Source organism: Triticum aestivum, chromosome 1D (assembly GCF_018294505.1).
Source record: "Triticum aestivum cultivar Chinese Spring chromosome 1D, IWGSC CS RefSeq v2.1, whole genome shotgun sequence".
Taxonomy (NCBI): Eukaryota; Viridiplantae; Streptophyta; class Magnoliopsida; order Poales; family Poaceae; genus Triticum; species Triticum aestivum.
The window spans coordinates 242703684-242775772 of record NC_057796.1 but is presented as its reverse complement, the minus strand read 5'-3'; the positions used below and the strand labels follow the sequence as shown (position 1 = coordinate 242775772).

General features: G+C 48.1%; 2 protein-coding genes across 3 annotated transcripts; both read left to right on the top strand.

Moving 5' to 3' along the window:
* The first annotated feature begins 33806 nt into the window (after positions 1-33806).
* On the top strand, positions 33807-46363 carry LOC123181237 (mediator of RNA polymerase II transcription subunit 16). Of its 2 annotated transcripts, none has more exons than XM_044593497.1 (16): positions 33807-34433; positions 35220-35288; positions 35517-35605; positions 35760-35872; positions 36045-36146; positions 36598-36682; positions 36787-37377; positions 37622-38240; positions 38311-38390; positions 38872-38954; positions 42352-42588; positions 42911-43088; positions 43272-43798; positions 44570-44746; positions 45301-45684; positions 45792-46363. In XM_044593497.1, the coding sequence occupies exons 1-16, from the start codon at positions 34009-34011 to the stop codon at positions 45930-45932; spliced, it is 3900 nt and encodes a 1299-aa protein (XP_044449432.1). In that variant the 5' UTR covers positions 33807-34008; the 3' UTR covers positions 45933-46363. The 2 variants fall into 2 exon arrangements, with proteins under 2 accessions (XP_044449432.1, XP_044449431.1); XM_044593496.1 differs by having other exon boundaries at positions 36784-37377.
* Positions 46364-46800: 437 nt separating this feature from the next.
* LOC123181238 (trafficking protein particle complex subunit 13) lies at positions 46801-53935 on the top strand. Its single transcript, XM_044593498.1, has 12 exons — positions 46801-47286; positions 47360-47444; positions 49032-49162; positions 49255-49357; positions 49443-49457; positions 50069-50214; positions 50308-50503; positions 50662-50736; positions 51655-51771; positions 52376-52420; positions 53500-53598; positions 53692-53935. The coding sequence occupies exons 1-12, from the start codon at positions 46928-46930 to the stop codon at positions 53710-53712; spliced, it is 1392 nt and encodes a 463-aa protein (XP_044449433.1). The 5' UTR covers positions 46801-46927; the 3' UTR covers positions 53713-53935.
* The last annotated feature ends 18154 nt before the right edge of the window (positions 53936-72089 follow it).

Sequence of the window (72089 nt, the reverse complement as noted above, 5' to 3'; positions counted from 1 at the left end):
GATCCCACCGGTCGGAATGCGAGGAGAGTGGCCGGAGATGGAGATCGGGCGAGGTCCTCCGGCGCTGTTCTTAGGCAGGAGAGAGAGAGACGGAGTGGGGAAAAGAGATGAATGGGTATGGGGGAGTTGGAACTCCCCTGCCCCGCTCTTAACCCCCACCCGCTCGCGACGGCGCGGTAGTACCGCGGGTCCTCGCGGTAGTACCGCCCGGGCGGTAGTACCACTCTTCCAGCGGCAGTAAAAAATTACTGTCGCAATGGAAGCGGTAGTACCATGCCTGGGATGCAGCTGTGCACGCACAGGGCAACCCATCTTCTGCCGTAGTACCGTGGCTTGCCACGGTAGTACCTTAACCCCAAGAAAGTGCATGTTTCGACAAGAAAAGAAGAACACAGCCTTTGCAATGCAACCTTCAAGCAACCGGACACGCAAAAGAGCACACACACATGAGGCAACTCAAACACAAACATGGCTCAAAGGAAGGCAAAATACAACAAGGACCAAACATGAAACACAACCTCTCCAAAGAGAGGTCGGTGGCCGGAGCCACCTATGTTTGAGTCAATTGGTATGGCACCGCAAAGAATTATCCTTGGGCCCATGACCAAAACTCATCTTTGAGGCACAAGTACCATAAAAATGGCTAATGTGAAAGAGTTGATCAATTTATGCATAATGGGGGAGGGAGAGTTCATTGAGAGAACAACACTCCCCCTATGTCCATGCCTACACCTAAACAAGACATCGAGATGAGTATGGTGGGATGTGCAAGGGTTCAAGCCACATTGGTCGAATCAATGATATTTAGCTCATGCCTTAACTCGCGAAATCTTGCCTCATCCAAGGGCTTCGTGAAGATATCTGCAAGGTTATCATGAGTGTTGACATAGTTGAGCTCGATCTCCCCTCGCCTAATGTGATCCCGGATGAAGTGATACCGAATCTCAATAGGCTTTGTCTTGAAGTGTTGCACCGGGTTGAGAGAGATCTTGATGGCACTCTCATTGTCACACCAAAGAGGCACTTTGTCACAAATGACACCATAATCCTTTAAAGTTTGCCTCATCCAAAGAAGTTGAGCACAACAACTACCGGCGACCACATACTCTGGTTCGGTGGACGAGAGAGACACACAACTTTGCTTCTTAGAAGACCAACTCACCAAAGAACAACCAAGAAATTGGCATCCTCCAGAAGTTGACTTCCTATCCACTTTGTCTCCCGCCCAATCCGAGTCCAAAAAGCACACAATGTTGAGTTAGCTCCTCTTGGGTACCATAAGCCAAAGTTTGGGGTATGAGCCAAATATCGAAAGATTCGCTTGACCGCCACATAGTGGCTTTCCTTAGGTGCGGCTTGAAACCGTGCACAAATTCCCACACTCAACATGATATCCGGTCTAGATGCACAAAGGTAAATCAAGGAGCCAATCATGGAGCAATATACCTTTTGATCCACCGCTTTACCATTGGGATCTATGTCAAGTTGGCATTTGACGACATTGGAGTGGAAGCCGGCTTGACATCACTTAGCTTGAACCTCTTAAGCATGTCTTGAGTGTATTTGGCTTGGTTGATGAAGGTTCCTTCTCTTCTTTGCTTGATTTCTAACCCGATAAAGAACTTCAACTCTCCCATCATGGACATCTTGAACTTCGAGGTCATGAGAGCGGCAAATTCCTCATTGAAAGCTTTGTTAGGGGAACCAAAGATAATATCATCAACATATAGTTGGCATACAAACAACTCCCCTTTGACCTTCTTAGTAAAAATTGTGGGGTTGATTTTCCCAATTTCAAACCCACGATCTTGCAACAACTCGGTAAGGTGCTCATACCATGCACGTGGGGCTTGTTTAAGGCCATAGAGTGCCTTATCGAGTTGGTACACATGATTGGGGAACTCGGGATCCTCAAACCCCGGGGGTTGTTTGACATATACCAACTCACTAATAGGACCATTAAGAAAAGCACTCTTCACATCCATTTGTTGCAACTTGAAGTTATGATGAGAAGCATAAGCAATCAACAAAAGAATAGATTCAAGGCGAGCAACGAGAGCAAAGGTTTCACCTTAGTCGATACCCTCGACTTGGGAGTACCCTTGTGCTACCAAACGAGCCTTGTTGCGGACGATAATTCCATGAGCATCTTGCTTGTTCTTGAATATCCACTTGGTTCCAATGACATTATGGTTCCCTGTTGGCCTTGGCACCAATCTCTACACCTTGTTGTTCTCGAAGTTGTTGAGTTCTTCATGAATGGCATTGAGCCAATCCGGATCCTCGAGCGCCTCATAGACCTTTTGGGGTTCAACACAAGAGACAAACGTGTGATGTTCACAATAGTTTGCTAATTGTCTACGAGTGCTTACCCCCTTTCTTAAGCTTCCAAGCACATTCGTCATGAGATGATCTTTGGTAGTGAGCTTGGATGCAATCTTGGTGGCACGATGCTCCAATTCCTCCTTAGGAGAGAGTTGAGGAGCGGTAACTTGATCATCTTGAGCGTCGTCTTGAGCTTGTTCTTGATTTTGAGCTTGCTCCTGATCTTGAACTTGCTCGGTGGTGAGAACTTGACCTTGGGCATCACTTGGTGGTTCATCACCATCTTGAGGTTGATCTTGCCCTTGATCTTGTTCATTTGGTTGAGGGCCTTCATTTTGTTCTTCGGAAGCGTGTGGGTCTTGGGTTGGTGATGGTTCCACTTGATTGGAACATTGTCCTTCTCCTTCGGTCACAAGGGGTTCCTCAATGGGTAGGATATGACCAACTCCCATTCTTCTTATGGCTTGGGTAGGAATTTCATCACCTACATCACAAGTACCACTTTGCTCCACTTGGGAGCCGTTATTCTCATCAAACTCCATGTTACACGTCTCCTCAATAAGTCCCGTGGACTTATTGAGGACACGGTAAGCATGAGAGTTTGTTGCATAACCAACAAATATGCCCTCATGAGCTCTAGCATCAAATTTAGACAAATGAACACCTTTCTTCAGAATGAAACACTTACACCTGAACACCCGAAAGTACTTGAGGTTGGGCTTGTTACCGGTGAGTATCTCATATGGAGTCTTGTTCAAGCCTTTGCGGAGGTAGAGCCGATTGGATGCATGACAAGCAGTGTTGATGGCTTCGGCCCAAAAGTTGTATGGAGACTTGAACTCCGCCATCATGGTCCTTGCCACATCCATCAACGTCCGGTTCTTCCTCTCTGCTACACCATTTTGTTGAGGGGTGTAAGGTGCGAAATATTGATGCTTGATCCCCTCATCACTAAGAAACTCATCCAAGGTGTAGTTCTTGAACTCGGTGCCATTGCCACTTCTTATCGTCAAGATCTTTGCATTGTGTTGACATTGAGCTTCATTTGCAAAGTCGATGACGGTTTGTTGGGTCTCACTCTTCCTCTTGAAGAAATATACCCAAGTGTATCTTGAATAATCATCAATAATCACCAAGTAATACTTCTACTCCCAAGACTGTCAAAGGATGGAGGTCCAAAGAGATCCAAGTGAAGGATCTACAAGGGCCTCTTCGAGTAGATGATAGTCGTGGGAGGGTGAGCCTTCTCATGTAGCTTTCCTTCGATACAAGCACTGCAAGCACGATCTTTGGCAAAACTAACATTTGTTAGTCCATGGAAATGGTCCCCCTTGAGAAGACTTTGCAAAGATCTCATATTGACATGGGCTAAACGGCGATGCCAAAGCCATCCCACGTCAACTTTAGCCATTAGGCATGTCGCGGTCTTAGTGGGTCGCTCCGAAAAGTTAATCACATAGAGACCATTCTCGACATGCCCAACAAAGGCTACCTTAAGAGTCTTGCTCCACAAGAGGGCCACAGTATCAATATTGAAAGTGCTAGTTATCGACTAGAGGGGGGTGAATAGGCGATTTTTATGAAAGACTTGAAAACATGGGAGTTTCGAAGACAAACGATAGAAACGAACCTATTCACATGCAGCGGAAGGTAGACTACACTAGACAAGCCATAGTCAAACAAGTAATGAAGCTAAAGCACGAAGACTATTAGCAGCTAGGTAGTATGGATCAAGATGGAAGAAGTATGAAGCCAAACACAATAGTCGTCACACAGTGAAGTCAAACAGATCAGGCAAGCATGCAAATGACTTCACGAAGACAAACAGTAAATGAGCGAGGGAAGAGATAGAACGAGTTGCTTGGTGAGGACAAGGATTTGTTGGACCAGTACCAGTTGTTGTGACAACTGTACGTCTGGTTAGGGAGGCTGAGATTCAACTCAGAAGACCGTGTCTTCACCTTATTCCCCTTGAGCTAAGGACACCTAGTCCTCGCCCAATCACTCTGGTAAGTCTTCAAGGTAGACTTCCAAACCTTCACAGACTTTGTTCACCAGCAATACACAATGACTCTTGGATGCTCAGAACGCGACGCCTAACCGGCTGGAGGATTCACAGTCCTCAAGTGTAACAAGTCTTCAGGTCACGCGGACAGAAAGACTTTAGTGATGCCTAACACTCTTTGGCTCTGGGTGTTTCGGGCTTTGCCCTCGCAAGGATTTCTCTCTCTCAAAGGCTTCGAGGTGGGTTGCTCTCAAACGACAAAAGCCGTGCACTAACTCTGAGCAGCCACCAATTTATGGTGTAGGGGGTGGGCTATTTATAGCCACTAGGCAACCCGACCTGATTTGTCCGAAATGGCCCTGGGTCACTAAGGAACTGACACGTGTTCCAACGGTCAGATTTCAAACACACGCGACAGCTTAACTTGGGCTACAAGTAAAGCTGACTCATCCAGCTCTGGATAAGGTTTGCTCTCATTGTCTTCGCTCGAAGACATAGGATTTGGTTGAGCATCACTTCAGTCACTCTGACTTTGTTCACTTGGACCCCACTTAACAGTATGATGGTTCCTATGACTCAACAAAGAAGAAAAGGAAACTACAAAACAACTATTTCTTCGTACTCCATAGTCTTCACATGGATGTCTTCTAGAGTCATAGTCTTCATTGTGAATGACTTCACATACCACCATTGTCTTCAATGTCTTCACACATTTTTAGGGGTCATCTCCGGTAGGTAAACCGAATCAATGAGGGACTACTACCTGTGTTATCCTGCAATTCTCACAAACACATTAGTCCCTCAACCAGGTTTGTCATCAATACTCCAAAACCAACTAGGGGTGGCACTAGATGCACTTACAAATATCAAAGAAAGTGACAAAGCCCATGAGTGCAAGTTGACGAACCGACAGTAAATTGTATCCAAGGGACTCAACAAGAATGACCTTCTCGACCGTGAGATCATAAGAAATGACAATCTTGCCAAGACCCAATACCTTAGAAGACGAGGCATCACCCCACTCAACATTGGTGGGCATAGATGAAATCTTGTGCACGTCCACCACCAAGTCCTTGCTTCCAGTCATATGATTTGTGGCTCCACTATCGAGCAACCATGATCCTCCCCCGGAAGCAAACACCTACAAGAGATCAATGTTTGGTTTTAGGTACCCATTTTGTAATGGGTCCTTTGATGTTAGTAACAAGGGTCTTAGGAACTCAAATAGACCATTCAATGTACTCATAAGGAGAACCAAAAAAATTAGCATAAACATGCCCATCACTAGCACGGCATAACACATAAGAAGGGTTAAAATCGCCGGCTTTGTTGGAAGGGGTGGCATTGCTCTTCTTGACACCACCACCCTTCTCATTGTTCTTCTTCTCCTTAGAAGTACCCTCTCCCTCCTTCACAAAAGTTTGCTTGAGAGGAGGAGGTCGTTTGGCCTTGTCATTCTTCTTCTTGTTCTTGGACTTGGGTGCAAACCCAATTCCCTCCTTGGCCACAACTTCCTTTTGATTGCTCAAAAGGTCGTTGAGGTTCTTCTCACCTTGTATGCAAGACACAAGGCCTTTCTCAAGTTGCTACTTCAACTTTGCATTCTCCTCCACAAGATGCACATGCTCACAACACGGGTTAGTAGCATTTGCATTATCAATTAAAACCATATGAGGAAAAGTGGCTTTTTCCTTGGTTAGCCTCACTTGGAGTTGATCATGAGACTCTTTGAGGCTAGCATGAGCACCCTTCAAGGACTTGTGAGCCTTGTTAAATATATCAAACTCCTACTTGAGTCTAGCAAGATCAACCCCAAGTTTGGCCTTCTCAGAATTGAGCACGCGAGATACAACAAGAACATGATCAAGATCTTTCTTTAATTTAGCATAATATCATTGTGTGACTCCTCAAGAGCCAAACGATGACCACGCTCTTCCTCAAGCGCATTACAGAGATCCGATATCTCATCGGCATAGTCACGACTATGCCCCTCCATCTTCATTGGCTTCACCAAGTTGTTCCAAGAGAGCAACAAAGTGTTTCTTGGATTTACCCTTGAGCTTACTCATAAAAGACTCAAATTCATTTTCTTCCTCATTAGACCCCTCACTTTCATCAATGCAATCCGTCAAAGAGGGATTAGTAGTGATGGTGGTTTTGATGTTTGGGGTTACCTTGTTGGTGGCTTTGGCCATGAGGCTGTAACATCCCAATTTTCAATTTGGATGTTATACATAGGTCATCATATGCATATCATATTTTATTTGCATTTTGTTTGTGATCCTAGAAATCTTAAGCAACTCAAGGACCCACGGAGAGAGTTGGGGATTTCATTTATTTTCATATTTGAATTTTCTCAAATTTGAAAAGAGGATCATTTTGATTTAAATAATTTTTCTCTCCGAATTATTTCCAATATTAAAATAAATGAGTGGAGATAAAATGACTTCTCCAAAATAAGAGGGGAATATTGGAGGAAAAACATTAAAATCAAATAAATATTTTATTTGGTATTTTATTGCTATTTTATTTGAATTAGAAAATATGCATTTTTCAAAATTGCATTTTTAGGCCAGAAAAATGTTCACTTTGTTCTAAATATTTTATTTAGATGGTGAAAATTGTTTTTGGCATTTTTAGAATTTTTTTATATTTTTTATTAGGATTTTTATTCGGCGGAATTTATTTATTAAAAAAATCTCTTCAGGCCGACCGAACTGGGTCGCGCCCAGCCCAGCAGGCCGCCGCCGCCTTCCCCCGTGCGGGAACCGACCCGCCGCCGCCAGCCGTGTCCGGCTCGGGCACGCCTCCCGAGGCCGGTGCCGCCTCGCCCAAGCCACCCCGCCGCCGCCTCGCCCTCCCTCTTTATAAGGCCCCGCCCCGGCCCCCTCTCCTCCCCAAGCCGCCAGTCGCCGCCGCCGCCCAAGCAACAGCAGCAGCAGCACCCCGTCGCCTGCCGCGTCGCCCACCGCCGCCGCGTCGCCCCCCCGTCGTTGCCCCGCCGGATCTTGCCGCCGCCGGTCTTTTTCGACGAACCGGTAAAAACCGCCGCCGTCGCCCTTTTTTTTGGTTTTCGTTTGGATCGGTTAGATCGTTTTTTTCGGTTTCGCTATTTAGCGGGCGTTCACTCGAACGCCTCTATTCGCGAACGCGTTCGTTCGTTTATCTCTGATAACGAACGTTCGTTCTTTAGTCTTTTTCTTTTTATTTTATCTTCTTCCAGGGACCTATCCACGATTAATTTTATCGCAAATTAGTCCCTGATCTTCAAGCGCTCGCAACTTTTTGCTCGTTTATCCAAATCCAGTGAAACCAACACCAAAATCTTCGCCTCGAACCCCTCTTTCCAGTTAACGAACTTGAACATGGTTTTGACAAATTAAAATTTGGTGGCAAGCAGATTTGAATTCAAACTTATTTTGATCGTAGTTTGAGTTTCGTAGCTCCGATTTGATTGATTCTTTTTGCAAATCGAAGCACTTCAGTTGAACCTTCAGTTTGGATCTTTTTATCTGAGTTTTACCCTTGCATCTTTGTTTGATTTCTTATGTATTCTATTGTTTGTTTGCGATAGAATTTCCAGAGTGCGAAGCGTGCTACTACGAGTCTCTAGGGTTTTCAGATTGTCAGCAAGGCAAGTAACACTTTGATCATATCCATTTATTTCCCAGTTTTTATGCATTAGTTTCAACCCTCAAACATTGCATGAGTAGGTTTGATAACATGTGGGTATTGGGAAGTAGATGATGAGGTAGTACCTAGTGCCCTTTATTTCAAACCCTGGGAGTTACTTCTACGTTATGCTTACACTGCTATGCTATGCTCGTAGACGTGGTTTGGTTGAGTGATTCATGACCGATGTGAGAAATTATTATGAACTAAGGGTTTATTTAAGGTGGCTACTTTAATACACATCTGGGTGGATTGTTTGTGGGCACCTGGGGAATCCAGTGTTGTCGAAGGAGATCCCGGGGTACCCGTGTGATCATCCTATGGTTCGTGATACATCTCCAACGTATCTACAATTCTTGATTGTTACATGCTATTATATTATCCATCTTGGATGTTTTATGGGCTTTACTATGCACTTTTATATTATTTTCAGGACTAACCTATTGACCCAGAGCCCAGTGCCAGTTTCTGTTTTTTCCCTTGTTTCAGTGTTTCGAAGAAAAGGAATATCAAACAGAGTCAAAACGGAATGAAACCTTCTGGGGAAGTTATTTTTGGAAGGAAAGCAACCCGGGAGACTTGGAGTCCACGTCAAGGAAGTAACGAGGAAGGCACGAGGCAAGGGGGCGCCCACCCCCCTAGGCGCGCCCTCCACCCTCGTGGGCCCTTCGTGGCTCCCCTGACGTATTTCTTCCGCCTATATATATATCCATATACCCTAAAACGATCAGGGAACAGAATAGATCGGGAGTTCCGCCGCCGCAAGCCTCTATAGCCACCAAAAATCAATCGAGACCCTGTTCCGGCACCCTGCCGGAGGGGGGAACCCTCACCGGTGGCCATCTTCATCATCCCGGCGCTCTCCATGACGAGGAGGGAGTAGTTCACCCTCGGGGCTGAGGGTATGTACCAGTAGCTATGTGTTTGATCTCTCTCTCTCTCGTGTTCTTGATTTGGCACGATCTTGATGTATCGCGAGCTTTGCTATTATAGTTGGATCTTATGTTGCTTCTCCCCCTCTACTCTCTTGTAATGGATTGAGTTTCCCCTTTGAAGTAATCTTATTGGATTTAGTCTTTAATGATTTGAGAACACTTGATGTATGTCTTGCCGTGCGTATCTGTGGTGACAATGGGATATCACGTGATTCACTTGATGTATGTTTTGGTGATCAACTTGCGGGTTCCGCCCATGAACCTATGCATAGGGGTTGGCACACGTTTTCGTCTTGATTCTCCGGTAGAAACTTTGGGGCACTCTTTGAGGTTCTATGTGTTGGTTGAATAGATGAATTTGAGATTGTGTGATGCATATCGTATAATCATACCCACGGATAATTGAGGTGACATTGGAGTATCTAGGTGACATTAGGGTTTTGGTTGATTTGTGTCTTAAGGTGTTATTCTAGTACGAACTCTAGGGCTGTTTGTGACACTTATAGGAATAGCCCAATGGATTGATTGGAAAGAATAACTTTGAGGTGGTTTCGTACCCTACCATAATCTCTTCGTTTGTTCTCCACTATTAGTGACTTTGGAGTGACTCTTTGTTGCATGTTGAGGGATAGTTATATGATCCAATTATGTTATTATTGTTGAGAGAACTTGCACTAGTGAAAGTATGAACCCTAGGCCTTGTTTCCTAGCATTGCAATACCGTTTACGCTCACTTTTATCATTAGTTACCTTGCTGTTTTTATATTTTTCAGATTACGAAAACCTATATCTACCATCCATATTGCACTTGTATCACCATCTCTTCGCCGAACTAGTGCACCTATACAATTTACCATTGTATTGGGTGTGTTGGGGACACAAGAGACACTTTGTTATTTGGTTGCAGGGTTGCTTGAGAGAGACCATCTTCATCCTACGCCTCCCACGGATTGATAAACCTTAGGTCATCCACTTGAGGGAAATTTTCTACTGTCCTACAAACCTCTGCACTTGGAGGCCCAACAACGTCTACAAGAAGAAGGTTGCGTAGTAGACATCAGTTTGCCACCCAGGCTCAAAGGGATCATAAGATTATTCATGCTAGAAACTTCCGTGTGCAGCCACAAGCCATTATGGGCTCTAGCATAGTTGAGTATGTTGTGTGACCTCTTTCAGTGGTAAACTAGCAGATGTAGGGGATGTAGGTGGTACGGTTTACCCGTCGAAAGAGTTAATGCTTCTGAAAGACTGTGCCTCGGTCATCCGTTTCTCAAACATCATGTAGTGCGAGAAATTCAACGGAGGAGATAGAGTCTTGTGGGGAAAAGTGCGCAAACCTCTGCAGAGTGTACAAACAAATCATGGTTAGCCGTGTCCCCAGTTATGGACATCTTGAGTATCTGGTTCTTGAATTATTATGATGATCTCATCACTCTTAATTAACTTGATGGGTTATTGATTATTAATTTTGGGATTGAGATGGGGTTTCCATTCTCAATGTTTTCAACCAACTTTGTAGTTAAATAAAATATATTCCTTTGCAGTAGGGAAAAACTGGCTTTTCGCCAAAACAGGATAACCATACAGCTTCCACCAGCCATATATACATATAGTTATAGCATTTACTTTGTTCATTGCTCTACAGTGTTATTTTGCCAGCATATTCCATGTGCTGTCCCGTTTCGGGCTGCAACGTATTATGTTGCAGACTTTTCAGACGAGGAGTAAGGTGCGCTAGGTCGTTGTAGTGCACTCAGCTATGCCGTTGGAGTTGATGGACTCATTTGCCTTCGATGCTTCCGCAGTTATCTTATTTAGATGGCCTTAAGCCATATTATTGTAATAAGTTCTCTTTTGAGACATTCGATGTAATAAGTGTGTGATTGCACTCTGTTATAAATCCTTCGAGTACTGTGTGTGTCAGCATTACCGATCCAGGGATGACACTGTTGGAAATATGCCCTAGAGGCAATAATAAATGGTTATTATTATATTTCTTTGTTCATGATAATTGTCTATTGTTCATGCTATAATTGTGTTATCCGGAAATCATAATACATGTGTGAATATATAGACTACAACGTGTCCCTAGTAAGCCTCTAGTTGACTAGCTCGTTGATCAACAGATAGTCATGGTTTCCTGACTATGGACATTGGATGTCATTGATAACGGGGTCACATCATTAGAGAATGATGTGATGGACAAGACCCAATCCTAAGCATAGCATAAAAGATCGTGTAGTTCGTTTGCTAGAGCTTTTCCAATGCCAAGTATCTTTTCCTTAGACCATGAGATCGTGTAACTCCCGGATACCGTAGGAGTGCTTTGGGTGTACCAAACGTCACAACGTAACTGGGTGACTATAAAGGTACACTACAGGTATCTCTGAAAGTGTCTGTTGAGTTGGCACGGATCGAGACTGGGATTTGTCACTCCGTATGACGGAGAGGTATCTCTGGGCCCACTCGGTAATGCATCATCATAATGAGCTCAATGTGACTAAGGAGTTAGCCACGGGATCATGCATTATGGTACGAGTAAAGTGACTTGCCGGTAACGAGATTGAACAAGGTATTGGGATACCGACGATCGAATCTCGGGCAAGTAACGTACCGATTGACAAAGGGAATTGTATACGGGATTGATTGAATCCTCGACATCGTGGTTCATCCGATGAGATCATTGTGGAACATGTGGGAGCCAACATGGGTATCCAGATCCCGCTGTTGGTTATTGACCGGAGAGGCGTCTCGGTCATGTCTGCATGTCTCCCGAACCCGTAGGGTCTACACACTGAAGGTTCGGTGACGCTAGGATTGTAGAGATATTAGTATGCAGAAACCCGAAAGTTGTTCGGAGTCCCGGATGAGATCCCGAACATCACGAGGAGTTTCGGAATGGTCCGGAGGTGAAGAATTATATATAGGAAGTCCAGTTTCGGCCACCGGGAAAGTTTCGGGGGTTATCGGTACTGTACCGGGACCACCGGAAGGGTCCCGGGGGTCCACCGGGTGGGGCCACCTATCCCGGAGGGCCCCATGGGCTGAAGTGGGAAGGGAACCAGCCCTTAGTGGGCTGGGGCGCGCCCCTTGGGCCTCCCCCTGCGCCTAGGGTTGGAAACCCTAGGGGTGGGGGGCGCCCCACTTGGCTTGGGGGGGAAGCCACCCCCCTTCCCCCTTGGCCGCCGCCCCCCCTTGGAGATCTGATCTCCCAGGGCCGGCGCCCCCCCAGGGTCCTATATATAGTGGGGGGAGGGAGGGTAGCAGCACCACAGCCCCTGGCGCCTCCCTCTTCCCCTGCAACACCTCTCCCTCTCGCAGAAGCTTGGCGAAGCCCTACCGAGATCCCCGCTACTTCCACCACCACGCCGTCGTGCTGCTGGATCTCCATCAACCTCTCCTTTCCCCTTGCTGGATCAAGAAGGAGGAGACGTCGCTGCTCCGTACGTGTGTTGAACGCGGAGGTGCCGTCCGTTCGGCACTCGGTCATCGGTGATTTGGATCACGGCGAGTACGACTCCATCAACCCGTTCATTGGAACGCTTCCGCTCGCGATCTACAAGAGTATGTAGATGCACTCCTTTCCCCTCGTTGCTAGTATACTCCATAAATGGATCTTGGTGATGCGTAGGAAATTTTAAAATTCTGCTACGATCCCCAACAGTGGTATCAGAGCCAGGTTTATGCGTAGTTACTATGCACGAGTAGAACACAAAGCAGTTGTGGGCGTAGATGTTGCCAATTCTTCTTGCCGCTACTAGTCTTATCTTGTTTCGGCGGTATTGTGGGATGAAGCGGCCCGGACCGACCTTACACGTACGCTTACGTGAGACAAGTTCCACCGACTGACATGCACTAGTTGCATAAGGTGGCTAGCGGGTGTCTGTCTCTCCCACTTTAGTCGGAACGGATTCAATGAAAAGGGTCCTTATGAAGGGTAAATAGAAATTGGCATATCACGTTGTGGTTTTACGTAGGTAAGAAACGTTCTTGCTAGAAACCTATACAAGCCACGTAAAAACTTGCAACAACAATTAGAGGACGTCTAACTTGTTTTTGCAGCATGTGCTATGTGATGTGATATGGCCAGAAGATGTGATGAATGATATATGTGATGTATGAGATTGATCATATTCTTGTAATAGGAATCACGACTTGCATGTCGATGAGTATGACAACCGGCAGGAGCCATAGGAGTTGTCTTTATTTTTTGTATGACCTGCGTGTCATTGAATAACGCCATTTAAATTACTTTACTTTGTTGCTAAACGCGTTAGCCATAGAAGTAGAAGTAATCGTTGGCGTGACAACTTCATGAAGACACGATGATGGAGGATCATGGTGTCATGCCGGTGACGAAGATGATCATGGCGCCCCGAAGATGGAGATCAAAGGAGCAAAATGATATTGGCCATATCATGTCACTATTTGATTGCATGTGATGTTTATCATGTTTTGCATCTTATTTGCTTAGAACGACGGTAGTAAGTAAGATGATCCCTTATAATAATTTCAAGAAAGTGTTCCCCCTAACTGTGCACCGTTGCGAAGGTTCGTTGTTTCGAAGCACCACGTGATGATCGGGTGTGATAGATTCTAACGTTCGCATACAACGGGTGTTGACGAGCCTAGCATGTACAGACATGGCCTCGGAACACACGCAATACACTTAGGTTGACTTGACGAGCCTAGCATGTACAGACATGGCCTCGGAACACGGAGGACCGAAAGGTCGAGCATGAGTCGTATAGAAGATACGATCAACATGGAGATGTTCACCGATCTTGACTAGTCCGTCTCACGTGATGATCGGACACGGCCTAGTTAACTCGGATCATGTTTCACTTAGATGACTAGAGGGATGTCTATCTGAGTGGGAGTTCATTGAATAATTTGATTATATGAACTTAATTATCATGAACTTAGTCTAAAATCTTTACAATATGTCTTGTAGATCAAATGGCCCACGTTGTCCTCAACTTCAACGCGTTCCTAGAGAAAACCAAGCTGAAAGATGATGGCAGCAACTATACGGACTGGGTCCGGAACCTGAGGATCATCCTCATAGCTGCCAAGAAAGATTATGTCCTAGAAGCACCGCTAGGTGAAGCACCAATCCCAGAGAACCAAGACGTTATGAACGCTTGGCAATCACGTGCTGATGATTACTCCCTCGTTCAGTGCGGCATGCTTTACAGCTTAGAACCGGGGCTCCAAAAGCGTTTTGAGAAACATGGAGCATATGAGATGTTCGAAGAGCTGAAAATGGTTTTCCAAGCTCATGCCCGGGTCGAGAGATATGAAGTCTCCGACAAGTTCTTCAGCTGTAAAATGGAGGAAAATAGTTCTGTTAGTGAGCACATACTCAGAATGTCTGGGTTACACAACCGCTTGTCTCAGCTGGGAGTTAATCTCCCGGATGACGCGGTCATTGACAGAATCCTTCAGTCGCTTCCACCGAGCTACAAGAGCTTTGTGATGAACTTCAATATGCAGGGGATGGAAAAGACCATTCCTGAGGTATATTCAATGCTGAAATCAGCGGAGGTGGAGATCAAAAAGGAACATCAAGTGTTGATGGTGAATAAAACCACTAAGTTCAAGAAAGGCAAGGGTAAGAAGAACTTCAAGAAGGACGGCAAGGGAGTTGCCGCGCCCGGTAAGCCAGTTGCCGGGAAGAAGTCAAAGAATGGACCCAAGCCTGAGACTGAGTGCTTTTATTGCAAGGGAAGTGGTCACTGGAAGCGGAACTGCCCCAAATACTTAGCGGACAAGAAGGCCGGCAACACCAAAGGTATATGTGATATACATGTAATTGATGTGTACCTTACCAGTACTCGTAGTAGCTCCTGGGTATTTGATACCGGTGCGGTTGCTCATATTTGTAACTCAAAACAGGAACTGCGGAATAAGCGGAGACTGGCAAAGGACGAGGTGACGATGCGCGTCGGGAATGGTTCCAAGGTCGATGTGATCGCCGTCGGCACGCTGCCTCTGCATTTACCTACGGGATTAGTTTTAAACCTCAATAATTGTTATTTAGTGCCAGCTTTGAGCATGAACATTGTATCTGGATCTCGTTTAATTCGAGATGGCTACTCATTTAAATCCGAGAATAATGGTTGTTCTATTTATATGAGAGATATGTTTTATGGTCATGCCCCGCTGGTCAATGGTTTATTCTTGATGAATCTCGAACGTGATGTTACACATATTCATAGTGTGAATACCAAAAGATGTAAAGTTGATAACGATAGTCCCACATACTTGTGGCACTGCCGCCTTGGTCACATTGGTGTCAAGCGCATGAAGAAGCTCCATGCAGATGGACTTTTGGAGTCTCTTGATTACGAATCATTTGACACGTGCGAACCATGCCTCATGGGTAAGATGACCAAGACTCCGTTCTCCGGAACAATGGAGCGAGCAACCAACTTATTGGAAATCATACATACCGATGTGTGCGGTCCAATGAGTGTTGAGGCTCGCGGAGGATATCGTTATGTTCTCACTCTCACTGATGACTTAAGTAGATATGGGTATGTCTACCTAATGAAACACAAGTCTGAAACCTTTGAAAAGTTCAAGGAATTTCAGAGTGAGGTTGAGAATCAACGTGACAGGAAAATAAAGTTCTTACGATCAGATCGTGGTGGAGAATATTTAAGTCACGAATTTGGTACACACTTAAGGAAATGTGGAATCGTTTCACAACTCACGCCGCCTGGAACACCTCAGCGAAACGGTGTGTCCGAACGTCGTAATCGCACTCTATTGGATATGGTGCGATCTATGATGTCTCTTACCGATCTACCGCTCTCATTTTGGGGCTATGCTTTAGAGACTGCCGCATTCACTTTAAATAGGGCTCCGTCGAAATCCGTTGAGACGACACCGTATGAATTATGGTTTGGGAAGAAACCTAAGCTGTCGTTTCTAAAAGTTTGGGGATGCGATGCTTATGTCAAGAAACTTCAACCTGAAAAGCTCGAACCCAAGTCGGAAAAATGCGTCTTCATAGGATACCCTAAGGAAACCATTGGGTATACCTTCTACCTCAGATCCGAAGGCAAGATCTTTGTTGCCAAGAACGGGTCCTTTCTGGAGAAAGAGTTTCTCTCGAAAGAATTGAGTGGGAGGAAAGTGGAACTTGATGAGGTGATAGTCACCCCTTCCGAACCGGAAAGTAGCGCAGCGCGGGAAGATGTTCCTGTGGTGCCTACACCGACTGGGGAGGAAGTTAATGATGATGATCATGAAGCTTCGGATCAAGTTACTGCTGAACTTCGTAGGTCCACAAGGACACGTTCCGCACCAGAGTGGTACGGCAACCCTGTCCTGGAAATCATGTTGTTAGACAACGGTGAACCTTCGAACTATGAAGAAGCGATGGCGGGCCCGGATTCCGACAAATGGCTAGAAGCCATGAAATCCGAGATAGGATCCATGTATGAAAACGAAGTATGGACTTTGACTGACTTGCCCGATGATCGGCGAGCCATAGAAAATAAATGGATCTTTAAGAAGAAGACAGACGCGGATGGTAATGTGACCATCTATAAGGCTCGACTTGTCGCTAAGGGTTATCGACAAGTTCAAGGGGTTGACTACGATGAGACTTTCTCACCCGTAGCGAAGCTGAAGTCCGTCCGAATCATGTTAGCAATTGCCGCATTCTATGATTATGAGATATGGCAAATGGACGTCAAAACGGCATTCCTTAACGGCTTTCTTAAGGAAGAATTGTATATGATGCAGCCGGAAGGTTTTGTCGATCCTAAGAATGCTAACAAGGTATGCAAGCTCCAGCGCTCCATCTATGGACTGGTGCAAGCATCTCGGAGTTGGAACATTCGTTTTGATGAGATGATCAAAGCGTTTGGGTTTACACAGACTTATGGAGAAGCCTGTGTTTACAAGAAAGTGAGTGGGAGCTCTGTAGCATTTCTCTTATTATATGTGGATGACATACTATTGATGGGAAATGATATAGAATTCTTGGAAAGTATAAAGGCCTATTTGAATAAGTGTTTTTCAATGAAGGACCTTGGAGAAGCTGCTTATATATTAGGCATCAAGATCTATAGAGATAGATCAAGACGCCTCATTGGTCTTTCACAGAGTACGTACCTTGACAAGATATTGAAGAAGTTCAATATGGATCAGTCCAAGAAGGGGTTCTTGCCTGTATTGCAAGGTGTGCAATTGAGCACGGCTCAATGCCCGACCACGGCAGAAGATAGAGAAAAGATGAGTGTCATCCCCTATGCCTCGGCCATAGGGTCTATTATGTATGCCATGCTGTGTACCAGACCTGATGTAAACCTTGCCGTAAGTTTGGTAGGAAGGTACCAAAGTAATCCCGGCATGGAACACTGGACAGCGGTCAAGAATATCCTGAAGTACCTGAAGAGGACTAAGGATATGTTTCTCGTTTATGGAGGTGACGAAGAGCTCGTCGTAAAGGGTTACGTCGACGCTAGCTTCGACACAGATCTGGATGACTCGAAGTCACAAACCGGATACGTGTATATTTTGAATGGAGGAGCAGTAAGCTGGTGCAGTTGCAAGCAAAGCGTCGTGGCGGGATCTACATGTGAAGCGGAGTACATGGCAGCCTCAGAGGCAGCACAAGAAGCAATCTGGATGAAGGAGTTCATTACCGACCTAGGGGTGATTCCCAATGCGTCGGGCCCGATGACTCTCTTCTGTGACAACACTGGAGCTATTGCCCTTGCCAAGGAGCCCAGGTTTCACAGGAAGACCAGGCATATCAAGCGTCGCTTCAACTCCATTCGTGAAAGTGTTCAAAATGGAGACATAGATATTTGTAAAGTACATACGGACCTGAATGTAGCAGATCCGTTGACTAAACCTCTCCCTAGAGCAAAACATGATCAACACCAGAACGCTATGGGTGTTCGATTCATCACAATGTAACTAGATTATTGACTCTAGTGCAAGTGGGAGACTGTTGGAAATATGCCCTAGAGGCAATAATAAATGGTTATTATTATATTTCTTTGTTCATGATAATTGTCTATTGTTCATGCTATAATTGTGTTATCCGGAAATCGTAATACATGTGTGAATATATAGACCACAACGTGTCCCTAGTAAGCCTCTAGTTGACTAGCTCGTTGATCAACAGATAGTCATGGTTTCCTGACTATGGACATTGGATGTCATTGATAACGGGATCACATCATTAGGAGAATGATGTGATGGACAAGACCCAATCCTAAGCATAGCATAAAAGATCGTGTAGTTCGTTTGCTAGAGCTTTTCCAATGTCAAGTATCTTTTCCTTAGACCATGAGATCGTGTAACTCCCGGATACCGTAGGAGTGCTTTGGGTGTACCAAACGTCACAACGTAACTGGGTGACTATAAAGGTACACTACGGGTATCTCTGAAAGTGTCTGTTGGGTTGGCACGGATCGAGACTGGGATTTGTCACTCCGTATGACGGAGAGGTATCTCTGGGCCCACTCGGTAATGCATCATCATAATGAGCTCAATGTGACTAAGGAGTTAGCCACGGGATCATGCATTACGGTACGAGTAAAGTGACTTGCCGGTAACGAGATTGAACAAGGTATTGGGATACCGACGATCGAATCTCGGGCAAGTAACGTACCGATTGACAAAGGGAATTGTATACGGGATTGATTGAATCCTCGACATCGTGGTTCATCCGATGAGATCATCGTGGAACATGTGGGAGCCAACATGGGTATCCAGATCCCGCTGTTGGTTATTGACCGGAGAGGCGTCTCGGTCATGTCTGCATGTCTCCCGAACCCGTAGGGTCTACACACTTAAGGTTCGGTGACGCTAGGGTTGTAGAGATATTAGTATGCGGAAACCCGAAAGTTGTTCGGAGTCCCGGATGAGATCCCGGACGTCACGAGGAGTTCCGGAATGGTCCGGAGGTGAAGAATTATATATAGGAAGTCCAGTTTCGGCCACCGGGAAAGTTTCGGGGGTTATCGGTATTGTACCGGGACCACCGGAAGGGTCCCGGGGGTCCACCGGGTGGGGCCACCTATCCCGGAGGGCCCCATGGGCTGAAGTGGGAAGGGAACCAGCCCTTAGTGGGCTGGGGCGCCCCCCCTTGGGCCTCCCCCTGTGCCTAGGGTTGGAAACCCTAGGGGTGGGGGCGCCCCACTTGGCTTGGGGGGGAAGCCACCCCCCTTCCCCCTTGGCCGCCGCCCCCCCTTGGAGATCTGATCTCCCAGGGACAGCGCCCCCCAGGGGTCCTATATATAGTGGGGGGAGGGAGGGCAGCAGCACCACAGCCCCTGGCGCCTCCCTCTTCCCCTGCAACACCTCTCCCTCTCGCAGAAGCTTGGCGAAGCCCTGCCGAGATCCCCGCTACTGCCACCACCACGCCGTCGTGCTGCTGGATCTCCATCAACCTCTCCTTCCCCCTTGCTGGATCAAGAATGAGGAGACGTTGCTGCTCCGTACATGTGTTGAACACGGAGGTGCCGTCCGTTCGGCACTCGGTCATCGGTGATTTGGATCACGGCGAGTACGACTCCATCAACCCGTTCATTGGAACGCTTCCGCTCACGATCTACAAGGGTATGTAGATGCACTCCTTTCCCCTCGTTGCTAGTATACTCCATAGATGGATCTTGGTGATGCGTAGGAAATTTTAAAATTCTGCTACGATCCCCAACAGACACTTATGCACAGATGTTTGACCGTTTGAGGTCGGATCGCTACAGAGGCACTTGGCGGTGATGTTCTCGTTAGGTGAGTCGAAGAGGGACACACGTGGAGTTGTTGCAACGTAAACGGAGGCCATGGCAACTGTCTCACTGTCTTCATCATCGTCATCATCCTCATTGTACTCTTCTTGTGCCACCAAACCCTTGGGATGAGTCTTCTTGGTGAAGTTGTTCTTGTTGGGGAAGGACTTGGCCTTGTCTTTTCGGATGAGCTCGCCACCATTGTCTTCCCTCTTCTCATAAGGGCACTCCGCAACAAAGTGGCTCACATTTCCACAATTATAGCATGTCCTCATACATTGCTTGCCCTTGGCGCCACTTGAGTTGTTCTTGTTGAAGTTGGGCCTTGAGTTCTTCTTGCTCCAAAATTGCCTTGAAGCAAGACCCATGTGCTCATGATAAGCATATTTTGTATCTTCGGGATTACTCTCCTCTTCTTCCTCTTCATCCTCTTTTTCCACACTAGCCTTGGCCTTCAAAGCAAGGTTGGGTTTCTTTACCCATTGAGAGCGCAACACCGCATTGTCGGCGGTCTTGTCCAAGATTCTCATAGCAACAAACTCATCCAACACTTCACTTGAGGACAAGGTATGGAAGTCCTACCTTTGACGGATGGCGGATGACATGGCCTTATGGTAGGGCATCATGGCCTTGAGAAACTTGCGCTGGATCCAATTGTCATCCGTATCCTTGCTCCCATGATCTCGGAGTGAGACCGCGAGAGTGGTTAATCTCCGGTAGAGCTCACGAGGTTCTTCATCTCCATTCATCGCAAAATCATCGGCTTCATCTTGCACCACTTCATAGTTGGAGCGTTGAATGCTTGCGCTTCCCTTGTAAGTGGAGACAACATGTTGCCATGCTTCCTTGGCCACAGTGAAAGGTTGGAGATGCGCAATATCTTCGAGTGGAATTGCATCTTGGATGATGAAGAGAGCAGACTCGTTGAATTGATTATCCGCGGCTTCTCTAGGAGTGAAGTTGCTTGGGTCGTGCGGGTAGAAGCCTTGCTCAATAATTCTCCAAAGGTTAGTATTACTATGATTTAAATGGTGTTTAAAGCGATAGACCCAAGAGGCAAAATCCTCATTTTTCACCAAGTTAGGAGGAGGACCAACATGATTCAAATGAGTGGAGGGAACCGGTCCTCCATAAGTAATTGGAGGTTCGACATGGGCAAAGATGCCATTTCCACTTCTACCACTAGATAAAGGAACTTTATCACTAGTAGCTTCCCCCTTGTCGGAGTTAGCATCCGTCACCTTGTTAGCGGGATCACCCACTTTCATTGGTGCGGTGGATAATTTAAGACCTTCTAAGAACTTGTTGAACATGCCTTCAACCTCGGTCGTCATGGAGGTTTTCAATGTGTCCAAAGCCGCATTGAACTCCTCACGAGAGACCGAGGATCCCCCATCGGCCGTAGACGAGAAAGGAATCACACCGGGGTGCTCCTCCTCACCGTCTACGGTGTCAACCATACTCTTCGGACGGTAAAGTCCTTAATAAAGAGACGAGGCTCTAATACCAATTGAAAGGATCGATATAGTTGACTAGAGAGGGGTGAATAGGCAACTAACAATTTTTAGCTTTTGTTTACCAATTTAAACTTTGCATCAAAGTAGGTTGTCTAGATATACAACTAGGTGAGCAACCTATATGATGCAACAATAACAAGCACACAAGCAAGCAAGGGATACAACACAAAATAAGCTTGCACAAGTAAAGGTAAGAGATAACAGAGAGTGGAGCCGGTGGAGACGAGGATGTGTTACCGAAGTTCCTTCCTTTTGAGAGGAAGTACGTCTCTGTTGGAGTGGTGTGGAGGCACAATGCTCCCCAAGAAGCCACTAGGGCCACTGTATTCTCCTCACGCCCTCACACAATGCGAGATGTCGTGATTCCACTATTGGTGCCCTTGGAGGCGGCGACCGAATCTTTACAAACAAGGTTGGGGCAATCTCCACAACTTAATTGGAGGCTCCCAACGACACCACGAAGCTTCACCACAATGGAATATGGCTCCGCGGTGACCTCAACCGTCTAGGGTGCTCAAACACCCAAGAGTAACAAGATCCGCAAGGGATTAGTGGGGGAATCAAATTTCTCTTGGTGGAAGTGTAGATCGGGGCCTTCTCAACCAATCCCTAGAAAATCAACAAGTTTGATTGGCTAGGGAGAGAGATCGGGTGAAAATGGAGCTTTGAGCAACAATGGAGCTTGGGAGGGAAGCGATAGTCAACTTGGGGAAGAAGACCCCCCTTTATATAGTGAGAGGAAAGATCCAACCGTTACCCACTTAACCAGCCCGCGACATGTGGTACTACCGCACACACTCACGGTACTACCGCATAGGCATGCGATACTACCGCTTGGAAGTGCGGTACTACCGCTCGCGCGACAGTGTCCAGATGAGGCCCTGTTGCACATGGCAACGGGCGGTACTACCGCGCGCCCTTGCGGTACTACCGCAAGGCAGGGCTCATTCTGGGTTGGTAAGGCACGGACTAATAAAATTACATCCGTGGCTACTTCCGCTGAGTTTCGGTCTGTGCAAAAATCCGGCATGGTACTACAACTCACAGGGAGCGGTACTACCGCGTAGGGTGTGGAAGTAAAAAATTACTTCCGCCCCTACTTCCGCGCACGCCACCGTCCTGGGCCAGAGGCCACGGTACTACCGCATGCTAGGAGTGGTACTATTGCACTCACGATACTACCGCTGCCATGGGTGGTACTACCGTGGGCAGCTGCGGTACTACTGCTGCCTTGAGCAGTACTACCGCACGCCATAGAACAGTAGAACTAGGAAGCCTTCATCTTCGCAATGACAAGGGAAACAACCGGTGCTCCAATGAAGTGAAGGAAATGTGGTGCAAAGGAACACATGTGTACGTGTTGATTCCACCCTAACCTTTCCGAAGCGGACCCCCTCTTAATAGTACGGCTTTCCTACGACTCAATTTCACCGAAAAGAAATATAGAGAAACGCCGTCTTCGATAGGCTCCGAGGGGCACCGAATCGTCTTGTGCCTAGACATGAGATATCTGAAATGCTCAATGCACACGATTAGTCCGCAAATGTATTGTCATCAATCACCAAAACCACTTAGGAAGAAAAATGCCCTTACAGATACTTCAAGAGAAGAAAATATCATCTATTAATTCATGGAAGTACCTCAACAGAATCTCTACTGATGAGCCACTTCCAATTTTGCAAATGGTTATAACCAAAGTCCTTGAATCTACTAGTTCTCATTGTACTACATGATCATTCATGTAATGTCAGTCCAGGGCATTGAGGGAGTCCTGGATTAAGGGGTCCTCGGGCGTCCGGACTATGGTACGTAGGCCGGACTGATGGGCTGTGAAGATACAAGACCGAAGACTCTCTCCCGTGTCCGGATGGGACTCTCCTTGGTGTGGAAGGCAAGCTTGGCGTCCAAATATGAAGACTCCTTTCTCTGTAACCGACTTTGTACAACCCTAGTCCCCTCCGGTGTCTATATAAACCGGAGGGCTTAGCCCATAGAAGGAGGAACCATAATCATAGTCATACAGGCTATACTTCTAGGGTTTTAGCCATTACGATCTCGAGGTAGATCAACTCTTGTAATACTCATATTCATCAAGATCAATCAAGCAGGAAGTAGGGTATTACCTCCATAGAGAGGGCCCGAACCTGGGTAAACATCGTGTCCCCCGTCTCCTGTTACCATCGACCTTAGACGCACAGTTGGGGACCCCCTACCCGAGATCTGCCGGTTTTGACACCGACATTGGTGCTTTCATTGAGAGTTCCGCTGTGTCGTCGTCAAGAGGTTCGATGGCCCCGTCAATCATCTACAATGATGTTGTCCAGGGAGAAGTCTTCCTTCCCGGACAGATCTTCGTATTCGGCGGCTTCGCACTACGGGCCAACTCCCTTGGCCATCTAGAGTAGATCCACGGCTACGCCCCTGGCCATCAGGTTAGATTTGGAAGCTTGAACTACGTCGCAGATATCCGTGGAGACTTGATCTTCGAAGGATTCGAGACCACGGCAGCCGCTCCCTGCCACCACGATGAACATGACTTAAATCTGTCATCGGACCATACCCAGGAGATAGCGCCTGTAACAGCTCTGACCCTAGATCCGGAGCAAATCGCGCCATCCGAGGTCGGGAGGCTCAACCCCACCATGGAAGCCGCAGACTCAGCAGCGTCGGAGCCGCACATAGACCCAACCTTGAGTGGGATCTGTATCATCGGAACCTCGGACTCGTTTTCGGCTACAGGTTCCGAACCATGTGCGTCCGCGCACGTCGAGCTTGATCAGGCATCGATCATTGAATTCAGCTCCGCGGACATCTTCCGGCACTCGCCTTTAGGCGACGTGCTAAACTCATTAAAAACACTCTCCTTAGCGGGGGACTCACAGCCGAATGATATCTGGTTCGAACTGGAGGCTGGCGACAGAGAATATTGCTTCCCACCCACCGCCCACTCTATAGCCACCGTCGAGGACCTAACTGACATGCTCGATTACGGCTCCGAAGACATCGACGGTGTGGACGACGATGCCGGAGAAGAGGAGGCCCAAAACCCGCCGTTTACCGGACGTTGGACGACCACTTCCTCATATGACATATACATGGTGGACACACCTAAAGAGAACAATGGCGACAACGAGAAGGATCCACTCGAGGACAAACCTCCTGAGATACAACCAAAGTGCCGACGTCAGCGGTGCCGCTCCAAGTCACGCCGTGGAAAAGACAACAATACCGGCACAGGAGAAAACAATACTCCGGACGATGCCGAAGACAATTAAGACCCCGTTGAGGCAACTTCCGAACAGGACGAACGGGAAGACAAGCAAGTTAGCCCTGATGAACAAGCCATACATGAAGACTCGGAGGACAGTAATTATCTTCCGCTCTCCGAGGATGAGGTGAGCCTTGGCAACGAGGATTTTATCGTGCCTGAGGAACCTCTCGAGTAGGAGCGCTTTAAGCGCCGGCTAATAGCCACTGCAAGGAGCCTAAAAAAGAAGCAACATTAGCTCAAGCTGATCAAGATCTGCTCAATGATAGATGAACTGATGTCCTGGCGGCCGAGGAATACGGCCTTAAGCGCCCAACCATAAGTTACCCGAAGCGCAAATTGCTACCTCAGTTCGATGACGAGGTGCTGGAGCCCGTACCATCATCGCGCAATGCGGCTGACCGACCACGTGCAAAGCGGCAACTCAATCCGAACACCAACCCGCCCCACCTCACCATAAAGGCAGAGATAAAACAGCTCGGGGACATACATATGACCTGCGGTAGGACTTAGACAGTAGAGCAGGCCAGAACAGATCTATCTATGGATCACGGGGACGTGCCCCGACACGCGACAACGGCTACCTAGCCGGACGCAACGATCATACTCACGCCCGGCCCGAGAACCGCAGACGGACTCCATCCGAGCTACGTCATGACGTGGCCCGATATAGAGGCGCCGCACACTCCCTTTGCTTCACTGACGAGGTAATGGAGCACGAATTCCCCGAAGGGTTTAAACCCGTAAACATCGAATCATATGACGGGACAACAGACCCCGCGGTATGGATCAAGGATTTTCTTCTTCACATTCATATGGCCCGCGGCGATGATCTCCATGCCATCAAATACCTCCCACTAAAACTCAAAGGACAAGCCCGGCACTGGTTGAACAGCCTGCCCGAAAACTCCATCGGCAGCTGGGAGGACTTGGAAGAGGCCTTCCTTGACAACTTCCAAGATACATATGTTCGACCTCCGGATGCCGATGACTTAAGTCACATAATTCAACAGCCCGGAGAGTCAGCCAGGAAACTCTGGACTAGGTTCTTAACTAAAAAGAACCAGATCGTCGACTGCCCAGATGCCGAAGCCCTGGCGGCCTTTAAACACAGCATCTGGGATGAATGGCTCGCCCGACACCTCGGCCAAGAAAAGCCGAAGTCCATGGCAGCCCTTACGACACTTATGACCCGCTTTTGCGCGGGCGAAGATAGCTGGCTAGCCTGTAGCAATAACAATGCAAGCAAACCTGGCACTGCGGAAGCCAGAAATAGCAACGGCAAGCCCCGATGCAACAGACACAAGCGTCGGAACAACGGTGACCGATGACACGACAGTGAACGCCGGATTCAGTGGCTCCAAGTCCGGTCAGCGGAAGAAGCCATATAAAAGAAACAATTCGGGGCCATCCAGCCTGGACCGAATACTCGACCGTCCATGCCAGATTCATGGCACCCCAGACAAACTAGCCAATCATACCAACAGAGACTGTTGGGTTTTTAAACAGGCCGGCAAGTTAAATGCCAAGAACAAGGAGAAGGGGTCGCAAAGCGAGGACGATGACGAGGAGCCCCGGCCACCAAACACAGGGGGACAGAAGAAGTCCCCCCAAGTTAAAATGGTGAACATGATATATGCTACCCATATCCCCAAGAGGGAGCGCAAACGCGCGCTCAGGGACGTCTACGCGATGGAGCCAGTTGCCCCAAAGTTCAACCCATGGTCTTCCCGTCCGACCACTTTCAATCGCATGGGACCATCCGACCAGTATCCGTCATGGCGGTTCAGCCGCACTGGTCCTTGACCCAATCATTGATGGATTCCACCTCACGCAAGTCCTCATGGACGGTGGTAGCAGCCTGAACCCGCTCTATCAGGATACATCGCGCAAAATGGGCATTAATCCCTCAAGGATTAAGCCCACAAAGACTACCTTTAAAGGAGTCATACCAGGTGTAGAGGCCCGCTATACGGGCTCAATCACACTAGAGGTCGTCTTCGGATCCCCGGACAACTTCCGAAGCGAAGAATTGATCTTCGATATAGTCCCCTTTCGCAGTGGCTATCACACACTACTTGGACGAACCGCATTTGCTCGATTCAACGCAGTACCACATTATGCTTATCTCAAGCTCAAGATGCCCAGACCACGCGGCGTCATAACAGTCAATGGAAACACGGAACGCTCCCTCCGTACCGAGGAGCACACCGCTGCTTTAGTAGCAGAAGTACAGAGTGGCCTTCTCAAGCAGAACCTTAATTCGGCGGCCGAGCTCTCGGACGCTTTCAAACAAGTCCGGACTACTCTACAGCAGGGCAGCCCAGCTTGTCAAGAGCTCGACTAGCAATTTGGCCTCCGTCCCAATCCCGACCAAGTGGCGGCGTTCGTACCGCGCGTACATAACTACGCACTCAAAATACCATGGACATAGACGGAGGCTTAACCAGATTGTGATCCATAATATGGCTCGACCCTTCCCTGGACACACATACTTTCACTTTTTCTTTTTATCCTTTTCAGGTTTCTTTTCCACAAGCTTTTTCTGACAACCTGATCATCGGTCCTCTCGATAGGATAGACATGCCAAGATGGCAAGAAGCACTAACGCATAAGGGTATTTCTAGGTGGTCTCTTTAACGATCACTCTACCTGTTTTCAGGACCCGCACGCAGCTCTCCCTTGGTTGTGGCATGCTAAATAGCCCTGTTGCTTATTGCACTACTTGTACAAATACGCTTTGACGTATTAATCAAACTATAATGGAAACAATTTGTGGCCCAACATCTGCGGCACTAGCTTACTACCCCTTTTCTTTTTCCTTCTTTTGATAATCTTATCAAACTGCACCCGTACATTTTGGTACGCTTTAATCTGCCAGGGGCTTCATTGCAACCCATAATACGACAACAAAGTCCGAACACTTTTTACAGTATAGTTCGGCGCCCCGAATTTAGCATCATATGCATTGGCTCCGAATCATGTCTTTGGTCAATAGTTGGGTTGCCCGGCTCCTGTGCTTACTACCTTACGTTCTGCTATATCGGCTAGGGTAGTAAAGGGAGAACTACTGCGATTGTGTCCTGGTTTATCCGGATGAGCACCTCAGTAGAGAAAGCCGAAAACTGACTGTCATGATGCGGCGTGGCCGGTCAGCTCTTCGGAGGTCTCAAATCGTTAGCGATTTTTTCCGCATTACGAGATGAATCGACTCTTACCCGATCAGGTGTTTACAGCACCCTAGTTCGGATACTAGGGGCTACGCCTAAATTTTTATTGTCAAACTCCTATGGCTAAGTGAGGGTGATAAAGCCACATAGTCCGATTGCCTGGTTCGTTGCGCTAAACAACTCCTTCAAGGACCAAAAAATTAGATCAAGAGTGTTTAGATTCCATCCCGAACACCCCCGTACTACCTACGTGGGGGCTGAAGCCGACGACTGGCCAACTCTCAAAATTTCATACACACGGCCGCACAGGAGGTAAAATATTAACAAGCATTATATTACATAGCCGAACTTGTTTCATAATACAGGGCGAGATAACATAAATGTATTCATTCAAAGATTACATCTTTCACACATTTCTCCGCTACAAGGCGGGATCCCTCCAGGACATCACTAAAATATCATTCAGGCGTGCGGTGCTCCTTGCCCTCGGGCGGTCCCTCGGTCGCAAGCTTGACGTCATTCATCTTCGCCCACTGCACTTTGACATGAGCGAAGGTCATCCGCGCACCTTCGATACAGACCGACCGCTTGATGGTATCAAGCCGGGGGCAGGTACTGACCAGCCGCTTCACGAGCCCGAAGTAGCTGATGGGTATGGCTTCGGCAGGCCACAACCGATTATCAAGTCCTTCATGGCTAGTTCGGCCACCCTATGCAGTTCGACCAACTGTTTTAGCTGATCGCTAAAGGGCACCGGATGTTCTGGCGCAAGGTATTGCGACCAGAACAACTTCTCTGTTGAGCTCCCTTCTTCGGCTCAGAAGTATTCTGCAGCGTCAGAAACACTGCGCGGCAGATCCACAAACGCCCATGGAGAACTCCAAATCCGGGTTAGTAAGAGATACCTCTTCTTCACATACTTGCTTTGCATACTAAAAGCCTTACCCGCTGCGATTTTCTTGGCCTCCTGGATTTCCTGGAGGGCGCCCTGGGCTTCAACCCGGGCCTCTTCCGCGCTTTGGCAAGCCTTGGCGAGTTCGGTCTCTTGAGCCGAGACACCGTGCTCCAAGGACTCGCATTTGTTCACGGCATCCTGGAGCTCTTGCTGGACCTCATCGAGCCTGGCCTCGTGCTTCTCACGGGCGGCTTGTTCCTTGGCAGCTTTCTCCTCGACCTCGGCCAACGCCTTTTTAAGGACCTCGACCTCGGTCGCCGCTCCTACAAATATCATGGCACTATGGTCAATACACATCATTCATTCTTTCCGAATATACAGTAGGTCACCACATACCTTGCTTGTCCTCCAGCTGCCTTTTTACAAGGCCGAGTTCTTCTTCGGCCTGCTCCAGACTCTGCTTTAGTCCGGAGACCTCAGCAACATGAGAGGTTGCGGCCAGCAACGACGCCTGCTTATTCACATAAGACATATTTAGTTAGTTTCCTGTGAAATTTACTTGATCCTCTGTCCAGCTTTTCTTTCCGAACACCGGACAGTGTCTCAGGGGCTACTGTCTATACTATGACTTTCTCTTTTGCGTCGCTTACCTCAAAGCCTGTCAGTAGGCTGGTGCAGGCTTCGGTCAGTCCGCTCTTGACGGACTGAACCCTCTCAACCACCATAACCATAAGGATACGGTGTTCCTCCATAATGGAAGCGCCTCGTAGCGCTTCCAGCAGATTATCCGGTGCCTCCGGATGGACAGAGGTCACCGGCGGAGTAGGCGCACCTCCTCCCTTCGAAGGAGGCTGCTTGTTTGATTCAGGAGCCGTGTAGGTCTCCGGAATGGTATCCGGCTGGGGGCCGAATTGGATATGGTCCCCATCGCCAGTCTCCATGGGGGTTTTCTCCCCCAGGTGTCTGGCGGCCGAGGGGACACCCTCTGGCGCCATCCTAACAGCCTCCTGAACCTCTCCCTGGCCTGGGAAGGTCCTTCGGGACAGCACCTCGGCGTCGCCCTTGGCCTTGGGAGAGTAAGCCGTCGGCGGTGACTCGCTGGCCATCGCCTTTGAATACAGCGAACCCCCTGATGAGGATCGCTGGGAGCTGTCGTGGGCCGGACTGCAATTGCATAATTCAACATGTTAAAACTATGAAGTAGAGAGGCCGGATATATGGACGCATCAGTTTTTTTAGTACTTACGATGCGACCAGGGGCTTGTTTTGGGGGCGCGGCTCTGGGCTGCTGTCAACGTCCCACGCGGAGTTATCCGCGAGGGAGCCCTTCCCCCTCTTGGATGCCTCTGCCTCCAGATTTGTGGAGGCCGCCCTCTTCTTCCTTCCCCCCTCAGGGGGAGAGCTGCTTTCTTCCTCCTCCTCGTCATCGTCTTCGGCGGCGAAGGAGTGAGTCTCGTTGTCTTCGAACGTCATGTCTGAAGCTCCTTTGCGGCGGGGGCCACTCTGGACCCCCTTGGCCTTCTTCTCCGGCGCCTGGTAGGGCGCCGGAACCAGCATCTTCGTTAGAAGTGAAATTGCTGGTTCCTCGGGCAGCAGAGCCGGACACCGAATCCGCTCCGCCTTCTTTGTCCAGCCCTGGAAAAATAAATAGTGAGGTTTAGATATCTTCCATGACTAAGCAAGTAAAGTATGCACCTTGAAATGCGAAAGACTTACCGCACTGGCAGGATGGGCCAAGGCGTGCCCACGGTCCTCGGTTGTCTTCGGCGGCGTCTCGTTGCCCTTGAAGAGCACCTTCCAGATATCTTCGTGCGTAGTTCCGAAGAACTGTTGCAAGGTCTGGTGCTTGGCCGGATTGAACTCCCATAAATGGCAAGTCCGGCTCTGGCATGGAAGGATCCGGCGAACTAGCATCACCTGGATCACATTGACGAGCTTGATGTTCTTGTCCACCATGCTCTGGATGCGCGTCTGCAGCGCTATCAGCTCGTCCGATGAAGACCAATTCAGTCCCTTCTCTAGCCAGGAGGTGAGCCGCATTGGGGCTCCGGATTTGAATTCGGGAGCCGCGGCCCAGGTGGCGTCGCGGGGCTCTGTGATATAAAACCATAGTTTCTACCACTCTTTGACGGTCTTCACAAAAGTACCTTTGGGCCATGTGACATTGGGCATCTTGCTCACCATGGCACCTCCGCACTCTGCGTGTTGGCCATCCACCACCTTCGGCTTCACGTTGAAGATCTTAAGCCACGGTCCGAAGTGGGGTGGAACGCGAAGGAAGGCCTCTCACACGACAATGAATGCCGAGATGTTGAGGAAGGAGTTCGGGGCTAGATCATGGAAATCTAGCCCGTAATAGAACATGAGTCCGCGGACGAAAGGGTGGAGAGGAAACCCTAACCCGCGGACGAAATGGGGGATGAACACCAGCCTCTCATTGGGCTTCGGGGTGGGGACAATTTGCCCCTTGGCCGGAAGCCGGTGGGTGATTCTTTCGCCAGATACCCGGCCTCCCGAAGCTTGGTGATGTCCTTCTCCTTGACGGAGGAGGCCATCCACTTGCCTTGCGCTCCAGATCTGGACATGGTCGAGTGCTTCCTTGAGGCGGAAAGGATGAGGACTTAGGCGCTGGAGCTCGAGATTGGGAGGGCAGAGAAAGGGAAGGCGTGGGTGAAGGAAATGAATCCTTATCTCCTTATAAGGGCAGTGAATATCAAGCGCCTCCCCACTCGCCTTAAAACTCGCCTGTTCCCAAGGGCCGTGCAGATGGCACAGTTGGGTTACCCACACCCGTATTGATGAGAATCTCGTAATAAGGGGACACGATCTCTGCTTTGACAAGACGTCCCAGTGAAACCGCATCTCGAAGTGGCAGGCCAAAAAACGATTCGAAATAATGACCGGGTGATGACGTGATATCACGTTACCAAAAGTTGTCAGCGGATTGGACTCGTGAAATATTATACTCTCTGAGGTTGTGTGTGGAATTTGTTTTGCAGAGCCGGACACGTTCGTTGTGTCCGAAGACTGTGTTGGAGTATTCGGAGAAGGAACCCGCCTTGTAATGCCGAAGACAATTTGCGCGCCGGACACCTCGTCATTGAAGCCTGGTTCAGGGGCTACTGAGGGAGTCCTGGATTAAGGGGTCCTCGGGCGTCTGGACTATGGTACGTAGGCCGGACTGATGGGCTGTGAAGATACAAGACCGAAGACTCTCTCCCGTGTCCGGATGGGACTCTCCTTGGCGTGGAACGCAAGCTTGGCGTCCAAATATGAAGATTCCTTTCTCTGTAACCGACTTTGTACAACCCTAGTCCCCTCCGGTGTCTATATAAACCGGAGGGCTTAGCCCATAGAAGGAGGAACCATAATCATAGTCATACAGGCTAGACTTCTAGGGTTTTAGCCATTACGATCTCGAGGTATATCAACTCTTGTAATACTCATATTCATCAAGATCAATCAAGCAGGAAGTAGGGTATTACCTTCATAGAGAGGGCCCGAACCTGGATAAACATCGTATCCCCCGTCTCCTGTTACCATCGACCTTAGACGCACAGTTCGGGACCGCCTACCCGAGATCCGCCGGTTTTGACACCGGCAGGCATGAAATAGTAATTCAGGTTACCCACAAAACTGTATGTATCCATCATATATTTGTCATGCTTATGATCAGAAATTTCTTACACACAAGGATACTTCAAGAGAAAAAATATCATCTGTTAATTCATTGAAGTACCTCAACAAAATCTCTACTGATGAGCCATTTCTAGTTTTGCAAATGGTTATAACCAAAGTTTATATGAAACATTGAAATATCAGTAGGCGTGCTTAGTAAAGGTTATGCCGACATACCTGGTTTTTGTACGGGTACACGAAATCAGCAGTCAGCTCGACATAGTTGCCCTTCATGACACCAGCGGGCCTCCCTTAATCCATACATGGTGCTGCCTTTGGCACCATCCTGCAGGTAATCTGATCCACAACACCAACCATGACAAGCAATGATAGGAATTATTCAGGAAACACCTCCAATCAACAAAACCTAATAAGATTTATCCTCAGATTTTCCATCAAAAAAGAGACTGACAGTGCACTAACAGCTCTCCGATTCAATTATAAACACCGATTTTCAATTTTAGTTGGTCTCAACTATTGCTAAACGAACGTACAACTGGAGATCAGTCGCACTTACCAAAGAAGCTGATCAATTGTCCCCCTGGAACTTGGCCACCAGGAAGCACGACGCCGATCTTGAGCGGCTTCGTCGCGGCCGGCTCGGCCAACGGCAGCACGGCCGTGGACGGTGGCCGTCTGGAGAACAGATTGGCTATCTCGTCCGCGAGATCGAATGACGAGCATCAAATCCCAAATTCAAACCCACCCAGCCCGCGATCCGTCAGGCAAGATCCGGGAAGGACGCAACCCAGGAAAGAGGGCGTTCATCACTCACCGGGGCTTCCAGCGGCGGTGCTGGCCGGCTCGTCGGCGAGCGTGAAGTGGGAGCGGAGGACGGAGGGGAGGGGCAGCGTGTGCGCGATGCGTCTTGTCTGTACCTCGCTGTAGATGGATGCAAGGCGCCCGGGTACCGACGCGTTGGGTGCCCCCCTCCCCCCTGGAGGCCGCCGCCGCCGCCATGCGATGCGATGGGCCGGTGTGGGGCTGGGCTTGCAGGAGCGTGGGCGACGACCGGAGGCAGGGTCGACTCGGGGTGGATCGAGGGGAAGTGCACAGAAGGAGGAGAAGGGAGGAGCGGCGGCGCCGTTTTTCTCGATTTGGGGAGAGAAAGAAGGATCGGGGAGGCATGATTCAGTTGGAATCGGCCCAAAAATTAGGGAGCTGCGAGCGGAATCGAGGGCGCGGTTGTTTCCCTCGTGCGGGTGTGGGAAGGGCAGAGTTTTCGTTCGCCCTGAACATGTTCTCTTGTTTAATAGTAGTTTACATAGATTAGATATCGGTGGGGGCGGGCGGGCCCTAGCAGGCAGATCCTACATGGGCCTTGTTCGGACGCGTCCGAACATTCCCGTATCGGGACAGATATGGACTAGATTCGGGGACTGCAGGTCAGTTCAGATGTTTGGGTCGGAAATGAGTTCTCTGGTTGGGTCACAATTTTCTGTCCGGCCACCGGCGGTATAGGTCGGGTTGTAGATGGTGTGAAGCCAAGCGCGAAGCCTGCGAGTCAGCGTTTTCCTCGCAGACTCCGCGATCGCAGAGCCAAACCAATATAGCCGTCCCGTCCCCTCCCCCGCATCTCCCTTCCCCCCCTCCAGCTCCTCCTCCACCCACCTGAAAGCGACGCCGGCGCACCGGACACAGCCAACTCCCCTCCTCGCCTCGTCCTCTCGCCACCCGGCTTCCCCAGCGACAGCGACGGCCGGTCGCTTCAAATGACCTAAGCACCCCGCGCTCGCGCCCCCCTTTTTCCTCCCCTTCCCCCGTCCCATCCCTCTCCGTCCTTATGACCTCTTCGTCCCCCGCCCCAAACCCTAACCCCGTCCCCACACCGCCCCCAAACCCCGCATCGAACGCCACTCCCGCGACCGGAAACGCGGTCGCAGCGTCGTCGCCGCCGCACAAGGACCAGCAGCAGCAGCAGAGCCAGGACGGGGTCGTCGCTGGTGGCGGAGCGGGGGTGGATGGTGGGGCCGGGGGCGGTGGCGAGGCGGTGGAGGCGGGTGTAGCGGGCGACGCGATGGAGGTTGACGGCGGCGCTGGTGGAGGTGGAGGTGGAGCTGGGGATGTGGAGGGCGGAGGTGGCAGTGGAGCGGCCGGAGGAGCGCAGCTGGCCTCGTCACCGGCGACCGTGTTCCGGATCCGCCTCAAGCAGCCCCCCGCGAGCCTCAAGTACAAGATGCGCGTGCCCGAGCTGTGCAGGAACTTCAGGTGTGGCCGCTTGAGTCGCTCACTGCCTCCTTGAACTTGCGTCATTCTCTGATGAACTTAAAATCTACTACCACTGTCTTTGTTTTTAATTTCGTGACAAGGGAAAACGTGTAGCTGTGTTCATTGCAGAGACAATAGGTCATGAATTGAGTTGGCCTCCTGTGGCCTCCTAAAATGCTATGATCTCGTTTTGAAAAAGGGCTAAATACTGTTTACAGACTTACAGTTGACAATTTTAGTGAGGTCAACCCGCTTTTCCTAAGCCAGAGAAAATTCGGTAAAAATGATGAAAACCACTTCAGGAAATACACGAATGTATCTGGATGATCCATGAACAGATCTCGTGGTATTCTACTGGTTGTTCTATAGCTAGTGATCCTGAAATTGCTAGGTGGTGATACCACCACACTATGGTGGAAGTGGAATGCTTAGCTGAATTTGGTAATCTTTTGTGGAGTGTCTTTCTTGTTGGAGTGCACATTTATTCCCATGTCTTGGTAATAACTTCGGTAGACAGTCAGTATGCTAAACCTTTACAATTCTGCACGGTCCTTCATGGTTTCAGGAACAATTGGTGTGATCTTTAATTGGTTTGACCTGAAATGTGGATTAGCATATACCAGCTTTAAGTTAAATATTTTTAAGGCTCTAGTTCCATGCACATTTTCCTTGTTGACATATCTATCTAAATCTGCTAGGATAGTGCGCCTAGTCCAATTTGCTGCACGGTTAACTGAAACTTGTAAATTATATCTTTTCCCCGTCTTGGTGGTCTTTCAATTGCAGCGCTGTTGCTTGGTGTGGGAAACTGAACGCAATTGCATGTGCATCAGAGACTTGTGCGCGGATTCCAAGGTCAGATATTCCTCTATCCGTTCCCTGAAGTTTACTTTGTTCCTCACTTGTTATCGCACCAGAATTTCATTTCCAGGCAAAGGAATTTTAGGTGGCAGCATTAATAGCGCCATTTTACTCTAGAGGCGCTTCATAAATTATTTAATTATTTCAGCAAATTGTTCATTTACCTTTTTTTTTGGTTAGGGGTATTCTTTCCCACAAAGTAATGTACTGGATTTTTTGCAGCTCTAATTCAAGTCCACCATTTTGGATTCCTATACACATTCTGAATCCAGAGAGACCAACAGAATGTTCTGTTTTCAATGTTAGAGCAGGTAAACATCTATTCATCAGTTACTCAAAATATTCCTGTATCCTCCATACATGCTGTAATTTGATTATTTTTGTTTGTGAAATGCTGTCCTCAACCAAAGAAGACTAGCTTCCTGTCTCATTGTGTTTCACTGTAGTTACATTCTTAATTGGCAGATTCTCCACGAGACTTTGTTCAGTTCATTGAATGGTCTCCTACGTCATGCCCACGTTCATTATTAGTGGCAAATTTTCATGGGAGGATTACTATATGGACACAACCAACTAAGGTATGCAATTCTCTTGATCGAAGTCCAGATCACATAATAATGTTCTTTTCTGGGGAGGGTGTAGTGCTATTTAATTCAACTTTTCCATTGTAAAATAGTCAGGGATTTGTTTATCTTCATACATTTGATGGCATTTAAATAATTTGATTAGTTTCTTTTTGAAATGGTGAAGGGTCCTGTTAATCTTGTACGTGACTCCAGCTCCTGGCAGTGTGAACATGAATGGCGTCAAGATCTCTCTGTGGTTACCAAATGGCTATCTGGAATTTCTCCGGTATGTCGTTAATGTATACCTATATTCTCCCTGAATGATAATGTTGTGTTGTACTGCATTATGATTGAAACAACACTTTATCTACGTAGCATGCTGTTCAAGGACCCGATTTCCTGGTGCAGCTGTAGTCTTGAGACTTCTATGCCTCATGTAACATTCATTTTTTCTTGTGAACCATACGAGATGTGATCCCACCTAGCTCTTGATAATACCTTAGTAAGGATACTACAGGAGTGAATCTGAAACTATTGTAAGATTGTACTAGTAGACATTTAATTCAAATGTACTTGCGAGTTGTAATTATAGGTCCAGCTTGCTGATGCACCACATTGTATATTTCTGTTAGTGTTTTGTTTTCTTTTGTAATTGTACTGCATCTGTGTTTGATTACCTATTTATTCCAGCACAATTACTAGCTGCTGCTAAATTTTTATTTGCCTTGGTTCTACAGTATAGATGGCTTCCTGCAAACTCCAGCACTTCGAACTTAAAAACCTTTGAGGAAAAATTCCTTACACAGCACCCTCAGAATTCAGGTTGGCGAGCCAAATGTTTAACTGAGCAGATGATACGTTTTTGGAGGAGACTTCCTTCAGACTCGTTTTATTTGATTCTGACATAATCTTGTTTACTGCAGCAGGATGGCCAAATATGCTATGCGTTTGTTCTGTATTTTCATCAGGGTCTGTTCAGCTTCATTGGTCACAGTGGCCTCCTCAAAACTCAGCACAACCTAGATGGTTCTCTACTAGCAAAGGGCTTCTTGGGGCAGGCCCCAGCGGCATAATGGCTGCTGATGCCATTATTACCGAGTCTGGAGCTTTACATGTTGCTGGTGTTCCCCTTGTTAATCCATCTACTGTAGTAGTTTGGGAGGTGATGCCAGGTCTTGGTAATGGCATTCAGGCAACTGCGAAGATAAATGCAACAAGCCCTCTTCCTCCATCTCTGAACCCCCCCTCCTGGTCTGGTTTTGCTCCATTAGCAGCTTATCTCTTTTCTTTGCAAGACTACCTTGTGTCTGAGGCTGCACAAACAAGAAAACAGATAGACAATGAGATCACTGAAGCCGCATCGATCCATTGTTGTCCGGTTTCCAATTTTTCAGCTTATGTCAGTCCTGAAGCTGCTGCACAGTCAGCAACTACTACAACATGGGGATCTGGGGTTACTTCAGTTGCTTTTGATCCCACTCGAGGAGGAGGAGTAATTACAGTTGTAATAGTTGAAGGTGTGTATACTTCTTAACAGCGGAAATCAATTATTATGAAGCCATGCAGTCACAATGGCAGTTGTAATTTGTTCTGTTGCACTGCATGAATCTCATTGTAATTATGTACTCCTGTCCTTTCTAAAATTCTCCATGTCCTCATTTTTTGGTTCAGTTATGATGCTAACCTCAATTATTATTAGGTGAATTGGTTGCTCTTAGCTTTTATTTGTTTCTTCTACTGACAACCATTCACTAATTGCAGGGCAGTATATGTCTCCTTATGACCCTGATGAAGGACCTTCCATCACTGGCTGGAGAGTCCAATGCTGGGAATCTTCACTTCAACCTGTTGTTCTTCACCCAATATTTGGAAGCCCTTCTAGCTTTGGTGGGCAGCCTCCAATGCAAACTGTTTGGTCCACTAGAGTTAACAAGAGCATTACACCAACAGAGGATCTTAAAAACCCTCAAACGTATGTTCCAATGCCAACAACTTCAGATGAACGGAGCTCTTCTGAGTGCAGTGTTGACAGGGCAAACAGACTTAGTTTTGACCCTTATGATCTTCCGAATGATGTTAGACAGCTGGCGCAAATAGTTTATTCTGCACATGGTGGTGAAGTTGCTGTTGCTTTCCTGCGTGGAGGAGTGCACATTTTCTCGGGCCCAAATTTTGATCAGGTTGACAGCTATCATGTCAATGTTGGCTCATCAATTGCTCCACCAGCCTTCTCCTCTAGCAGTTGTTGCTTGGCATCAGTATGGCATGACACACTGAAAGATCGAACCATACTAAAGATAATACGGGTGCTTCCTCCTGCAATTCTTAATGTTCAGACAAAGGTCAGCTCAGCTGTTTGGGAACGGGCAATAGCAGATAGGTATGCAACACAGTTAATACAAGCTGATTGAACTGATTTATTTAATCTCACAGTTGTGTTTTGTTGGCAGATTTTGGTGGAGCTTGATGGCTGGTGTGGATTGGTGGGACGCTGTCGGTTGCACACAGAGTGCTGCTGAAGATGGTATTGGTGAGTAACTAAGTTTGTAGTTTGTCATGTTCGATTTGTTTGAGTTGCCCTTGCAATTTGATGGGAAGTCGATCATTTTGTTTGGATGTTTAGGGCTTAACTGAATGAAATTTGATGTTTATGATTTGAAAAAGTACCCGGTGACATTGTTTTAAATTTAAATGGCCTATAATGGGATGACGTTCATGCTCCGTCTTAATAACCCACTTCTTATCTGAATTTGGACAAATGGCTTGGGAGTAACAGCCTGGAACTATGCACTGTGCATCCGCCTTATCTTGAAATGTGTTTTTGCCTATGTTCCTTTTCTAGATTCCTTAAGTATTAAAATGATTTTCTGCTGTGACCCGAGACAGAATTTCTTAAGCAAGTGGACGTCTCTGATTTTATTATAAACTACTATTTGCTCCAATATGGTCGGCAGCAGGTGCAACATTTATGCTCCTCAGCGAGAAACTAAAATCCTCTCTCTTCATTTCAGTCTCACTTAACAGTGTGATAGCTTTGCTGGATACGGACTTCCATTGTCTTCCAACTATGCAACAGAGGCAGCAACACTGTCCTGTAAGTGGTGGTATTGTAGTCTGCTATGCACAGTTTGTAGCACTGGTCTTCAATTACTCATTATTTCATTATTTATAATCAACTTGCTTACTTATGGAGTATGTAATTGTTATGACCGGCCTGACTTATGGCCGTAGAAGGCCCACCGGGCAATCTTAGCCCACAAGTTATCTTAGGTTAATTCGTATGCAAGTTATCTAGGTTATAAATATATGCTGTAAGACTCTTTTTGAGATTAAGCAATAAGAATATTATTATCCCTATTGCCCGGCTCCCAGAGGAGCCGGAACCCTAGCCGCCTCCAACCCTAGCCGCCGCCGCCATCTCCCTACTACGCGACGGCGCCATCTCCCTACTACGCGACGGCGCCCAGCCGCCGGCGCGCCCGCTCGTCACCTCGCCCCGCTCCATCCTTCCCCTACAACCTCTGGAGCAGGTCCGGTAGGACCCCTGGTTCTACCAATTTGGTATCCAGAGACTCAGGTTTGATCATGTCGTCATCCCCACCCACGCCGCTGCTGTCCATCATCACCACCGCCCTGATGACCACGGCCGGGTCCCCAACGCCGCCGGCCCCGATCACCTCCGCGCCGCCGGCCCCAGTCACCTCCGCGCCGTCGACGATCCCCGTCTTCACGCCGGAGGAGATGTCCAGCACCTTGCGGGACCTCGTGACGGCCGTCCAGGGCATCACCCTGTACCTGGCCGGCCCGCACGCCACCCCGCCGGCTGCGCCCCCCGCCTACAGCCATCCGGCGCTGCACTGGCCGATCCAGAACGCGTCTGGCCCGAGCGGGACGCCCCTGCTGCCGTTCCAGCGGGACACACCAGCGGGCCCCCGTCGCTGCTGCACCTACAGCCGCCCCCAGCCGCCGCCTAGCTCTGGCTGCCGTGGCCGTCCCAGGGCGCGCCTGCAATTGGCGGGCCACCGCTGCTGCCGTTCCAGGCGGGGCACCACAGCGGGCTGCCACCGCCGCTGCTGCACCTGCAGCCGCCCCCAGCCGCGGTTCCTCTCTGGCCGCAGTGGCCACCTACTGCCACCGCGGCTATCGCCGCGTCCGCCCACTCTCCGCAGCAGCCGCTGCACCTCGAGGCGCCACCTCTGCCCAGCTCCGGACTGCCGTCACCGTCCGGCCTGCCGATACACCAGGTCCGGTTCCCGCCCTCCCCGTCGCCACTACCAGCTTGGGCGGCCGGGTCTTCGCCACCACCGGTCTACACCACGGCTCCGGAACAGCCGACTCCGTCCCTGCAGTTTGGCGGGCCATCCGGCTCCACGGGCCCCTACCCGGGGTACTCCGACCAGGCGCCGCCCGCCTCGCTGCTCCGCACCTTCGAGCCAGTCCGACACGTCGCTCCAACCCAGACACCGCCGCGGTTCGCCAAAATTGACTTCGCCACTTATGACGGCACGGAGGACCCTCTCAACTGGCTCAACCAGTGCGACCAGTTCTTTCGCGGGCAGCGCACCCTCGCATCGGAGCGTACCTGGCTCGCCTCCTACCACCTCCGCGGCACGGCACAAACATGGTACTACGCCCTCGAGCAGGACGAGGGCAGCATGCCCCCTTGGGAGCGCTTCCGCGAGCTCTGCCTCCTTCGTTTTGGGCCACCGATCCGCGGGAGCCGCCTGGCAGAGCTAGGCCGCCTTCCCTTCACCTCCACGGTTCAGGACTTCGCCGATCGTTTCCAGGCCCTGGCATGCCACGCGTCGGGCGTGAAGGCGCAGCAACGGGCCGACCTCTTCGTCGGTGGACTTCCGGATCACATCCGCGTGGACGTGGAGCTTCGGGGACCCCAGGATCTCCAGATGGCCATGTACTACGCACGCGCGTTCGAGCGCCGCGCGGTGGCCATCCAACAGGAATCACCGTCCCGGGCCGCTGGGTCACTACCCTGGCCGGATGTTTCTGCGCAGGGTCGGCCTGCTCAGGCTTCCGCGGCACCCCTCACCGCGACCGCGGCGCGCCTGTTCCGCCAGCTCACCTCGTCCGAGCTACTCGAGCGTCGCCGCCAAGGGTTGTGCTTCAACTGCGACGAGCCTTACATGCCCGGCCACGTCTGTCCGCGACTCTTCTACCAGGAGGTTGCAGACTACATTCCGGAGGACACCGTCGCCGCCGACCTGGCCGCCTCAGCTGACGCGCAGGTGTTTGACGCTGGTTAATCACCTCGAGGAGTTCAGCAAGCGCTTCCCCACCTTACAGCTCGAGGACGAGCTGTTTGTGCAGGCGGGGAGAAATGTTATGACCGGCCTGACTTATGGCCGTAGAAGGCCCACCGGGCGATCTTAGCCCACAAGTTATCTTAGGTTAATTCGTATGCAAGTTATCTAGGTTATAAATATATGCTGTAAGACTCTTTTTGAGATTAAGCAATAAGAATATTAGTATCCCTATTGCCCGGCTCCCAGAGGAGCCGGAACCCTAGCCGCCTCCAACCCTAGCCGCCGCCGCCATCTCCCTCCTACGCGACGGCGCCCAGCCGCCGGCGCGCACGCTCGTCACCTCGCCCCGCTCCATCCTTCCCCTACAACCTCCGGAGCAGGTCCGGTAGGACCCCTGGTTCTACCAGTAATAGATGTGTCACATTATCTTCTTGCATTCTTGAGATAGTGCATTCATCAATTAGCATGATGGTTCTTCTACCACTTTTTACCCTTGCAACTACAAAGGAGATGCATACACTCCCTTCACTCTTTTATACTATAGTCTTGTGACTTGCAAATTTACTGGCACTACTTTGAGTTGTGGTGAGATTACTTAAAACACATGCAAGTCATCCACATCATCAAGCGCACACAACCAATCCACTTTTCACTTTCACTTTCCACCACATCATCAGGCATGCATGCAACCATTCCATTTTCCACTTCCGCCACATGCAAACTCTCCCCATTATTATTTTCATCTTTTGAACAAGAAATAATTGAACTTGAATGTCACAAGGCAATATACCATGCATCCACCCTCCATTTACCTCTTAAGTTTTCTACCATCATATGGTGAGAATGTTGTGCGGCATTGTTTTCATATGTTTGAATTTTATTTTCAATAATGCCGATGCTATAAATTTCCGCACCTGGATATTTCAGTAATGATAATCTTTTTTGTATATCTCCAAATCTCCAGTGCAATATGTTCTAACAGAATCCTTAGAGAGAGAATAGTCACATGCCAAACACCTGTACTTTGTAGATGTTTGGACGGACAGGTTATTTAGTGATTGGAGGTAATTTATATGCATAAGCATCCGATAGACATCGGTGCATTATCAGGCAGCTATGCTAAAGATAGTGCCTTATATGTTGTACATGGCAAGAAAAGTGGTTTTCTTGGCAGTATGGATTAATCTATTACTTTCTAACACCTGCGATTGATTAATTTGCTGCATGCAGAACCTTGATAGGATAAAGTGTAGGTTGTTGGAAGGAACTAATGCTCAAGACGTAAGAGCACTTGTGTTGGACATGCAAGCAAGATTGCTTCTGGATATGCTAGGCAAGGGAATAGAGTCTGCGCTGATAAATCCATCAACCCTGCTACCTGAACCCTGGCAAGCTTCTAGTGAATTGTTGTCTAACATTGAGCCTGACAAAATGACGGTTGACCCAGCTCTACTTCCAAGCATCCAGGTCCACCTTACTTCCCGTGCTTTTCATTTTGTTGTCATAAAGCTTGATTTATTACCATCCATTGTTTTTATTTTTGTTGACATGTGCTTTGGGAGCATTGGTACTTTGGAGATTTTTATCAACACTTGTACGTAGGTGGTATTAAATTTCTTTCATCATGAGCATTGCTTTCCCTAGGTTAGGTGAAATCATGCCCAACTCACCAACTGCCTCTTATTCTCCGACTAAATTGCGTTATTACACATTCAACATAAGCTGGATGCATAGAAATTTACATGTTGTTAATCCGTGGATGTACTTATTTTTTAGCACTGGAATGCAGGGTTATGTTGACGCTGTTCTAGATTTAGCATCACATTTCATCACACGCTTGCGGCGTTATGCAAGCTTCTGCCGGACTTTGGCTAGCCATGCTGTAGGAGCATCTTCTAGTTCAGGCAATTCAAGGAATATGGTTACCAGTCCAACCAACAATTCTCCGTCGCCGTCAAATAATCAAGGTTAATTTCTTATTCCATATATTTTATTGAAATTCCAGCGTTTCTGTAGTTTGTGCAGAACAGAAACACCTTGAAATGTTCTGTTTGCCATTTCATGTTCTACAAATGACTGAGTTGCTTTTATATTTTCTGATTTAGCATTGCTGCTTAGCATTTGATACTCCTGTCTCCTGCAATTTACAGGTAATCAAGGTGGAGTAGCATCTGCGACAGGGAGCTCACAAATGCAGGAGTGGGTCCAAGGTGCCATTGCTAAGATTAGTAACAATGCTGATGGCGCTGCCAATGCCGCACCAAATCCAGTTAGTGGGAGGTCATCATTTATTCCTATAAGCATCAACACAGGGACTTTTCCCGGGACACCTGCTGTCAGGCTTATTGGAGACTGCCATTTCCTCCATAGATTATGCCAGTTGCTGCTGTTTTGTTTGCTTTTTCGGAGGAGGCAATCACCAAGATTACTCGCAAATGCACAAAAAAATCCTGATTCTGCCATGCAGAAAATACAGCAATTGATGAATAGTAAGATAGAGGACAGTAGTTCTGCTATTTCTGCTGTAAGATCTGGTCTAGGGGCTGCCAAAGTGGAAGATGGTGCAGCTACACGTGGACAGTTGGTTCTTGGAGCAAAGGGTCTTGAAGAAAATCCAATGGGCAAATCTGTTAGAATTGGTTCTGGCAATGCTGGCCAGGGCTACACGTCGGATGAGGTAACAACAGTAATGTATTGCCATGAGTTCCTTTTGTTAAATCACTGTAGCACGTATTGTTTTAACAGAAGCACTGAAATTGCAATGTCCGTTAACCATTTTACACTTCTCAGGGACTAACAATATGAACGAAATAAAAAAGTCACGTATGTTGGAGAGAGAGGGGACAATGCCCACATTTCAGCTTACGTCAGTTGTCAAAGTTAAATCACGCACCAAACAGGCTTAAAATTATTATTTTTATCTGATCATATTGACAGATACATCCTCCGTTCCAAAATAGATGACCCAACTTTGTATTAACTTTGTACTAAAGTTAGTACAAAGTTGAGTCATCTATTTTGGAACGGAGGGAGTAACAATTATAATGAAGATGTTACTGCATCTCCATTTGAACATTCTTCTCTAGTTCCTGTAGTTTCTTGACCAAAACATCTGTATAAGAGCCATTACATGGTGTATTATATCTGTATGTTTATCTGGAAACTGTGAGTCAGCTAGCTTGTTCAGACCCACTGTAAGACTGATTACTTGGATAGTTTACTTTGTTGTATTAATCTACCCAGTTGATTACTGCAGTTTTACTAACCGTGTATTGCTGTAAGACTGTAAGATTTGATTGGATAGTTTATCGATGATATACTGCAGTTTCACTAATTACTTGGACTCGGGATTTTCTACATGCTTCTACTTCAGTTTCACTAATTATTTGCACTCATGAAATGCTTGATTGCATATCTGACAACTACATAATTTGTTGCGTTGTTGCAGGTGAAGGTTCTATTTCTCATATTGGTTGACCTTTGTCGAAGGACATCAGGCTTGCAACACCCATTGCCTGTTTCTCAGGTCGGTACTAGCAACATAATTATAAGGCTGCACTTCATCGACGGCACTTACACTGTGCTCCCTGAGGTAGTGGAAGCATCTCTTGGTCCCCATATGCAGGTACAACACAGTTTCTCAACTTACCTTCGCCTGTTTAAGAATTTATGTATATGTGTGAGTGTCCAACATTTAAATAATAACATGTGATGATAATAATGGTATATTGTCTGGGAGAAAAAGAGATTGTAGTATTCTATGTTCTCTGCTACTTATACTTGCCCAAGTTAATGGTGGATTGAGTCCCTAAAAGAATATTACTATATTCCCTAAAAGAATAATCAGCGATAATTAAAAATGGATCGGAGGGAGTACAACTTTGTACTAAATCAGCGACATTTAATATGGATTGGAGGGAGTACTGTTTTTTAGTGGCTCGGGTGATTCCAGTACTTACAATATACAACCTCAGTAGACAAGTGCCAAAGGTAATAAAAACCAAGTGAAATAGTGTTAACATACCATGGGGGTGGGGCAGGGGCATGTGGGTGGTTGTAACTCGTTTGATGTTCAGAGCCTCGCAGGTATTATTTATGGGTCTCATTCCAAGGAAGTGTGTGGAGAGGTGGTGCAACGATCTGAATATGCATTCTATTTCATTTTGTATTTTTTTGCAGAATATGCCGCGTCCACGGGGAGCTGATGCTGCTGGTCTTTTACTTCGAGAATTGGAACTGCAACCTCCTTCTGAAGAATGGCATAGGCGCAACATGTTTGGAGGACCCTGGTCAGAACCAGATGATCTCGGTCCATTGGATAATATGCCACATCTGAAAATAGGTGGTCATATCAACCCTCACTTGTCTGACATGGAAGAGGAGGGTAAAACTAACTTTGGGATTCAAAGTCTTTGGCCAAGAAAGCGCCGGTTGTCTGAAAGAGATGCAGCATTTGGTCTGAAAACATCTGTAGGTCTTGGAGCTTATCTTGGCGTGATGGGGTCTCGACGAGATGTCATCACAGCCGTGTGGAAAACAGGACTTGATGGTGAATGGTATAAGGTGAGTATGCTTACATTCGCTTCACGATCTAGTCTCAATCTTGTTCTTTTTACTAGATGTTATCAATGTATTCTATCCAGTTTTGTGTCTAATCGTCTCTTCTGCAGTGCATACGATGTCTGCGGCAAACTTGTGCATTTGCACAGCCTGGTGCCCCAAACATGGCTAATGAACGTGAGGCGTGGTGGATCAGCCGGTGGACCCAAGCATGTCCAATGTGTGGTGGGTCATGGGTGAAAGTTGTGTGATCGCTGTCTTCCGTGACTACTTCACCATGCTGATTCTTCTATAGTAGTTGCTGCTTGGCCAAATCTGAACGAGCATTGTTGGATCCCATGTTGGATAATTTTGTACCCAACAATTAGATCGTTGGTCTCATGCCCCAGCGCTGTGGTTTTACCTCCAGAGATCAAAAGCTTAAAGCAGATACTGAGACTTGGCTCTAACGCCTATGTAAAAGTGTAGTAATATTAGGGGGGATGGCAATGTTTGTATTGTGCGTTTCTTATGTCTATAAATGTATCACAATGTTCAAAGGAAGATGTTAGATACACAATGCTAGTGCTGGATGTAGCTAAATTGCTAGGGGAGTTCGACTGTTTCGATAAAAATCTGCAATCTTATGTAAATTTATGTGAATGTTACGTTCTGTTAGATGAGACGGAAGCTGCAGTTGTCACTAGCCAGTTCCTTGGCATCGTGTGTTCTTGGGGCAAACTCTTGGGGCTTCTTTGATTCAAAGGAATTTTGAAGGATTGGAAACCTTAGGAATTTTTCCTGCGCTAGTCATTTTGATTCGTATGATTGAATTCTATAAGAATTTTTTCTAAGCATTCCTTTGTATTACATTCCATACGAATTTTAGCATCCACTCAAACCTCTTAAAAGGAATCCTTTGGTTTTCCAATGATGCAGGCAAACCAAGTTAACGTATAGGATCCAAAAGAACATGACATTGCAATCTAGGCCCTTGATTTTACGGTGGTGCTATGCTTCGTTTCCTGATTTCTTTTGCTGATGTGATCGTGCAGTTCGTCCTGTTAGGTTCGAAGTTCACAATTTTCTCAGCTCCAGCGCGATTTCTTTTGAGCTAATTTAAAGTACGCTCTTTCAAATAGGTAGACGAATTTTAACTGCACTTTCGTTTCTTCTTAACTAGCTAGTCTGTAGAGTGCCGCGAAACCGCGACGCGACTTCAGAAACGAGATCACATCCATCCAGATCTCTCTGCACATCGCCGGCGATGTCGTCGCCCTACACCGGCGCGCAGCAGCCGTCCCCGGCGACGCACCAGCTGCCGGCGGCGCAGCAGAACCATTCGCTGGCGTTCCGCGTGATGCGGCTGTCCCGCCCTTCGCTGCGGCCCGACCCGGCGGCGCTCCTCCGCTTCGACCCCCGGGACGTCTTCCTCCCCGAGGACGCGCTCACCTCCCCCGACCCCTCCGCCGCCGTCGACTTTCTTCAAGGCCTGCTCCACCCGCCCGACTCCGGCGCAGCCACCACCGTCCCCGGGGACTTCACCTTCCGCGATCGCTTCCTCCTCCACGACACCGCCGACGCCCTCGCGCCCCCGGGCCTGCTCGTCCTCCCACAGGCCTTCGGGTTAGCCTTTTCCATTTCCTTCTAGAATGTTGTGTGCAGCTCTCGTCGCTGATGCTTCTGTGTCTGTGGCTAGGGCGATCTATTTGGGGGAGACATTCTGCAGCTACATCAGCATCAACAACAGCTCCGGCTTGGAAGCCAGGGAAGTCATAATCAAGGTGTGTTGATCCACCGCGCTCTTTTTGTCTCAAGAAGTTTCAAGTGCATTAGATCATTTGTAGAGAATTGCATCAATTTTTGACGGAAACCATTGCTTCAATTGGTCGAGTTAAACTGCTAGGTTAATACTTTTGGAATCTCGGATCAGCGTGATGCTGCATGCTTAGCCTTAGTTCTTGTCGGTGTGGTCAAGACCAAACTTATTGCTGCAGTCATTACCAAAGATAGCCTTAGAGCATCTCCAGCCGCGCCCCCAACAAGGCCCCCCAGGCGATTTTTCGGCCGCCGGCGCCAAAAAAACGGCCCAGTCGCGCCCCCAAGGGCCCAGTTTTCGCCGGCTCGGGCCGAAATTGGCGCCGGCGGACCCTACCCGAACCCGGCGCGCTGGGGGGCGCTCGGGGGCGCCGGGCGAATCGTTTTTGGCGCGAAGAGCCGCGGGCCCCCCTTGCCAGCGACTCGACTCTCTTCTTGCCGCTTCGTCGCGCCTCGTTCCCCGCGGCGAATCAATGCCAAAGCTGCGCGCGCTGCCGCACCGGTTAGCCTCCATTGATGCCTCACGGGCGGCGCAGTGAAGGCGCCTCGTCGAGCCCAAGCCGGAGCCCGGCCTCCCCCCGGAGTACGAGGAGATAGCCCGGCGCGGCTTCTCCGACGAGGAGGCCCTACAGTGGGCGCGGGACGACTACTACCGCGACGTGATGGTCCGGCAGCGCCGGGCCCTGGAGGAGATAGAAGCCCGCAAACGTGGGCGCGAGGACGAGCACGGCGTCGTGATCCTCGACAGCGACGACGACGAGGACGCCCCCGGACCGTCCAACCCGCCGCGCCAACCAGGGGAGGGATGCAGCAGGGACGTCGGCGGCGACGACGGCGGCGACTACACGCGGTTCTACAGCCTCCTCGGCATGTAGAACTGCAAGGGCGGGCGGCGGGCGGCGAGGAGCGGCGAGGGAGACGGCGAGGAGCGGCGATGGAGACGGCGAGGAGCAGCCCCTAGTAGTTTTTTTTTCTTTTTTTGTAAAATATGTTTAAATTTGAACGAACTCGCCGATGTTTGCGTTAAATTTGAGCCGTGTTTGCGCCGTATTTAAGTTTTTCAAAAAAACGTGGGCGCCGCGACTGGGTGGCATCACGCCGGTGCGCCCCCAGGGGGCGATTTTTAGCCCCTCCTGGGGGGCCAACGGCTGGAGATGCTCTTAGTTCTTATTGCTGCATCCATGACCTATCGTTAAGGTCGATTACTGGATCGCCTTGCTACTGTCATGAATGTTCAGTTACTGGATTATTCTGTTGTAATTTGTACATTGCAGTTTCAGTATGGTGTTTGATCAAGTCGAACTAGAACAGGTGATATGAGGTATCAGCACATGTGAGACATTATGCACGCAAGTAGTATCATTAGTTTGGATGGTTGGCCTTAGCTCTTGTTATGCATATGCGATAGTTCTGTTCATAGATTTGCAGGTTTCTCTGTCTTAAATTTGTGATACTTATGCATTCCCTTTCCGGTGATATGCATTGTGGACATTGCTCTCATACAGTTTCGTCTTATTCTATCACAAAGTTTGACTGAACTTTACTTGCATTAGGCAGAAATACAAACCGAGAGACAGAGGATACTTCTCCTGGATACATCGAAATCGCCTGTTGAATCGATTCGATCAGGGGGTAGATATGATTTTATCGTGGAGCATGATGTCAAAGAACTTGGCGCACATACGTACGCTTCTTTCCTTTTTTAACTTCCACGACTATTGCTTTGGCCATAGCAATCTTGATTGTTTATTTGATTTGTGCGGTTATTGAATCCAGGCTTGTCTGTACTGCTTTATATAATGATGGTGATGCGGAGCGTAAATATCTCCCTCAGTTCTTCAAGTTCACTGTTTCAAACCCATTGTCTGTTCGAACAAAGGTACTTCTCCTATTTATACATGTTCGTATCTGATCTATGTTCTGTAGGTCAAATCAATAATTTGGGTTTCACCATTTTTTTCCAGGTTCGCACCATCAAGGTAGGTTACCTCATGCTTCACAAGTGTAAATGTAACTGTAAGTCCTTTGATTAAATGTAGGGGTCTTCTTTAGGAGTCATCAAATGATATGTTTCCAAAGATCTTTACACATTTGCCTCTAGATTATTAGTTTCCCTACTTAATCTCGCTCTCTGTGCTTAGATTGTAACCTTGTAGCAATAGCAGTTCACATTTTCTTTTCATGCTTGCTATTTTTTTGCCAGCTCAGCTTTCTGCTAAGAATCATCTGTAAACTGTTTTTTTACTTCCGCATTCTTATCGCCGAGTTGAATTTCTAGTGGAGAAATCCAGTGTTCTCCCCTGGGAATAAGACTTCAGGGGACTGTTTATTCCGTTAAACCTATACATCGTTTATTCCGTTAAACTGTAGTACTGTTTATTTGTTGATGTTAAACCTATAGTGCTGTTATTCTGTTATTTCTGTAACAACCTATTACCTTAAATTGATGGGGTTATTCCCTTTCAATTGTTTATTAAATTGATGCGGTTAGTCCCTTTAAAACTATAGTACTGTTTATTGTGTATTCCATTTTCATTTATTAATTCACCATGGCAATCTTGAACTCTATATAGTTGATCCATGTTGACAGGATACTACATATCTGGAAGCCTGCATAGAGAATCATACAAAATCTAACCTTTACATGGATCAAGTAGATTTTGAACCTGCCCAACAGTGGAGCGCTACAATACTGGAAGCTGATGAGCACCCCTCAGTGGTGAAGTCTACAATACGGTAAGTCAGTGCTGAAAACAAGCTCGTCTGTTTCAGCATGTTGACTGTCATGTCAATAAATGAATGGCTAGTCTGAGTTCTATTTTTATACAGGGACCTCTGCAAACAACCTGTTCTGATTAGAGCGGCAGGAGGAATATATAATTACCTATATCAGCTCAGACCATCGTCCGATGAGCCTGGTCAAATGAAGACAGAGGGTAGCAGCATACTTGGTAAATTTCAGATTACATGGCGGACAAATCTTGGTGAACCAGGCCGCCTGCAAACTCAGAACATTCATAGCACTGTCAGTAACTTCCTGTCCTCTCTTTTGATATTTATGTTACGTGTTGACTACAATGATATCTAGTTGGTTGTCCTATTAAAATTGAGAATGAAAATGATGTGCAACCTCTTCAGTTTAACTCATTACTGGTTTTTTCACACCTCGTTTCTTTTTGTCAGCCTACTCCAAGCAAAGATGTTGACCTTCGTGCCGTGAAAATTCCACCTGTTATATTTCTAGAAAGACCATTTATGGTAAGTGATTTATTGGTTAACATTTCATCCACGCAGCCTAAACTACTGTGGCCGAAATAGTCAGCTAATACAGTTAAAGCATGATGGGATTTCCTTTCACAATTTCTGTGGAACGGCAAAATCTTAGGTCTTGTTCTGTGAAGTTTAACAAAACTTACTTCCTTCAGAGTATTAGATGGAGGTTAATAATGATTGAATTTATTTCTGCTTTTCCTTCTAACAATACAGCTAAGAATCTGTTAGCTTATCCTGCTTCTGGGTATGAGTTAGTCTTGCAATTTTTCTGCTGGGTCGTGTGGATGTGGATCCTCTATATAGTCCATCTATATTTTATTTTATTTTATATATTAGTATATGTTCACTAGGGTTCTTACCTGATATTCCCATATAAAAATGGGCCAGTCTGAATCCAATTTGTCAAGTATTTGTTCGTTCACGTCCCAGGTGAGATATTATCTTTTCCTAGCTTGCTTTCCACCTTAAACAACACATCTGCCTGATGACATCCTTGACCGACCAACTCTCTGGCTTTTAGTCTTCCCGAGCTCCTGTTTTTGTCTGAATCTTCTTTGCTTGGATGATAACTCATTTCCATCTGCATCTCAAGCCTTTCCTTGGTTACATCTGTCACCTGGGAACTTGTATTACATCTGCTAAAGTGCCTTCTACACTTGAGCCTTCAGGCAAAAACTTCTGCTGATCTTAGTAACATTATCTGACAATTTTATATTTGCTTGCATCTGACAGTTTATATTTGCTGAACTAGGATAATAACCACATATTTTGTGTATGATATGGTTTGAAGGCTTGAATCAGTCACATTTCTTTTTACTCTTCTCATTTTTATGGTTGGTGATCCATTATTATGTATCAGCACACAAATTGCTACAGTCGTTCAATGTACATTATTTTCTCCAGGTCAATCTATGCCTTACAAATCAAACAGAGAAAACAGTTGGCCCTTTTGAAGTATTTCTAGCTCCAAGCGTATCTGGTGAACAAAAAACTGTTCTGGTCAATGGATTACAGAAGTTGGTTAGTTGCTATACTTATATGTTGTTTAATCTTTATGATGATAGGTTGATCTGGTTTTAGCTTTTCATTAGAACATATTTTTGGTTGCGGTGTTCGACATCTTCTTAACTGATTGTCATGTGAAAATTATGATTGGTATTCTGTTTAATTTGCACATCAATATAATCAATGATCCCGTGGTTTAGGTATGCTAATGTAGTGTGTAGACATGTGTTAGCGCATGTGGTTCTGAGTTGGAAAAAAAAACAGCGTGTCCGACCAAGGTTTTATCTTTGTATTTTTGCTTACATGCTAATGTCCTTCAGGTCAATAATAATTTTACATCCTGTTACTTATTTCTGATGTATGTGATCTACTACCTCCATTCCTAAATATGAGACGTTGGGGCAGTTTAAGTTAAACTGCCCCAACGTCTTATATCTAGGAATGGAGGTAGTAGTAGTTAGCAAATTTAGATCATCAAACTCGTTACTTCTCTACTTTTTAATTTATAGCTAAAAAACAATGAAATTCTCAATGTTGAGTAATCTAGGTTGCAGCTAATCTCGATGAATATAATGTTGTGTCAGTATGCGTTTGACTTCTCACTGTCGGTTGTGCACAGGTTTTGCCATTAGTGGAGGCTTTTGAGTCCATCAACTTTGACCTGGTGAGTCCATCTTGCTTGTCGTTAAACATAAAATATATGTCTTTTTGGCGTCGCATATAGTTTGAAAAGTGATAGTATTGATAACCTGTGCTCTTGTCTTTATCGATTTTCCTCATTTCAATCGCTGTACAACTGCACTTTTGCATAGATGTAAGACATAGGAATTGAAACGACTTAGAGCCTGCATGTCATGGTGGCCATGGACCCCCCACCCCCCCCCCTCTCAACCCAAGTTCAGTTAGGAAAACCGAGATAGCGATAAGAGTTAGTTTCCTTCGAATGAAATATTATCTCCTTTAAGTTAGTGATTAGTTTCTTGGGCTACAAAGTCAAGTATTTTATTCCCTATAAAATGGACACCATGTACTCATTTGTAATTAAGCAATGAATCAGTCAGATGACACGAACTGTAAGCCTCCGAACCTCTTTAATCACGCCAGCGATTAAGCCCTGCCGGTGGCTAGACAGAGTGTCATATCCCTGCCCCCGGAACTTTACCAAGTTATTGCACATGGCACTTCATGGATGACATTGTTACCGGATCTTTAGCTTGCATTTCATACAAGCGTCCTTCAAGCGGAAGCATCCATTTGATCATCAAAGTCAGTAGGATGTTCGTTTTTTCTTTTGTTACTACTAGTCCTGGCCATGGGAAGCCCGGCCCGAAAAAGCCCGACCCAGCCCGGCCCGACGCTGCTCCCGGGCCGGGCTCGGGCCTAGATTTTGAGCCCGATGGCTGGGCCGGGCCTGGGCCCGTCGTTTTTGCACTTTTCTGAAGGGGCCCAGCCCGAGGCCCGGTGGGCTTTTACGCGTTTGGGCTGGGCCCTGGCCCAAAAAACAGGCCCGATGGCCGGGCCGGGCCCGGGCCTAGGTTTTTTGCCTCGGGCTTTGCTAGGCCCAGCCCGAAGCCCGGCCCGGCCCGAGGTTTGGCCAGGTATAGTACTACTGTGTGCAATTGTGTCTTGCCACAGAAGTCCGGTAAGTCGGATGCAAGATTGTGATGCATTTATAGTTATTATTTTCTGGCGCCTTGTTTGAACGTGAAGTGTAGTAACTATTTCTGGGATAACCTTGTGCAGAGCATGGTAGCTACCCAACTTGGCGTGCAAAAGATCTCTGGAATTACATTGTATGCCGTGCAGGAAAGGAAGCACTACGAACCTTTGCCAGACATAGAGGTAAAGCGTAGCAACTTCGGTGTCAAGTTTGTCTCTTCATTTGCAGAAGTGAATGGCAGCATTTTAGTTTGTTGAACGTTGATCGCTTTGCAGATTTTCGTCGACGCGGAATAGAACACCGCATCCACATCGGGAGACCCGTTGGAAGTGCTAGATTAGACCTTCAGGGCGAACCATATTCTCGTTGATGTACTTCTGTTTATTGTACTACTGATATCATCATGTTGTAATTAACCACACCTTTTATATCAAAAGTAATGCATCCGTGCATGTTCGTTGTGTAATTGTAGCATGAACTGGTTGAGTCAGGCAAGAAAGGATTTTTTTTGCTCTGTTACCTTTTCTGCATTTTGTTAGTGTGTTTTGGGTCGCGCTGGGCCGGGCTCGGGCTTGAGATTTTGAGATCCAGCTTTACCAAGCCCGGCTCAGACCCAATATGCCATGGAGAATGGTCGGGTTTAGTGTCCGGGTGGACAAACGGGGGAGTAGTCCATTACCATGGTATCTAAAGGGCGCCCCCATTTGTACAAAATCCTTTTTTTTTCTCTTCGTTTGCACTTCTACTTCTATTTGTTCTCCAATATAGTCTATCAAAACAATGATATAATACTAGCCTTTCACAAACAATTATTAAACAATTCAAGTAGCCCGGTGCTACCCCTCTTTAGTTTCAAGTAATCATCATAGCCTTTCACATCCTCTACAATGTGCAAGAACAAATGTCGGTGCATCTGAAAGTGATAGTGAAAGTAGCGAGGATGAAAAGGTCGGCTCGGCTGCAAAGTAGTTCCTGTAGAGTAGGACATGCCCATCTGCCCTATGCCAATTGAGGACCAGATGCTCCGGTATAAGATATGATTGGGAGGAATTTATGAAGATAAACTCTGTTGACAATGTGCCATGCAGTATTGACAACATCAACCCAAAACCGAGTTGGGGTTTTGAATTCAATGAACATGGTGCGTACCATTTCTATGAAAGTCCTATTCTTGCATTCCACAACTCCATTTTGATACAGAGTGTAGGTGATAGATAATTCATGCGTGATGCCATACTCATCGAGGAAATTTCCATATTGGTATTCTTGAATTCCGTGCCATTTTTACTCCTCACATGTTTCATGATCACCTTATAGTCATTTTGAGCTCTTCGTGTGAATCTTTTGAAGCATTGTTGGGTCTTGTCTTCATCTTCAAGAAAATAAGCCCAAGCGAACCGAAAAACTCATCGACAATTAAGAGACCATAGTGATTGCCGCTGAAGCTTATGTAGCTTTGTGGTTCGAGTAAGTCCATATGAAGAAGTTCAAGTGGACAAGTCATGGAGATGATTGTTCATAGGATGCTTTGACATCACTTGTTTGCTATCTTCGAAAGCACTACAGTATTGTGTCTTGTTGAAGTTGACATCATCAATTCCTTCGAAGTGCTTGTGCTTCACCAACTTCTACAAATTTCTCATACATGCATGACCAAGTCTTCAATGCCATAGCCAAACCCTCTGTTGCTTTTGTAAGCAAACAAGTGGCAACCGATGGACCTTTTGATAAATCTACAAGATACATGTCACCTCTTCTAACACCTTTGAAGACATTTGATTCCATGATGACTTGGCAACCATACTTAGTGAATAACACAAGCATATCTAGGTCGGTTGGTTTAGCAACAAACATAAGATTGTATCCAAGGGAACCAACAAGCATAACTTCGGCAGTATGTTTGTCCCTGCTAATGGCAACCTTACCCAACCCGATTACCTTTCCTTTATTGTTGTCAGCAAACTTGATGTTCTTCTGCGAGGAAGAACTAATAGTGGAATCAACAAACATGCTTTTGTCTCTTGTCATATGGTGGTGCATCCACTATCCATCACCCATTTAGTGCCTTCGGAGACATAGTCCCACAGAAGAATCTTCTTAACAACCCACATCCCGATGAGTGCCTTAGAAGCATCTGTATTGCACTAAACATTTGAAGGCGTAACATATGAAGCATTTGAGTTTTGTTTGAAAGCAGGGTTATAGTGATCAAATGAGTATGCATAGAAGTTCTTCAAAGATTTGTGCACATAGTGGTTCAAAGAACAATGTACATATTCATGAGATACAGAATTAGCATTGCCCTTAGAGGACTTTGCATGATACCCATTGTTTGGTTTGTAGCCACATGAGGAATTTTATCCTTGAGCCTGAGAAGATTTCTCCTGATATGGTGCTTATCACCCTATGGAATCAACATGACATTCACAAAAGTGCTGCCAATAAGCTCCTTGGTTACCCAGATTTTCTTCTCTGGAGGTCCATTCGTATAGTTAGTTCCAATATAATGAGCAAATACTTTGCCATGCTAATTTCTGAACAATTTGTAGTTAGAGTAAATGCCTCAGTCATGGCAATCACAACCATATACTTGAGTAGGATCTACATCCTTCTCTGTTGCAAGAACCCAATGAATCTTAGGATAGTGCTCAGGAGTCCAATAGGAACAATCAACATTGATGTTCCTCGTAAAATCAACCCCTTATTTCCTAGGGTTCTTCATGATTTCTTCTTGATGATACCACAAAGGTTTTAATGCCCTTTGAGACGTCTGAACTTTCCGGTCTTAAGCAAATTCTTTAACCTAGCACTATCATTCATAGGTGGGTGATCTCATCCTACGGCGGGTGCTCCCCAGGGAAGGGCTGCATAAGCTTTCACCCATGTGGGAGGGCCCGTTTAGGGTCGCCCGCGTCTCCAGGCCTGGCGCTGCGCGCCTGGAGACGCAGGACGGGATCCCCATCCTGAACGCCTGGAACATCCAGCACCTCCGGAAGTTCTACCCATGAAGCAAGGCCCAGAGCCTGTGAAGGTCTCCGCTCATGACACTCTCACGTAATAATGAGTGGGGATGTACACGCCCCGGAGTCTCCAGAGTGCCGCCCTCCGGCCTCGGGGGCTCCCTTCCACGTCCTAGTGGTAGCACTTAGCTCCGCGTTGCTGAGAAGACTAGACTAGGTGCCGGACGCGGCTGTTCATTTGCTTTCTGTAGCTGGTTTGCAACTTTTTAATGGAATTTGGAACTCTGGCGTTTCTCGATTGCTTAGTTGGGTTTTCTCCCTTTACTTCGCTTGCTTCTTCGCCTGGCAGCAGGGAGAACGGCAGTTGTCCGTCGCTCTCCCTCGTGCGCCTCGCGCGGGGCTGGGCAGGTATGTGCGTGTGCTGGGCTAGCCCACGTCGCGAACACACCTCGTCAAAGCCCTGTCGCCCCAGAGCTTCGGCTTCCTTGATCTTCGCGAGGCGCCCTCGAATGAGCTCAGGATTGTGCACCCCCTTAGGTCCATACCCCCCGGGTACCGTGACGCGGTGCACTAAGCCACGATTGGCCCATGCCTGAGAGCTCGCGCGAGGAAGAACAAGGCGCCCGACAGATTTTCTAACAAAACTTGCAGCTTTATGATGCCTCACGAGGCCAGCGGCGCGAGAATTGGTAGCGAGGAAGCCTCACCAGATGCCAAAGGGGCGCGCCCTCGCGAGGCGGGAAGCCACCCCGAGCGCACCGAGCTAAGTTACCCCTCTGTGTCTACGCGGAGCACGAACACCATGGCATAACACGAGAACAATAAACATAGCATAGTGGCATAAGTACCATGGTTCACTACACGCCCCTGCGGGCCCCCTACCTTTTTCAAATGCAGGAAGAAAGGAAAGGTTAAACAAAAACGGCCCGTGCGACCGCAGCAGCACGAGGCTTGGCTCCAAGGGCCTCCCGGACTCAGCCCGAGCCTTCTTCACGCTTCACTGGAGCGTGGCGACGGGACGACCCTCCACCAACCTCGAAGCGAGCCCGACGACATGGCGGCTGGTCATAGCCGCCGCTACTGGCGCTCTCGCTGGAGAAGGAGCCGCCGCCACCGGACGAGCCGCGACCGTCGCCAAGAGCAAGCTCGCCCTCAGCGTCGTTGCGGCCGTCGTCAAGGCCAAGCTCATCGTCGCCACCGCTGTCCTCAGGGCAGCACCCTGCGCGGTGACCATCTTCCCCAAACACCCTCACGTAGAGGGTCGTGGCGCCGTCATACTTGAAGTGGAGGGTGCACCTCTTGCTCAGGCCGCGCGCGCGGGCGAACGTCTGCTAGCCGTGGGCCAGGACCGCGTTGCCTGCGGCGGAAACCTCCACCATGGACCCGTGGCCAGCAGCTCGCCGGCAAAGGAGTGCGGGAGCTAGAGCCAGGTGCCGACCAGCCTCTCCGACCACACGACGAACTCCGGGAGCACCTCCGCCGAATGAAAGCGCGACCGAGGAGGCCGGGCGACCACGACGCGCCTTCCCTCGGCGCAAGGCTGCCCGCCTCGAGCGGCCCTCACCGCGAGAGGAGACACCGCAGCGGCCGCCGAGGACGACGCCGGTCCCCGGAGGAGTACGCCCGCGCCCCCGAGGAGCCATAGCAAGAGTTGCGGCGTGCTTGCGGGGGCGGCCCCGCCCCCTCTTGGGTGGCGGCGAGCCGGGGCCCTCCCAACAAGCCCTCCCTTCTCCGCGGCCGAGAACCTCTTCGTTGGCGCCATGGGAGCTGCAACAAAACGGTGAGGCAAGGCGAGGGGAAAGAAGAAGGAGCAGGCTGCGAGAAGACATAGATGAGCGTGAAGGAAATATGCCCTAGAGGCAATAATAAAGTTGTTATTTATATTTCCTTATATCATGATAAATGTTTATTATTCATGCTAGAATTGTATTAACCGAAAACTTAGTACATGTGTGAATACATAGACAAACAGAGCGTCACTAGTATGCCTCTACTTGACTAGCTCGTTGAATCAAAGATGGTTAAGTTTCCTAACCATAGACATGAGTTGTCATTTTATTAACGGGATCACATCATTAGAGAATGATGTGATTGACTTGACCCATTCCGTTAGCTTAGCATTTGATCGTTTAGTATATTGCTATTGCTTTCTTCATGACTTATACATGTTCCTATGACTATGAGATTATGCAACTCCCGAATACCGGAGGAACACTTTGTGTGCTACCAAACGTCACAACGTAATTGGGTGATTATAAAGGTGCTCTACAGGTGTCTCCGATGGTACTTGTTGAGTTGGCATAGATCAAGATTAGGATTTGTCACTTCGATTGTCGGAGAGGTATCTCTGGGCCCTCTCGGTAATGCACATCACTATAAGCCTTGCAAGCAATGCAACTAATGAGTTAGTTGCAGGATGATGTATTACAGAACGACTAAAGAGACTTGGCGGTAACGGGATTGAACTAGGTATTGAGATACCGATGATCGAATCTCGGGCAAGTAACATACCGATGGCAAAGGGAACAACGTATGTTGTTATGCGGTTTGACCGATAAAGATCTTCATAGAATATGTAGGAACCAATATGAGCATCCAGGTTCTGCTATTGGTTATTGACCGGAGACGTGTCTCGGTCATGTCTACATAGTTCTCGAACCCGTAGGGTCCGCACGCTTAACATTCGGTGACGATCGGTAATATGAGTTTATGTGTTTTGATGTACCGAAGGTAGGTTGGAGTCCCGGATATGATCACGGACATGACGAGGAGTCTCTAAATGGTCAAGACATAAAGATCGATATATTGAATGACTATGTTTGGACTTCGGAAAGGTTCCAGATGAGTTCGGACGAATACCGGAGAGTGTAATGGGCCTCATGGGCCTTGGTGGAGAGAGGAAGGGGCGGCCAGGGCAGGCCGCGCCCCCCTCCCCCTCTAGTCCGAATTGGACAAGGAAGGGGGGGGGCTGTCGGTGTCAAAACCGGCGGATCTCGGGTAGGGGGTCCCGAACTGTGCGTCTAAGGCGGATGGTAACAGGAGGCGGGGGACACAATGTTTACCCAGGTTCGGGCCCTCTTGATGGAGGTAAAACCCTACTTCCTGCTTGATTGATCTTGATGATATGAGTATTACAAGAGTTGATCTACCACGAGATCGTAGAGGCTAAACCCTAGAAGCTAGCCTATGGTATGATTGTTGTTGTCCTACAGACTAAACCTGTTGGGGATCGTAGCAGAAATTAAAATTTTCTACGCATCACCAAGATCAATCTATGGAGTTTACTAGAAACGAGAGGGGAGGAGTGCATCTACATACCCTTGTAGATCGCGAGCGGAAGCGTTCAAGAGAACGGGGTTGATGGAGTCGTACTCGTCGTGATCCAAATCACCGATGATCCAAGTGCCGAACGGACGGCACCTCCGCGTTCAACACACGTACGGAGCGGTGACGTCTCCCACGCCTTGATCCAGCAAGGAGGAGGGAGAGGTTGAGGAAGAAGGATCCAACAGCAGCACGACGGCGTGGTGGTGGTGGAGTGACAGTTCTCCGGCAGGGCTTCGCCAAGCACACGCGGAGGAGGAGAGGTGTTGGGGAGGGGAGGGGCTGCGCCTTGGATGTGGTGCTGCAGCCCTCCCCTCACCCCTCTATTTATAGGGAGAAGGGGGAAGGGGGCCGACCCCTCTAGATGGGATCTAGAGGGGGGGGGGCAAGGGGGAGGTGGTTTGCCCCCCAAGCAAGGGGGGCGCCCCCCTTTAGGGTTTCCCCCAAACCCTAGGCGCACGGGCCCTAGGGGGGTTGGCGCCCAGCCCACTAAGGGCTGGTTCCCTTCCACCTACAGCCCATAAGGCCCTCCGGGGCAGGTGGACCCTCCCGGTGGACCCCCGGAACCCCTCCGGTGGTCCCGGTACAATACCGGTATACCCTCGAATATTTCCGGTGACCGTATGGTGACTTCCCATATATAAATCTTTACCTCCGGACCATTCCGGAACTCCTCGTGACATCCGGGATCTCATCCGGGACTCCGAACAACATTCGGTAATCACATACAAACCTTCCTTATAACCCTAGCGTCATCGAACCTTAAGTGTGTAGACCCTACGGGTTCGGGAATCATGCAGACATGACCGAGACACCTCTCTAGCCAATAACCAACAGCGGGATCTGGATACCCATGTTGGCTCCCACATGTTCCACGATGATCTCATCGGATGAACCACGATGTCGAGGATTCAAGCAATCCCGTATACAATTCCCTTTGTCAATCGGTACGTTACTTGCCCGAGATTCGATCGTCGGTATCCCAATACCTCGTTCAATCTCGTTACCGGCAAGTCACTTTACTCGTTCCGTAATGCACGATCCCGTGACTAACTACTTAGTCACATTGAGCTCATTATGATGATGCAATACCGAGTGGGCCCAGAGATACCTCTCCGTCATACGGAGTGACAAATCCCAGTCTCGATCCGAGCCAACCCAACAGACACTTTCGGAGATACCTGTAGTGCACCTTTATAGCCACCCAGTTACGTTGTGACGTTTGGTACACCCAAAGCATTCCTACGGTATCCGGGAGTTGCACGATCTCATGGTCTAAGGAAATGATACTTGACATTAGAAAAGCTTTAGCAAACGAACTACACGATCTAGTGCTATGCTTAGGATTGGGTCTTGTCCATCACATCATTCTCCTAATGATGTGATCCCGTTATCAATGACATCCAATGTCCATGGTCAGGAAACCGTAACCATCTATTGATCAACGAGCTAGTCAACTAGAGGCTCACTAGGGACATGTTATGGTCTATGTATTCACACATGTATTACGATTTCCGGATAACACAATTAAAGCATGAACAATAGACAATTATCATGAACAAGGAAATATAATAATAACCATTTTATTATTGCCTCTAGGGCATATTTCCAACAGTCTCCCACTTGCACTAGAGTCAATAATCTAGTTACATTGTGATGAATCGTACACCCATAGAGTTCTGGTGTTGATCATGTTTCGCTCGTGGAAGAGGTTTAGTCAACGGATCTGCGACATTCAAATCCGTATGCACTTTACAAATATCTATGTCTCCATTTTGAACATTTTCACGAATGGAGTTGAAGCGACGCTTGATGTGCCTGGTCTTCTTGTGAAACCTGGGCTCCTTGGCAAGGGCAATAGCTCCAGTGTTGTCACAGAAGAGAGTCATCGGCCCCGATGCATTGGGAATAACTCCTAGGTCGGCAATGAACTCCTTCATCCAGATTGCTTCATGTGCTGCCTCCGAGGCTGCCATGTACTCCGCTTCACATGTAGATCCCGCCACGACGCTTTGCTTGCAACTGCACCAGCTGACTGCCCCACCATTCAAAATATACACGTATCCGGTTTGTGACTTAGAGTCATCCAGATCTGTGTCGAAGCTAGCATCGACGTAACCCTTTACGACGAGCTCTTCGTCACCTCCATAAACGAGAAACATATCCTTAGTCCTTTTCAGGTACTTCAGGATGTTCTTGACCGCTGTCCAGTGTTCCATGCCGGGATTACTTTGGTACCTTCCTACCAAACTTACGGCAAGGTTTACATCAGGTCTGGTACACAGCATGGCATACATAATAGACCCTATGGCCGAGGCATAGGGGACGACACTCATCTTTTCTCTATCTTCTGCCGTGGTCGGGCATTGAGCCGTGCTCAATCTCACACCTTGCAATACAGGCAAGAACCCCTTCTTGGACTGATCCATATTGAACTTCTTCAATATCTTGTCAAGGTATGTGCTTTGTGAAAGACCTATGAGGCGTCTCGATCTATCTCTATAGATCTTGATGCCTAATATGTAAGCAGCTTCTCCAAGGTCCTTCATTGAAAAACACTTATTCAAGTAGGCCTTTATACTTTCCAAGAATTCTATATCATTTCCCATCAATAGTATGTCATCCACATATAATAAGAGAAATGCTACAGAGCTCCCACTCACTTTCTTGTAAACACAGGCTTCTCCATAAGTCTGCGTAAACCCAAACGCTTTGATCATCTCATCAAAGCGAATGTTCCAACTCCGAGATGCCTGCACCAGCCCATAGATTGAGCGCTGGAGCTTGCATACTTTGTCAGCATTCTTAGGATCGACAAAACCTTCCGGCTGCATCATATACAATTCTTCCTTAAGGAAGCCGTTAAGGAATGCCGTTTTGACGTCCATTTGCCATATTTCATAATCGTAGAATGCGGCAATTGCTAACATGATTCGGACGGACTTCAGCTTCGCTACGGGTGAGAAGGTCTCATCGTAGTCAACTCCTTGAACTTGTCGATAACCCTTAGCGACAAGTCGAGCTTTATAGATGGTAACATTTCCATCCGCGTCCGTCTTCTTCTTAAAGATCCATTTATTTTCTATCGCTCGCCGATCATCGGGCAAGTCTGTCAAAGTCCATACTTTGTTTTCATACATGGATCCTATCTCGGATTGCATGGCTTCAAGCCATTTGTTGGAATCTGGACCCGCCATTGCTTCTTCATAGTTCGAAGGTTCACCGTTGTCCAACAACATGATTTCCAGGACAGGGTTGCCGTACCACTCTGGTGCGGAACGTGTCCTTGTGGACCTACGAAGTTCAGTGGTAACTTGATCATGATCGTCATCATTAACTTCCTCTCTAGTCGGTGCAGGCACCACAGAAACATTTTCTTGTGCTGCGCTACTTTCTGGTTCGAGAGGGGTCATCTCATCAAGTTCCACTTTCCTCCCACTTACTTCTTTCGAGAGAAACTCTTTCTCCAGAAAGGACCCGTTCTTGGCAACGAAGATCTTGCCTTCGGATCTGAGGTAGAAGGTATACCCAATGGTTTCCTTAGGGTATCCTATGAAGACGCATTTTTCCGACTTGGGTTCGAGCTTTTCAGGTTGAAGTTTCTTGACATAAGCATCGCATCCCCAAACTTTAAGAAACGACAGCTTAGGTTTCTTTCCAAACCATAATTCATACGGTGTCGTCTCAACGGATTTCGACGGAGCCCTATTTAAAGTGAATGCGGCAGTCTCTAAAGCATAACCCCAGAATGATAGCGGTAGATCGGTAAGAGACATCATAGATCGCACCATATCCAATAGAGTGCGATTACGACGTTCGGACACACCATTACGCTGAGGTGTTCCAGGCGGCGTGAGTTGTGAAACAATTCCACATTTCCTTAAGTGTGTGCCAAATTCGTGACTCAAATATTCCCCTCCACGATCTGATCGTAAGAACTTTATTTTCCTGTCACGTTGATTCTCAACCTCACTCTGAAATTCCTTGAACTTTTCAAAGGTCTCAGACTTGTGTTTCATTAAGTAGACATACCCATATCTACTCAAGTCATCAGTGAGGGTGAGAACATAACGATAGCCACCGCGAGCCTCAACGCTCATTGGACCGCACACATCAGTATGTATGATTTCCAATAAGTTGGTTGCTCGCTCCACTGTTCCGGAGAACGGAGTCTTGGTCATTTTGCCCATGAGGCATGGTTCGCACGTGTCAAATGATTCATAATCAAGAGACTCCAAAAGTCCATCTGCATGGAGTTTCTTCATGCGTTTGACACCAATGTGACCAAGGCGGCAGTGCCACAAGTATGTGGGACTATCATTATCAACCTTACATTTCTTGGCATTCACACTATGAATATGTGTAACATCACGTTCGAGATTCATTAAGAATAAACCATTGACCAGCGGGGCATGACCATAAAACATATCTCTCATATAAATAGAACAACCATTATTCTCGGATTTAAATGAGTAGCCATCTCGCATTAAACGAGATCCAGATACAATGTTCATGCTCAAAGCTGGCACTAAATAACAATTATTGAGGTTTAAAACTAGTCCCGTAGGTAAATGTAGAGGTAGCGTGCCGACGGCGATCACATCGACCTTGGAACCATTCCCGACGCGCATCGTCACCTCGTCCTTCGCCAGTCTCCGCTTATTCCGCAGCTCCTGCTTTGAGTTACAAATATGAGCAACCGCACCGGTATCAAATACCCAGGAGCTACTACGAGCGCTGGTTAGGTACACATCTATAACATGTATATCACATATACCTTTGGTATTGCCGGCCTTCTTATCCGCTAAGTACTTGGGGCAGTTCCGCTTCCAGTGACCGTTTCCCTTGCAATAAAAGCACTCAGTCTCAGGCTTGGGTCCATTCTTTGTCTTCTTCCCGGCAGCTTGCTTACCGGGCGCGGCAACTCCCTTGCCGTCTTTCTTGAAGTTCTTCTTACCCTTGCCTTTCTTGAACTTAGTGGTTTTATTCACCATCAACACTTGATGTTCCTTTTTGATCTCCACCTCCGCTGATTTCAGCATTGAATATACCTCAGGAATGGTCTTTTCCATCCCCTGCATATTGAAGTTCATCACAAAGCTCTTGTAGCTAGGTGGGAGCGACTGAAGGATTCTGTCAACGACCGCGTCATCCGGGAGATTAACTCCCAGCTGAGACAAGCGGTTGTGCAACCCAGACATTTTGAGTATGTGTTCGCTGACGGAACTATTCTCCTCCATCTTACAACTGTAGAACTTGTCGGAGACTTCATATCTCTCGACCCGGGCATGAGCTTGGAAAACCATTTTCAGCTCTTGGAACATCTCATATGCTCCGTGCTGCTCAAAACGCTTTTGGAGCCCCGGTTCTAAGCTGTAAAGCATGCCGCACTGAACCAGGGAGTAATCATCACTACGTGACTGCCAGGCGTTCAGAACGTCTTGAGTTGCTGGGAAAACAGGTGCATCACCTAGCGGTGCTTCAAGGACATATGCTTTCTTGGCAGCTATGAGGATAATCCTCAGGTTACGGACCCAGTCCGTGTAGTTGCTACCATCGTCTTTCAGCTTGGTTTTCTCTAGGAACGCGTTGAAGTTGAGGGCAACATTAGCGTGGGCCATTTGATCTACAAGACATATTGTAAAGGTTTTTAGACTAAGTTCATGATAATTAAGTTCATCTAATCAAATTATTAACGAACTCCCACTCAGACAGACATCCCTCTAGTCATCTAAGTGATACATGATCCGAGTCAACTAGGCCGTGTCCGATCATCACGTGAGACGGACTAGTCATCATCGGTGAACATCTTCATGTTGATCGTATCTGCTATACGACTCATGTTCGACCTTTCGGTCTCTTGTGTTCCGAGGCCATGTCTGTACATGCTAGGCTCGTCAAGTCAACCTAAGTGTATTGCGTGTGTAAATCTGGCTTACACCCGTTGTATGCGAACGTTAGAACCTATCACACCCGATCATCACGTGGTGCTTCGGAACAACGAACCTTCGCAACGGTGCACAGTTAGGGGGAACACTTTCTTGAAATTTTAGCGAGGGATCATCTTATTTATGCTACCGTCGTTCTAAGCAAATAAGATGTAAAACATGATAAACATCACATGCAATCAAATAGTGACATGATATGGCCAATATCATTTTGCTCCTTTTGATCTCCATCTTCGGGGCGCCATGTTCATCATCGTCACCGGCATGACACCATGATCTCCATCATCGTGTCTTCATGAAGTTGTCTCGCCAACTATTACTTCTACTACTATGGCTAACGGTTAGCAATAAAGTAAAGTAATTACATGACGTTCCAGTTGACACGCAGGTCATAAATAAATTAAGACAACTCCTATGGCTCCTGCCGGTTGTCATACTCATCGACATGCAAGTCGTGATTCCTATTACAAGAACATGATCAATCTCATACATCACATATATCATTCATCACATCCTTCTGGCCATATCACATCACATGACACTTGCTGCAAAAACAAGTTAGACGTCCTCTAATTGTTGTTGCAAACTTTTACGTGGCTGCTATAGGTTTCTAGCAAGAACGATTCTTACCTACGCCAAAACCACAACGTGATATGCCAATTTCTATTTACCCTTCATAAGGACCCTTTTCATCGAATCCGATCCGACTAAAGTGGGAGAGACAGACACCCGCTAGCCACCTTATGCAACTAGTGCATGTCAGTCGGTGGAACCTGTCTCACGTAAGCGTACGTGTAAGGTCGGTCCGGGCCGCTTCATCCCACGATGCCGCCGAATCAAGATAAGACTAGTAACGGCAAGTAAATTGACAAAATCGACGCCCACAACAACTTGTGTTCTACTCGTGCATAGAAACTACGCATAGACCTAGCTCATGATGCCACTGTTGGGGATCGTAGCAGAAATTAAAATTTTCTACGCATCACCAAGATCAATCTATGGAGTTTACTAGCAACGAGAGGGGAGGAGTGCATCTACATACCCTTGTAGATCGCGAGCGGAAGCGTTCAAGAGAACGGGGTTGATGGAGTCGTACTCGTCGTGATCCAAATCACCGATGATCCAAGCGCCGAACGGACGGCACCTCCGCGTTCAACACACGTACGGAGCGGTGACGTCTCCCACGCCTTGATCCAGCAAGGAGGAGGGAGAGGTTGAGGAAGAAGGCTCCAACAGCAGCACGACGGCGTGGTGGTGGTGGAGTGACAGTTCTCCGGCAGGGCTTCGCCAAGCACACGCGGAGGAGGAGAGGTGTTGGGGAGGGGAGGGGCTGCGCCTTGGATGTGGTGCTGCAGCCCTCCCCTCACCCCTCTATTTATAGGGAGAAGGGGAAGGGGGCCGGCCCCTCTAGATGGGATCTAGAGGGGGGGCGGCGGCCAAGGGGGAGGTGGCTTGCCCCCCAAGCAAGGGGGGCGCCCCCCTTTAGGGTTTCCCCAAACCCTAGGCGCATGGGCCCTAGGGGGGTTGGCGCCCAGCCCACTAAGGGCTGGTTCCCTTCCACCTACAGCCCATAAGGCCCTCCGGGGCAGGTGGACCCTCCCGGTGGACCCCCGGAACCCCTCCGGTGGTCCCGGTACAATACCGGTATACCCCCGAATATTTCCGGTGACCGTATGGTGACTTCCCATATATAAATCTTTACCTCCGGACCATTCCGGAACTCCTCGTGACGTCCGGGATCTCATCCGGGACTCCGAACAACATTCGGTAATCACATACAAACCTTCCTTATAACCCTAGCGTCATCGAACCTTAAGTGTGTAGACCCTACGGGTTCGGGAATCATGCAGACATGACCGAGACACCTCTCTAGCCAATAACCAACAGCGGGATCTGGATACCCATGTTGGCTCCCACATGTTCCATGATGATCTCATCGGATGAACCACGATGTCGAGGATTCAAGCAATCCCGTATACAATTCCCTTTGTCAATCGGTACGTTACTTGCCCGAGATTCGATCGTCGGTATCCCAATACCTCGTTCAATCTCGTTACCGGCAAGTCACTTTACTCGTTCCGTAATGCATGATCCCGTGACTAACTACTTAGTCACATTGAGCTCATTATGATGATGCAATACCGAGTGGGCCCAGAGATACCTCTCCGTCATACAGAGTGACAAATCCCAGTCTCGACCCGAGCCAACCCAACAGACACTTTCGGAGATACCTGTAGTGCACCTTTATAGCCACCCAGTTATGTTGTGACGTTTGGTACACCCAAAGCATTCCTACGGTATCCGGGAGTTGCACGATCTCATGGTCTAAGGAAATGATACTTGACATTAGAAAAGCTTTAGCAAACGAACTACACGATCTAGTGCTATGCTTAGGATTGGGTCTTGTCCATCACATCATTCTCCTAATGATGTGATCCCGTTATCAATGACATCCAATGTCCATGGTCAGGAAACCGTAACCATCTATTGGTCAAGGAGCTAGTCAACTAGAGGCTCACTAGGGACATGTTATGGTCTATGTATTCACATATGTATTACGATTTCCGGATAACACAATTAAAGCATGAACAATAGACAATTATCATGAACAAGGAAATATAATAATAACCATTTTATTATTGCCTCTAGGGCATATTTCGAACAAAACCCTTTGGTTTATATAGACACCGGAGGGGGCTAGGGTTACACAGAGTCGGTTACAAGGGAGGAGATCTACATATCCGTATTGCCAAGCTTGCCTTCCACGCCAAGGAGAGTCCCATCCGGACACGGGACGAAGTCTTCAATCTTGTATCTTCATAGTCCAGCAGTCCAGTCAAAGGATATAGTCCGGCTGTCCGAGGACCCCCTAATCCAGGACTCCCTCAGTAGCCCCTGAACCAGGCTTCAATGACGATGAGTCCGGCGCGCAGATTGTCTTCGGCATTGCAAGGCGGGTTCCTCCTCCGAATACCCCATAGAAGATTTTGAACACAAAGATAGTGTCCGGCTCTGCAAAACAAATTCCACATACCACCATAGAGAGAATAATATTTCCACAAATATAATCTGCTGACGCATTTTGCAGCATGACATCACACCACGGCCCGGTCATTATTCGAACCGTTTTTCACAACCAGCCACTGCACATATTGCGAGGCGGTTTCTTTGGCACGTCTTGTCGAAGCAGAGATCGTGTCCCCTTATCACGGGATTCTCATCAATACGGGTGTGGGTAACCCAACTGCGCCATTTATTACGGCGCTTGGGGAATAAGAGGTTTTACCAGGCAAGTGGGGAGGCGCAGAATCCCTGCTGCCTTTATAAGGGGATAAGGACTCCCTTTTGCACCCACGCTTCTTCCCCATTCATTCCCCTCCGCTCAAGCTCCAGCGCCCAAGCGTTCATCTTCTCTGCCCACAAAAGGCCTTCCGAAGATGTCCGGATCCGGAGCAGGAGGCAAATGGATGGCCTCTACCGTCTGAGAGAAGGATATCAAAAAGCTTCGGGAGGCCGGGTACCTGGCCAAGAAAATCAGCCACCGTCTCCCGACGGCGGGACAAATCGTCCCTACTTCGGAACCCCATGAGAGGGTCGTATTCCTCCCTCATTTTGTCCGCGGGCTAGGGTTTCCCCTCCACCTGTTCGTTCGCGGCATCATGTATTACTATGGGATCGATCTCCACGATCTGTCCCCTAATTCCTTCCTCAACATCTCGACATTCATTGTCGTGTGCGAGGCTTTTCTCCGCGTCTCGCCGCACTTTGGTTTATGGCTAAAGATTTTTAATGTGAAGCCCAAGGTGGTGGGCGGTGAGCACGCCGAGTGCGGGGGCGCCATGGTGAGCAAGATGCCCAACGTCATATGGCCAACGAGAACCTTTAATGATTCTGTCAAGGAGTGGCAATAGCAGTGGTTTTATATCACCGAGCCGCGCGGCACGGAATGGGCCGCCTCTCCCGAGTTCCGATCCGGTGCCCCCCTGCGGCTTACATCCTGGGTCAAGAAAGGCCTGGACTAGTCCTCGTCCGACGAACTGTCGGTGCTCCAGACACACGTTAGAGATATGGGAGACAAGAACATTGAACTTGTCAATGTAGTCCAGGTGATGTTAGTTCGCTGGATCTTGCCTTGTCAGCACCGGACTTGCCATTTATGGGAATTCGATCCGGCCAGGCACCAAACCTTGCGAGAGCTTTTCGGCTCCTCACACAAGGACATTTGGAAGGTGCTTTTCAAGTCCAGCAAATCATGGCCGAACTCCGCCGAGGACCGCGGGTACCAACTGTCCCGCCCTGCAAGTTCGATGAGTCATCAAACTTTTCTATCCGCGTAACCCAAAGGAAGCGCTTAACATTATACAACTCTCCCAGGGCTGGACGAAGAAGGCGGAGCGGATCCATTGTCTGGCCCTGCTGCTCGAGGAACCGGCCATCCCACTTCTGACGAAGATGCTGGTCCCGGCGCCTTACAAGGTGCCGAAGAAGACGGCCGAGAAGGAGGCCAAAAAGACCCGGGGCGGCTTTCGTCGCCGCGGCACTTCGGACACAATATCCGAAGGCTCTGATGCCCATTCCGCCTCCGAAGAGGATGACGAGGAGGAGGAAGATGAATCCCCTGCGGGGGAAAAAAAGAAGAGGACGGCCTCCGTACACTTGGAGGCCGAGCTGCCCAAAAGGGGAAAGGCTCCTCTTCTGGAGGAGTCCACTGCCGCCGCCGACAGCGGCCCGACATGGGATCCCAGGGCCCAGCCCCTGGTGAACTCGTAAGTATATAAAATCCGGGTACGTTTTAGGCGTCTGGACTTATCATGGCATAGTATTTTAACCTAAGCCATATTTTTTGTAGTCCGGCGAGGTCCCGTACCAAACAATCCTCATCATAGGACTTGCTGAGCTCAAATGCTATGGAGAGCGGGACGCCCCCAAAGGCCCCTTCCCCCAAACAGGTGCATAACACCGAGGCTTCGCCCCAGAAGGACCCCGGCCAAGGAGGAGAGGAAAAGACCGTGAAGGCGGCGCCTGGAGGTCAAACCTCAGGGGCCGGACACATGGGTGAGAAGATTCCCATGGGGGCTGACGGCGGGGGCCATCCTGAGTTCGGCTGCCAGCCGGATGTGATTCCGGAGATCTATACGGCTCCAGAATCAAGCAGGCAGCTTTCATCTGCTGGAGGGGGCGTGCCTGTTACATCGGCAACCTCTGTCCAACCAGAGGTGTCGGATGCTTTGTTGGTGGCGCTGAAGAGCGCCTCCATCGTTGATGAACACCGTGCCCTTATGGGTGCAGTGATTGAGAAGATTCAGTCGGCTGAGAGTGGACTGAACGAAACCTGTATCAACCTTATAAAGGCTTTGAGGTATGTTTTATGAGTTTTCGAAGAGTTTCATAGTATAGATAGTAGCCCCTGATACACTGTTCGGTGAAAGAAAGAACCGGACAGAGGATCGAATTTATGATCGTAGGAAGACTCATTGAATGATATCGATTTCTCTTCTGTTATAAGCAGGCGTCTGTAGCAGCTGCCGCCTCTCGTACTGCGGAGATCTCCGGACTGAATCAAAGTCTGGAGCGGGCCAAAGAAGAACTTGGCCAATTGAGAATGCAGTTGAGAGATAAACAAGGTATGCACAAGCCTTGCTCGCGTTTATTGCGAATGAATTTTCAGTATGAAATAAGCTTCATGATTTGTGCTAGGGATTGTGACCGAAGTCGAGGCCCTTAAAAAGGCCGTGGCCGAGGCCGAGAAAAAGGCAGCCACAGAGCAAGCTCTTCGTGAGAAGCACGAGGCCAGGGTTATTAAAGCTGAGCAGGGGCTGCAAGAGGCCGTAAGGAAATGCGAGACCTTGGAGCAGAGTTTAACGGAGAAAGAATCCGAACTCACCAAGGCGCATCAGGCCACGAGCGATGCCCGGGGGGAGACCCAAAGTGCCCTGCAGGGGATCCAAGAGGCGAGAAAGATCGCGGCGGGTAAGGCTTTTTCCATGTAAAGCAAGTATTTGAGGGGAAAACTATGTTTCTAATTTTGAATCCGGATTTCTCAGGGGTATTTGCCGAGCTACCTCGCAACATATCGGATGCCGCCCAATTCTACCAAGCTGAAGAAAGGAATACTGTAGATAAGCTCTTCTGGTCGCAGTATTTGGCACCTAATTATCCGGTGCCTTTTACCGATCAACTGAAACAGCTGATCGAACTGCATAAGGCGGCGGAACTAGCCATGAAAGATTTGGTTATCCGGCTATGGCCTGCCGAGCCGATTCCAAGCAGCTACTTCGGGCTCGTGAAGCGGCTTGTAAGCGCTTGCCCTCGACTTGACATCATCAAGCGGTCGGTCTGCATAGAAGGTGCGCGAATGGCCTTCGCCCGTGCAAAGGTGCACTGGGGGAAGATGGATGCGGAAAAGCTGATGAGCGAAGGACCGCCAGAGGGGAAGGAGCA

Bases quoted from the DNA above. Each gene is read 5' to 3' on its own strand.
- LOC123181237 (XM_044593496.1), top strand. From the start codon at position 34,009: ATGACCTCTTCGTCCCCCGCCCCAAACCCTAACCCCGTCCCCACACCG. The intron at 35,289-35,516 runs GTCAGATATTCC...GATTTTTTGCAG, and splicing joins ACTTGTGCGCGGATTCCAAG to CTCTAATTCAAGTCCACCAT. The intron at 42,589-42,910 runs GTCCACCTTACT...ACTGGAATGCAG, and splicing joins CTCTACTTCCAAGCATCCAG to GGTTATGTTGACGCTGTTCT.
- LOC123181238 (XM_044593498.1), top strand. From the start codon at position 46,928: ATGTCGTCGCCCTACACCGGCGCGCAGCAGCCGTCCCCGGCGACGCAC. The intron at 50,504-50,661 runs GTCAGTAACTTC...TCTTTTTGTCAG, and splicing joins CTCAGAACATTCATAGCACT to CCTACTCCAAGCAAAGATGT. The intron at 50,737-51,654 runs GTAAGTGATTTA...TATTTTCTCCAG, and splicing joins TTCTAGAAAGACCATTTATG to GTCAATCTATGCCTTACAAA.